Below are 72,089 nucleotides of genomic sequence, written 5' to 3' on the forward strand. Positions count from 1 at the left end.
TTACAATCTAAATTTATACCTGAGGCAATGGAGAGTAAAGTGACTTGCCCAAGGTCACAAGGAGCAACAGCAGGACTTAAAAGCTGGTTTCCTGGTTCATAGCCCACTGCTCTAACCACTAGGCTATTCCTCCACTCCAAAATTTGCCTGCTTGTCAATGCTGAATGGGGAAGCTATAGAGAAACTCGACCCTTGGAGAGTTTTAAGGACAGGCATGAGTTGCAGTAGAAGAAAAAACAGGCATCTGCATGGCTTATGTTGTGTCTTGTAATCCTTTGTGTCTTGCCTTTCCTTGGTGAATGACAGAGTGAGTGAGAGAGCATGTTTCTGTCCATAAGTTTTCCGTGCCAGTAAGGGCTGCAAAAGAGCAGAGGGAGAAAATGTGGTTGGTGAGAGAAAGGAGCATGCAACGGGGTGCAGAACCGTACACGTGCAATGGCAAGGAAGGCATGTGAGAAGTGGGGGTAGGTGAAGCAGGGAGGGGAAGAAAAGGATGAGAATTAGAGATGTGTTGTAGTTTGTTTCATTTTATTTCATTTAGTGCACGTAAAAAATATTTTGTGGATAATTTTCAATAGTTTGTATAAGCTAATCCAAACACATGTAAATCAGTGCATCTAAAATTAGAGTGGTATTTTATAAACTTTGTGGTTGGAATCACAAAATGTATAAAATACAGTGTATTTCTGCCCTTATAGCATGCGAATCGGTTTCAGTATGCACATATATTTCTGATGCAGGAAACATACTTTATCTACCTGTTTTATTAAAGTATGTGCATATATTTTATGTGCAATAATTTTAACATGTGCATAATCATCCGGAGTTATATGCAGTCATATATTTTATAAGAATGCATTTATTCTGCTTAGGAAAATATTTGTGTGCATACTTGAAGTCACTACTTTGCTGACATCTTCATTGTTCACCAAGATCTTCATCACTTAATCCAGGCTCTCCAACGAATTATTACCCTGACTCCTCCTAGCACTTAATCCAGACCTCCCATCCAAAATCTTCAGAGAAAAGACAAGTGCAATTTAATTTCTGTGACTTAAACTGCAGGGGTAAAAGCATACAGAAAAGTCTGGTAATGAATGAGCATATACTGCTTACAAAATAGCAGTATATGTGTGTGAACCTCCGAGCCCCACCCCAGAGCATGCCTGCATTGCCCTTTTATCCTTTCACATTTAGGCGTGGCACTGCTAGTATGCACATACTTCAGGATCTTGCAAAATACTGCTTACTCACATTATACATGCTACTTGTGCATGCAATTACTAATTTTACACACAAACATTTTCAAAATGTATCCCTTAATTCACACTGACAGGGTCCTTCATCAAAATGTGTTATGGCGTTTACGCTCACAATAATGCCATAATGCATGTGATAGTTCTAGTTATAGTAGCGAGTGGTGCAAATGCAAATTTTTAAAGGGGCAGGATTGGGTGGGATTAATGAAAATGAGGGGCATTACTGCACTGTGTAATAGCGTAACACATGCTTTTAATGCCAGAAATAACTCCACTTTTTTTCCTGGCATTAAGTTGTGTGAAATGTCCAAAATGTCTGTAATGGAATTTGTGATAAAGATTCAAATTGCATTTTGAGCTTGGGGGGGGGGGGGGGGGGGAGAGAGAGAGAGAGAGAGAGAGCCTCAACCTCAGCCTCTGGGGGATGCCTTCCCAGTATTCAACCATTTATAGCACTAAAAGCAGGCCAGCTAATAACTTGAGGTGAGGTTTTGGTGGTGGTTTAGGGTTTTGGGACCAGTTTTACATGCAGAGTGAGACGTACGAACAGCACAGTACACCTCAGTGAAGATTTGACGTCATCTAGAGTGAGGAAAGTCTCACAAAGATGAGATTTCTACAATGTTTTCTCGCCCTAGCTTGATGGACTCTATACCAGGCTTGCTGACATCTGTTTTTACTACCAGACATTGTTTGAATTAAAGGTGTGTTTAATACTTTACATTTTGGGTTCCTGTTTTTTACAATTTGTAGCAAACTGAAATGAAATAAAACAAAATGATAAAAAAGTTAATGAAAGAACAAAAAAGGAAACAAAACAAAACAAGTGAAAATGTTCTGCTTGCACATCACTGGAAATGTCAGCAGGAGCATGGTGGCAACTAGAGATGTGATTTGGCCGAACCTTTTGGTTCGGCCTTCGTTATCAGCCCACCGTGGGAAATTTCGTTTTCCCGCAGTTCAGGCCGATTTTTTTTCGGCCACCCCGAATTTCGGGGTTAGCGCTCACTCACCCCGTAAGTGCGCGCTAACCCCGAAAAACGAGTTTTCCCAAAATTACGGAAAAATCTGCTTCGTTTTTCGGGATGGCCAAACCAGGATGAATCAGGCAATTTCGTTAAAATTGCCTAATTCGTCCTGGACAAATGCACATCCCTAGTGGCAACAGAAAGGAGACCTATTATAGTACCGGGGAAGCAGAGCAGGAAGAAAGAGTGGTAGGCTGGGGTATAACCAGAGCAGTCAGGTCAGAGGGTTGGAGGAAGCTCCCCACATAGCCAAGATCTGTTGCGTCCATTGCTGCTTGACACCCTCACTCCGCCCTCCTTACCACTGTGGCGACTCCCTCAGGGCCTGATGGACGGTTTGCTGCTGTGGCGTCTTCTTGCCGTTTTCCTCCGGCGTCCCTGGAGCGGCACAATGCTGTGGATATGCCATGTTCCTGATGACGTAGGGTGCGTGTGCTCCGAATAATGTACCAGCAAGGGCGCGAACCTCGGGGTGTCCCCCTAAACTGACATCATCCGCTTCCAATATAAAAGGTCTCAGTATTTGCTAACGAATTGACAGGTCAATACAGTAAAGTGGGGCCGCGGTTACCCCGCTCCTAACCCGCTTTCTACTCACTTTCCGGCCACGTTAGCCCTTCCTGCGATACACAATCCCCTTTAACTAATTCTTACCGCCTCTTTAAATCACCGGGTAACCCCTTCCGCACGCGGCATGTATATTAAATGTAAATGATCGAATTAGCTATTCCCTCCCATACAGTAAGGCGCGCCCTGACTATCGCTATTTTACCCTGCCGTTTTTCTGCGCGTTTAACCTGCTAACTTACCGCCTACCCTTACCCCTGCGTTAGAGGCAGGGGTAATAGTAGACGGCAAATTTTCCCCCCAAAGGAAACCTCTAAAAACCTAAAATCCCCTCCTCCCGAAGCGACTCGACATTACTTTTTGTTGCTTTTAGCCCCTTCCCTTCTCTGCCGCCCTCCGGAGGGGGCAGCTGGCGGCGAAAGCGGCTTGCAGCGTTCCCCCCCGCGCAGGTCCCAGTTCTCCTGGCTCGGCCCTCATCAAATTGTGAAGTCAGGTGAGAGCCCACTGTTCTGTGCTTTTCAGTCCCTTCCCTTCTCTGCCGCCCTCCGGAGGGGGGAACCGGCGGCGAAAGTGGCTTGCAGCATTCCCCCCCCCCCCCCCCGCGCAGGTCCCGGTTCTCCTGGCTCGGCCCTCATCAAATTGTGAAGTCAGGTGAGAGCCCACTGTTCTGTGCCCTCTCCAGTCACGGTGCAAGCGAAGCGAAGCGTACTTTCATTGGCCTGAGCGCCCGTCAATTTGGGCGCTCCAGCCAATGAAAGCACATAGACGGGCATGCGTGACGCACACCGTGACGACACGCACGCCCGTCAATGTGCGCCCAAATTGACGGGTGCTCAGCCAATGAAAGCACGCCCGTCTATGTGCTTTCATTGGCTGGAGTGCCCGTCAATTTGGGCGCTCCAGCCAATGAAAGCACATAGACGGGCGTGACGCTCGTGACTGGAGAGGGCACAGAACAGTCAGCTCTCACCTGACTTCACAATTTGATGAGGGCCGAGCCAGGAGAACTGGGACCTGCGTGGGGGGGAACGCTGCAAGCCACTTTCGCCGCCGGCTGCCCCATCCAGAGGACGGCAGAGAAGGGAAGGGGCTGAAAAGCAACAAAAGGTAAGTTGGCACATGTCGAGCCGCTTCAGGAGGAGGGGATTTTCGGTTTTTAGGTTTTCATGGGTTAAAGTTGGGATCCACTTCCTGGTGCCTGTCATTTCAAATGTCATTTGAAATGATATTTCAAATGACAGGTACCAGCACACCCAGGATACTGTATAGGCGCTGTATTAAGCGCCTATACAGTAAAATGGGTTGCGCGGGCCTAACATTTCGCCTAACGCTTGCAGACGCGGCTTGCATTTGCAAGCAATTTAAATAGAGTATCGAGCAGTATGTGATCAGAACTATGTGTGCGGCAAACGAGGGTGTGCCCGGCACTGCCGCACTCTTTCTAACGTGGCCTTACTGTGTCGACCCGTGAGTTAGCAAGGATTTTTCCAAGCTACTGTCTCCTTGGACTTACCAGGGGTACCTGCTCCTCGGGGGCCTTGCTCTCTTTTCTCTATTTCAGATTTCTGATAGGAACCGGTACTCGCTCCTCGAGGGCCCATGTTCCTGAACACTTTGAAGATTCTCTACTGCCTGAAGCTATCACAGATACAGACAATTGTGAGTTACCATCGCTCTTTCAGAGCTTTCCCTGGAAGCAGGTACTCACTCCTCGAGGGCCTAACCCTTTCCAGCTACTGAGCTTTCTAAAGACCTTATGTGAGATCTGTCATCCAGTTCTGGCTATGAACACAGCATACCCTGTCTACTCACTCTCTATAGTTTCTCTACAGCTCAGCAATCCTGGTATCACTGTTCCAGTACCTGAGGGACTTCAGCCCTGCCAGGCATATCAGCTCACTACTGCCACCTCTGGTGGTTCTACTAACCTGTCTAATAAAATAATTATCTGTGTCTGTCTCCGTATTCAAGCCTAGCCGGTGGTCCCTCTCAGGATATCCTCCTGGGGGTGCAGTCATCTGCCATCGGCCCAAGGATTCACCTATCTACATTCCTCTACAGCTGAGTGTCCTCTCCAAGCACTCCATTGGTAACAGATGGCTACTCCTTCCCCACCAGGATTCTTCAGCAACAGATTCATTACAGTTTGTTACTACTCCCTCTACAGGAGCTGAGAATATCAGTATACTAACTTCTCCTTCCTGAGGAGTAGATTATAACAGATTGCAAACTCCCTAGCAGATCCTCAGCAGATTGCTAACTCCCTAGCAGGTTCCTAACAGATTGCTAACCCCAGTAGATCTGGCTTTAAAATTGGAGAAGCAGTACTCCTGGGAATCCAGTTTAAGGTATGAGATGTCAGTAACCCTATGGACCCGGCACACATCTCCGCTTTGCAGGCTATACCGAGCCGGCTCAATGCATCTCAGAACAGCAAGAAACCTTGGAGAAACTTACTGCAGCATTCCATCAGCTTCACACACAGAAGATACAAGGCACAGCTTCTACACAAGAAGGTCAGTTACAGGAGGTAACTATAAAGACTGCTGTTCCACTGGCTGCTCCTATTCGCTTCTTGGGAGAACTCCAGAAGACTCGGGGCTTTTTGAACCAGTGCAGCATGCACTTCACTTTACAGCCTTCATTATTTCCCACGGACCTCTCTAAGACTACCTACAGCCTGTCATACTTGGATGGGAGAGCCATGTCATGGGCATCTACCTTGTGAGAATGCAAGGACCCTATATTGCAGGACATAGAAGGATTTATGGACTTGTTTAAATCCGTTTTTGATGACCCTGCTCGTATGTCTGTTGCCGGGTTTGCTTTGGTGGACTTGAAGCAAGGCAACAGATCATTGGCTGAATTTGCCATAGAGTTCAAGACTCTTTCAGCGGAACTTCGCTGGGACCCTAGATGTCTCAAGACGCTCTTCTGCAGAGACCTAGATACCCACTTGAAAGACGAGCTGGCTGCTCGCCAGACACCTGTCTCGCTGGAAGAATTGATAGACTTAGCTACTCGGATTGATTGTTGGCTCCAAGACAAGGTGAAGGAACCCTGGCCTAAGGTGTTAACTCGGTTGAAACAGGCCAGTACCCCTGCACCTCGGAAGAGTCCAGCAATTCCTGCTGTTGATACAGATGAACCGATGCAACTTGGTCATGGTCACTTGACCTCAAAGGAGAGAAGATTTTGGAAGAAGCACAGCCTATGCATGTACTGTGGTCAGCCTGGCCATGATGTTTCTACATGCCCCATTCGTCTTGGGCCCCTATTTGTCTACATGCCCCCATTCGTCTACATGCCCCATTCATCTTGGGCCATACTGCATTTTCTCCTCCGCTCTCTCATTCAGTCTCTGTGACCTCTGAACCAGCTGTGGTTCAGTCCCCTGCCCTGTTGGACTCAGGGGCAGGAGGCAACCTAATTATCAGACATCTTGCGGAAGACCTGAGGAGTCCCTTACTCAAATTAGAAGATCCATTATTGCATCATAACTTGAAGTGGGCTTTGGACGTTCCTTTACATCGCCACTTCTCTTGAGGATCTTAATGACGTCCACAGCAGTTTTACTCATGGCTGCTGATATACATAGCGGTTGCTATGTTTGTCATATCAGATGGTGCTCTACATCTTTACCGTCTTCACGGATCACAAGAACTTTTTGTATCCCTGCTTCGCTCACCGATCTGGAGATTGAATCACCAGAGCAATGTGCTGGCATGTGCCTGATGTCCTACAGCACATTATAGATCCGATGAAGATACATCTATCTGTATTCACGGACCATTAACCTACAGATATCTGCTACGTTTGTTTCTCTCGGAAGACGTGTCTGAAGCACTACAGCACTATTAGTTCCTAAGAAGATATCTCTAGCTATTAGCCTGTTTGATTTGATGGTGCTGCCACCATCTCTCTTCCAACTTCAACTACGGAAGAGTTTTTAAGAAGTGGGTTGGACGTACCCCAAGTTTGACACTTTCGCTGAAGGGTCAGTGACGTCATAGTAGCTGGGCTATTGCTGCTGAATTCAACACTACTTCTAGTTACATTACTGAAGAAGTTACCCTTAGAAATGGGTTTGGACGTACCCAACTTCGCCACTTTCAAGGATGGTTCAGTGACATTATAGCAGCTAAGCCATTGCTGCCGAAGTTATCACCGCATCCAGCTACATCTACTGGAAAGTTACCTTTAGAAGTGGGGTTGGAAGTACCCTTACATTGCCACTTCCTTTGAATTCTCAGTGGTATCCATAGCAGTTAGATATTGATGCTAATACATCTTAAGAAGTGGATTTTGGACATTCTTCAACATCACCACTTCCACTGAATTCCTCAGTGACTTCCACAGCAGCTCTACCCATTGCTGCTGATATCGATAATACCCTGAAAGATTCTTCCAAATCTCAAGATCCATCTGTCACCATTGCAGAAGATGAAATAGAAATCAAGATCAAAGGGATTCTGGATGTTCGTAACAGAGGCAAGAATTTTGAATACCTTCTGATTTGGGAAGGCTTCGGCCCTGATTTGATCACTTGGGAGCCTCAGACCAATATCTTGGACAAAGAGATGCTTCATCAGTTTCACCTCGCGCATCTTTTGAAACCTAAGCCTGGTACCTGAAGAGAAGATCGCCCTTTGAAAGGGGGTACTGTTGCGTCCATCGCTGCTTGACGCCCTCACTCCGCCCTCCTTACCACTGTGGTGATTCCCTCTGGGCCTGGTGGCAAACAGGATGGTAATGAAGCACTGCAATAATGTGCATGGAGTGGTATTTACAACCTAAAACAGCAATGGTAGGATTGCATCGGACCTCCAAAAAAATATTGGGGTAACAAAAAGCAAAGGAGTAATCTGCCTGGAGCAGCAGTTACATAGTAAAATAATAACATAATAAATGACAGCAGATGAAGACCAAAGGTCCATTCGGTTGTCCCAGCAAGTTGCTTTTGGTACTGATTGCTGCTCCATACAGCTTACTCCCTTGCCTTTATAAAAGGATGCACTGAACCTGCCTTGGGTTTGTATGCACCTATACGCGTTTGTACGTGTTTTCTCATGCAAAGTCCTATATGGGCATATAATAAAAGTTTTTGGTGTGGGAAAGTGCTGGTGTAGAGACTGGTTTTTTGATGCTTTTGTGGGTCAGCCAAGTGGTGGACAGAATGGGTAGAGAGAAGGCAACTTTTCAATGAGGCAGACTCGCCAATCTGATAGGCAGTCAGAGTCCTATTATGAAGACATTAGATATTGCTCTACCCACCTTCACATCTTCTTCTGGACCACTAATTTATTCATTTTTTTTCAAATAGAAAAGCTTTCATCCTGAGAATCAATCACAGGCCTTCATATGCCGATGGGTGTCCATGCGGGTTTCTGCGTGGATGTCTAGTGTCTACACATTTTACTACATAGCACCATTAGCGCACGTTATTGTGTGGATTATGGTGCAAATGTTTGGTGTGTGAGGATTTTATAAGCATATCTAATTAGCATAAGTGGCCGTTATTACATCCCATGCTTCTGCTGTTTTTTTTGCTGCACATGTTGCGGTTCTGGCCGTGAGCACCATGGCCAGGCTCTTACCTCCGGGTTCCCGGACCTGCTCCCGCTTCCAGAGGTCGGGTCTGCGCCCTGGTTGGCGGCGTCCCCGCTGGGGCTGCGCCACTGCGAGCCCGCCTGCGGACGCACGGCTCCTAGACGCACGCGCGCCACTTGGGCACTTTTCTAGGCGGTTTCCCGCCACTGGTGGCTCCGCCCAACTTCTGATGTCAGACGCCGTGGCCTTGATAAGCTGGCCGCGGCCATCCAGTCTTGGCCTTGCAACGGGTTAGCCTCCTGGTTTCCTGTTGCGCTGTCCCCCGGAGTGACTCGCCTTGCTTCGTTGCTCCGTTCCTGCTACAGTACCTGCTTGGTTCGTGCCTGCCTGCTCAGTACCGGTTTGGTTCCTGCCTGCCTGCTACAGTACCTGCTGGTCCCTGCTTGCTTGCTACAGTTCTTGCCTGGTTCCAGTACCTGAATCCTGCTACAGCCCCTGCCTGGTCCCAGTACCCGGTCCCTGCTGCTGTTCCTGCCTGGTTCCAGTACCCAAATCCTGCCAGTTTCTGCCTGGTTCCAGTACCTGAGTCTCGCTACAGTTCCTGTCTGGTTCCAGAACCCGAACCCAGTTACAGTATTGCTACTGTCTTAGTCTGGTTCCAGTTACCTGTCCTGATCCACAACCCGCCTAAGTCCCAGTGGCCGGGCCCCTACGGGCTCCTCCCAGGGGGGCTTCGGCTTCCAAGGGTGAAGCCACCTAAGTCCCAGCAGTTGGGCTCCTACGGGCTCCTCCCAGGAGAGTACCAGCTTCCAGGGTGAAGAGCATCTGCGTCCTGCCTGAACATCTGCCTCCCGGCCTGCTACTTACTAGAGACTTTGACCATCTTTCCCCGTCTCCAGCAGGTCGGCTCAAGGGTCCACTAAACAGAGACTCCCACAACAGCACATGACAAAAAATCCATGCAGAAAAATCAGCCTGGATTTCAGCGCGGGTCTTATTACATCAGCCCAGTAACTGTCGCTCTGTGCAGCTTACTCCTGTGCCTTCTGTTAAGGGTGCTAGAAACTGCTGCTATGTGCAGCTTATTTCCTTGCCTTCTGTTAATAGTGTTAGCAACTGCCACTTCATGAGGGTTCCTCTCTTACCTATTGCTAAGAGTGGTAGTAACTGCCGCTCCATGCAGCTTATTCCCTTACCTTCTGTTAAGAGTGGTAGTAACTGTCACTTTGTGAAGGTTACCCCCATGCACAAATGTTACACCTAAAGTTAACATAGGTTACCCCATGTTTTACAACCTGAAACAGAAGTGATACAACAGTATCAGGCTTCCAAGAAGGCTATGGTGACCTGCACTGATGATCTGTGATTAAACCTCAAATCTCAATGAGCATGGGGAGATGTTGGTGGCTGTATCTGGCTAACTTTGGAAGAATATTCAATAGTGCAGCCGCACTACTGAATATAGCCGGCTGTCTTAAAGTTAGCTGGCTACCTATAGCCAGCTAACTTTAGGACAGCTGTTTGGCCTGACCAGACTTAGCTGGCTAAATCATCCGGCTAACTCTGAATATCAGAGGTAGCCATTTAACTTGGCGGCTAACTCAACTCCTCTCAGTTATGCTGCCCGGAATGCCCCTAACTTATCCAGCTAAATTCTAGCCGTCTAACTTATTAGCTGGCTAGAATTTAGTTGGATATGTGTCCAAATATTCATATAGTTGGATAACTTCTGAGTTAACCAGCTAAATGCATTTAAAAATGGACCTCTTAATGATTATTTGCCACACCAAAATAAGCATTAAATAAAAAATCAAAATAGTGTTTCCAGGTGTACTCTCTGACTCCCATCCCATGAATAAAATGGGGCCCAGTTCCACCCATCTGAGCTGAGCAAGGTTCAGCTTGGGGCTGCCTAGGAACCTTTGATACCCCAATTCCCCCCCCCCAAAAAAAAAAAAAGCCACACCCTGGGATCTCCCTTGCCTCTACTTACCCTCTCCATAGGGATTTTGGTAGGAGTAAAGGGCAGGAGTGATCCTCTCACTCCTGACCTTCTACAACTCTTTAAAAATTGTACCATGGCCCTGAGAGTGGCACCATAGTATCGTTAAAATGGCTTAGGGTTGGCCAGTGCAATTTTCTTGCACGGCCAAAAATAGTGGCAACCGGTCCTGAGACCTGGTGCCATTTTGACGTCACTTTACCGCTTCTCTCAGGGCTAGGATCTGCTATTCTGGGTGCATGAAGCTTTATTGCTTAACCTTTTTAATATCTTCGCAAATACTTTCCTAGTTATCTTACTAAGAAAAGAAATCACTGTGGGGTTAATTTTCTAACTGTCTGCATTGGTACAAATGATCTCAGGAAAACCACCTGTGTGCATTTACACCTGCAGATAATTTTCATAAGAAAAAAATATGCACACATTTCAAACAATTCAAAAAGCATCCACATAAGTGCAAGCCCCTCCCCTCCCCCACCCCCCAGAAACTCATCTTCACAATGCAGGCAAAGTTACCTGTGTAGTGGTGCTATACACATAAGTTTACCTACACCCAGGGAAGGGATTTTCTCAGTCCATTTCTGAGGGTAAAATATTATGCTACCCATGGTACTGGCTTTCAAAATGACCCTTCCCAAGTATTAAATATAGCTGAACGTGAATACTGGTATCATATGTTCAGTTGGTTGCAAGGATTTTAAAAGACTTGAAAGCTTCATTTTTCAACAAAAACCCATTAAAACACCATTATTAATAATACAGATGGCACTGCAAAAGATCTATTTAAGTATTTAGTTTGAATTAACTAGGGTGCATTTAATAAAACCAATAATTTGATTTCTCTGCGGGAATTGAATATATCATTGTGAAGCATTTTAAATTCATTGGTCATTGGAGGATTGTGATTGCTCTATAAATGTAATTCAGCTTGTATCTTTTAGTTAATGTCATCAGCACTCATTAGAGTTATTCAGTATCTTATTAAATGACATATTGCACTGAAACAAAGCATATGGTATTTATAAATACATCTAATACTAAATAATTGTGATTCAGGATTGCCTCTACACCTAAAGTAACATGTTCATACTAAGGCTCTCTATTTGGATACCATTTCAAATGCCAACAAACTGGGGTCATCTGGTGCTAAAGGAATTTCTTTTCAGTTTGCAAACGTTTCTGCAATGGTTTCTCTTTAAGGCTACCAATTTGTATTTGGACCCATTAGCTGATCTTTTTCAAAGTTTTGGAATTCATTGTGTTATTTATTTATTTGACATTTTTCTATACCATCGTTTGGTGGGAACCATCACAACGGTTTACATTAAGACACATAAAATGAGGCTAACATATCTTGCGTTACATAGGTGCCATCTTAGTGTCGGTAACATAGTTTGTAAATGATATAAATTGGTAAGTATAATGTGTCATTTCCGATTCACATTTTCACAGTTTAGGTTAATTAGATTACCTTTATCATTGTACTTTCATCCTTTTGCTGAGCTTTAAAAGATGAAACTTAGTCTGATTAAAAATACACACATAGATTTTGGTTATGTATTTGTTGTTCAATTGTTTGTACCTGCTTTCCCTTGAGTACTATTCTCCTTTCTCTTTTTGGTAAGCTAGTTTAAAAAGCCAGGTTTTTAGATTTTTTCTGAATGTTTTGTTGTTGCTTTGTAGTCTCAACTCTGTGGGCATGGTGTTCCAAAATATGGGTCCTACCAAAGATAGAGCTCTTTCTCTTACTTGTGTGAGTCTAGCTGTTTTGACTGATGGAATAGATAGGAGTGCTTTGTTGGCAGATCTCAGATTCCTATTTGGGACATGTACACGAAGTGCTGTGTTCAGCCAGTCTGCTTTTTCATTGTGTATTAATTTATGTATGGTGCATAGTGCTTTGTACTGAATTCTTTGTTCAATGGGTAGCCAGTGTAATTCTGCTAGGGTTTCTGTGATGTGGTCTCTTTTGCTTTTGCCGGTTAAAATTCTCGCAGCTGTGTTTTGTAATATCTGTAGTGGTCTTAGTGATGTGTATGGTAGGCCTAGCATAAGGGCGTTACAGTAATCGGTACTAGCAAAGATCAGTGCTTGGAGTACTGATCAGAAGTTGGCGGTTGTTAGAGGTTTAAGTCTTCTCAGCACCATTAGTTTGGCGTATCCTTCCTTTACTTTTAGAGATATGTGTTGTTTTAAGCTTAGTTCTGTGTCAATTATTACGCCTAGGTTCCGTACTTTGTCTGCGAACTCTATTTTTTGGTTGTTATCGAGTATAATTGGGTTTTGAATGATCTCCGTTCTTTTTCGTTCTAAATGTACAAATTCTGTTTTCTCAATATTAATTACTAGTTCCATTTGGTTTAGCAGTTGTTTGATGATATCCAGATACATATTTGCTATTTTTAATGTTTTTTCGATTGTGTCATCAATGGGTAGTATTAACTGGATATCGTCGGTGTATATGTAATGTGTGATGCCCAGACCCGCTAGTAGGTGGCATAGGGGTAAGAGATATATGTTGAATAGTATGGCTGATAGGGCGGATCCTTGTGGTACTCCTGTTTGAAGGTTTATCTTTTCTGACATTACTTCTTTGATTTGTACTTGAAAATATCTGTTACTTAGATAAGATCTAAACCATTTGATAGTTTTGTTACTTAATCCTACTTCATCCAGTCTATTTAAAAGTATGTTGTGATTTACGGTATCAAATGCTGCAGAGAGGTCTAGCATCATCAGGATGTAATGCTTACCACTATCGAACCCTCTCATGATGTTATCTGTTAACGCAAGCAGCAGTGTCTCTGTGCTATAGTGTTTTCGAAAGCCATGTTGTGACGGATACAGTATATTATTGCTCTCCAAGTGTTCTACAAGTTGCTTTTGTATGGCTTTCTCAATTAATTTTGCAATTAGGGGGAGGTTTGATACTGGTCGGTAATTACTTAGATTAAGTGGATCACTGTTTTTTTTCTTTAAGATAGGTTTTACTACTGCCCCTTTTAGAGTCTCTGGCATAGTTCCTTCTTCTAAGGAAAGATTCACAATCTTTGTTAAGGTCGGAGATACTGTGCTTACAACTTTTTTTATGTCAATGGTTGGTATTGTGTCATTTGAATGTGGGGCAGGATTCAGCTTCATTAGCATTGACTCGATTTCAAGTTCTGATAACTCATTGAATGTTGTCCATGGTATAACATCTCTTTTATTCATTTTAATTACTTGCTTTGCTGTAGTTGGGATTTTAGTTTTAAGGTTGTTGATTTTGTCATTAAAAAATTTGGCTATTTCATTGCATCTATTTGCTGGTAAATTTTGTGGCATTCCGGATTTGTCAGTTGTTAGGTTTTTTACTATGGTAAATACGGTTCTAGGGTTGTTTGTGTATTTCTCTATTTTAGTGCTGTAGTACTGTTTCTTTGTCTCTAGAATTGTTTTTTTATAGTAGGCTAGTAGCTTTCTGTATTTGGTTAGGCTTTCGGTTGTTTTAGCTTTCCTCCATTCTTTTTCTTGTTTCCTTAGATTTCTTTTGGCTTCCTTTATATTCTCATTATACCAGGGGTTTGTTAGTTTGGGTTCCTTGATGTTCATACATTTAATCGGGTTTGTCTCGTCAGCTATGTTTTTTGTTATTTTCATCCATGCAGTGGTAGCAGTGTGGCAGTCTGTGTAGTCTAGCTTAGTTAGATTTTCTTCTAGGCTGTCCTTCAGGTTATATTTGTTGATGACATACAGTTACTAATTCATGTGAATTCAGATCAATCGTCATTTACTAGTTTAAACAATTGTTTAAGGGCAATTGTTTAAGTTTAAACAATTGTTTAAGTTTATGAACCAATAGGTTCATAAACTTAAGTTGAACTCTGATGAATCTGAGATGTGGTTTTGAAAAACCAACAAGATGCTTGAATTATAGAGTACAAGCTACTTAAGTGCATATATGCTAATTTTACATGTATAACGCTTTGAAAATTCACTTTTAACATGTACGCTAAACCAGACTCTGAAAATGTTAGAATAGATATGCTAATTCTAGTATGTACATGTATGTAAATGAAGGTATGTCAGATGCAAATGAAGCTTACATGAAATAGTGTGCTATGCTCCACATGCTATTTAGTATATACTTACTAAATCCTAAAAGTTAGTCTGCCTTTGATCAGGTGTTAACTTTTTAACATGCATGCTATTTAAAAGACTCAGCTGCCAGAATGCTTTGTAAGTTACAGATGGATGAGATATACAAAAATTACAATATAAAAGTTTACCCACAGGCCTTTGTGTTTTAGTATATTCCAATGAATTGTCTTTGATAAAGAAAATGACATCAACTCATACTTTAGTCTTCTATATGCAAATTCACATTTATTGACACAACAAAAATGTCTATTCAAACCAAAGAGTAGCCTATGATAAAAGGTTTTCAAACATTGTGGTAGACTTCCCAGCCTATAAGAATGCTGTCTCTAAGAAAGGACTATCTTACAAGATTCAGTAAAATGGCATGATTATGATGGCCATTGCTGTGGTTATTTATCCAAAGATATTTGAAGATATTCAGATGCATAATTCAGAACAGCTGTCTGGATGCTGATTGCTTTTTTGAGGTCAATAATTATTTTTAGAGATGTGAATCGGAACCGGAATCGGTTCCGTTCCGGTTCCGATTCAAATCGTGCATTTTTTTCGTCCAGCCCAATCATTTCTTTTTTTATCGGCTGCGCCCGATCCGATAAATAAAAACCCACCTCGACCCTTTAAAACTGCTCCATTAGCCTCCACCACCCTCCCGACCCCCCAAAAAGTTTTAAAATTACCTGGTGGTCCAGTGGGGGTCCCGGGAATGTTCTCTCGCGCTCGGGCTGTCTGCCGATAAACAAAAAACCCACCCCGACCATTTAAAACTGCTCCCTTAGCCTCCACCACCCTCCCGACCCCCCCAAAAAGTTTTAAAATTACCTGGTGGTCCAGTGGGCCACGGGAGCAATCTCCCGCTCTTGGGCCATCGGCTGCCACTAATAAAAATGGCTCCAATGGCCCTTTGCCCTTACCATGTGACAGGGTAACTATGCCATTGGCCGGCCCCTATCACATGGTAGGAGCACTGGACGGCCAGCGCCATCTTTAAAAATGTTTTTGGGGGGGTTGGGAGGATGGTGGAGGCTAAGGGAGTGGTTTCAAAGGATCGGGGTGGGTTTTTAGGTTGTGTCCTAACTCCAATTAGTGTGCACTAACCCAATAAACGATTTTTTCATGATAAATCGGTGGAATTTCTATTGTATCGCACTCTAACGATTAATGATGATTTAAAAATTATCGGACTATATTTTAAATCAAAAAACGATTCACATCTCTAATTATTTTTGACTGCTGAATTTTTTCCAGAGAAATTTGAAGCCTTCTAAAAAGAGTCTTTGTGTGGCTGGTACCTCAACCAGGCCTGCCGGTTCCACCTCCCTCGCCAATATCTTCTGACCACCTACGTAGGGCACCACCAGGGCCAAGGCCAGCCCAGGTCCCAACACTACAGTGTGTTCATGGAAGCTGAATGGTCCTATGCTGGTGCTTTCTGGAGTCAATAATGGAAGATTTTCCTCCAATAGAATGGATGTGCCGGGGCTAGTTGAGGTACCTTCTGATGTCTGCTCTTCTCCTTCCTGCTGTCTTTCCTGACTGGATGTCACATGGCAGTATGGGTCAGCCATCCTGCATGTGTATGACACAGTATCTAGGCTAAGAGCATCCCATCCCTGATTAAATTTATGTATACCTATATGTTCCTGGGCCTTTTATACATCCTCTGCCGCCTTGGCAGATATCAGAGGCATTCCCTAATTAATGCACGTTGGGTTAGTGTCAAGCCCTCAATGACCGCTCTCAGCACCCATGTGGCCTATATATATAAGGGCATGTTCCACGGTATTCATTTAAACCAATCATGTGCAATGAAAACACCAGTTTTTTTGAAACATTCTTTAAACTAAAACCAATCTTCAAAACACTTATGACATCCAAAAACATGGAAGACCAGCTGCTATAAAATTATATTTTGCAAATTAAAAAATAAATTTTAATACAAATTCATGCTCCTTGAAGCAGATTCTGGATTTAGTTGGAACACTCCATTACACTAATCACACTAATTTTAAGCTGACACACCTACTGGGTGACAGATTCATTTTCTTTAATTTTTATATTTGCATTAGAGTAGTTGCAACAATGCACGTCGTAGCATTTGTTCATTTTAATTGTTTCTGATTTTAACTTTGAAGTATTTATGAAAATAGACTATAGCATCCTTGCAAGTTACCACAGCTTTTGATCCTAATAGATTCTGAATTGTAACTTAGTAACATAGTAAATGTCAGCAGGAAAAGACCCAAGTGATTGATCAGGTCTGTCCAGCAAGTTTTACAATTTCTTTTGTAGGGTAGTATATGCCATTCCATGCAGGTTACCCCGATGCCTTCTATTATGGGTGGTAACTGCCATTACATGCAGGTTACCCCAGTTAACATAGATTACTCTATAAAGAAAGATAAATGAGATCATTAACTTCATGTCATGTATACTTACTTTCTCAGTAAAAATAATGTATATTTACTACAAGGGAATCTTGTTTTTTCTGAAATCATATCTAAAATGATCTAAAATCTCTTCTTTATAATATATCTTTTGACCAGACTAATGAGTAGCCATTTACTTGGTTACATTCAAAGAATGATCGATTCAATCCATGTAACTTGTATATTATGGTTCTTCTATCATCTTTAAACACCTTTGATAAGGTGATTTGAAGTAAAATATACAAATAAGGCAGTGACTTTCAATTTTGTACCAGTTTTATTACTGGGCTTGTTTCTTCCATACTTATCCTTCTGCTATAGTTTCAGCAAATGGTATAAATTCTCCAGCTGCCCATTAAACAAGGTGATTCACTGGGATGGCCCCTTTCTCTATTTTATTTGCCTTCTCAATTTAACTAGTGGACCAAATCTGGAGTCAGAGTCCTGTGATCTGTGGGGATCTGACATGGAGGACTTGGGGGAGGTGGCAGCAGCAGAGGGAAAAGATTGGCAATCCAGGTCAGAGAGAGTAGGAATTTTGCTGCACACAGAATTTTCCTACCCTGGACACAGGCCTAATAGACCTGTGCATAATTCCAGGTCTAGTGATCAAAAGTAAGGAAATGAACAGAAAAGCCAAACCAAAGAGAGAGCTCTCGCATTTCTACATATGAAACTGGAAGGTATCTTTCTGTTATTCTTTTTTTTGTTAAATATTGTATTCTCTATGGCCTCTGATTGAATTTCTGCTTGTGTTTTTGCATGGGCAGACCCCACGTCAACTCTGACTCATCTCTGATGTCAGTTTTTAACCTGACTCCTCAAGCCTGGACAAGTGTGTCTCTCATTTGGATAGTCCCTTGACTTGTAAGTGCTGTAAATTACTGCCAAATCATAGGTCTGGTAGGAAAGCTGCTTGCATTATAAGAAAGCTTCCAGCTCACCACCTCACTGGCAAGCCAGGCAAATCAACCACTTTTCATCCAAAATGAGAGCTGACACACTTAAAGAAAAAGACTGAATCAAAGATTTGAGTTTTGATTTCAACTTGACTTGGAAAATGAACAAAATTACAAACTGGAACCATTAAAGCAGTAATCACCTGAATCATCCATCCCTAACCTAGCTGAAAAGGCTAATAGAGTAAACATAAGGTATAAAAGTGAGTAAATATAACTTTTTGCAAGCCTTTTCTTTATTGTACTCTGCGGGTAATTAACATATTGCATGGTGTTTATAAGATAGCTAAAATATTGTATATTTTAATGTGATATTTGATTAGTGGTATAATATTTTTATGGAGCTGTTAAGTTACTGTGCAAGCAAAATATCTGAATTCTTGCATTTCTCACTTTCTTCTCCATTCTTCGCAAAATCTCAGAATTGAATTGTTGCTGCTCGATAGTATACTATACATGTATTTTACTTGTGTATTTTACTTATTTATGCAGTTTTTAATGGATGTTTTACAAGATAAACTCAGATAATAAGGGTATGCAAAGTCACAAAGCAGTAGAGAGTAAGGAGAACTAATAAAGGTCAGCAAACCACAACAGAGGAATTTAAAACATCAAGATAAGCAAGGTCCAAGAAGGAGGATTTTAGTAGAGACCAGAAGAGAGAAAGAATGAAAGTATCCTACATGCTGGGAGGTCATTTATATTACTAGTACTTAACATTTCTATAGTGCTACACGACATACACAGCATTGCACAAACATACAAAAAGACAGTCCCTGTTCAGTAGAGCTTACAATCCAATAAGACAAACATACAGGACAAGAGGCTTGAGGTATTTCATGTTCAAGAAAAAGCAAAAATGAGTGGAGGACTGCTTAGTGCAAGGAGCACATGGAAGATTATAGCTAGGGTTTCTGATTTTAGTTTTGAACCAATAAACCCCAATAAGATACCTCGATGCAAAGAAAGGTGATTATTAGATAAAGAGTAGAAAAACACCCCTTTCCCTTGTACTCTCTTACCCCTCCTTTGCCTACACTGGATCCTTTACTTTCTTTTTTTGTCTTTTCCATGCTAAGGACTCCTCAGCTGCACAAATGTATGTATTTGATTCAACTGGAAAAGGTACCCAACAAGAGCACCTGCGCCGTGTAAACACCAATAAACATTCATTTTTTCGTACCTATAAGTAACCCCCAATTTGCTGGAAAATAAACACCTAAATTTACAATTAATAAACACCTAAAATCAGAAATGTTAAGTATAACTGACAGTGGAGAAAAATCTTCAGAGGGACAGCCGTTTTAGTCTGGTGTAGCAAAAATGACCGGAGTCGAGTGGCACCTTATAGACTAATTTATGAACGCATGAGCTTTCGAGGAGAGAGTCCATATGATGAAGTGGACGCTTGTCCTAGAAAGCTCATGCTTTAATAAATTAATTAGTCTATAAGATGCCACTAGACTCCTGTCATTTTTGACAGAGGAGACTGGAGAGTATTTGAAACAGAACAGTAGAGACAGAAGAAAGAGTCAGGTCATGCATTTGAAAGTACAAATCAGAATTACTTTTTTTTAACCTAACAGTGAATTTATTATACTCCCACCTGGTGCAAATTGAAATGGAATACTGCAGCTTCTGTCTGGGAGGGTACTACTTCTCTAACTGCAGGTTTGGGTATCGTTATCTCTTCTAATTTTAAGGATTAATTTCTTACTGTCAAACCCAATGCCAATTCATGCATTCACCAGCAGAGGGTGTGCAAATACTAGCTTGGTGTCCTGCTATCCCAGTAATGTGAAAGTTTATTTCAATGCCTGCATAATATTCCTTCGCTCTGCAAACCCAAGAGTAAATAACATGGATTCTATTTTCAGAAATATTTTGCCATATGCACAATATAGGAGAAATACAAAAGAACTGATGCCTTTATGTCTCATTGTCTACTTCATTACTCAGCTGTTGCCTGGTATGATTAGGCCATGATTAGTCTGCCAGATGTAAGGGTTATTAATATTTTATTATAACATACGTTTTCAAAAGTAGCTGCAGATTCCTTAATCTAGCTGATTAGTGTTTTATGTTTGGATTTTTTTGTTAAGAATTGTGCTTGCTGTATTAGTGCACTTGGATATGTGAATATTTGTTATTCACTTAGAATCAAAGAAAAAGCAGATTATACATTTTGGAATAAACAAACTTGTAAATGATACATTTTTATTAGACTAAATATATCTGTGACTAGCTTTCAAGAGTTATCCTCCCTTTATTACCCTGGGTATATAGTCATCTATGTTTTAGGCTGCCTGCATATGCCACAACCCTGTCTAGTCTTGGGGGCTCCTACAATCGTGTTGTATCCCCACACCCAGTCCCTAAATATAATACAAAAATGTTGAGTTATCTGTAAGCACAAGGCAGCAACTTTATTTGCTTGAATCCATTTTCTCTTTATACTCAACTGAGGCTCATCCAGGATTATCATTACGTTTGGATTTCTTGATTCATTTTGTTGGTCACTGCCTTGCCCTGGGAGGTGCCCTTTCAGCCACCAAGGCGTGAGGTGCAGGCCCAAGCTCCCTTTTCTTTCATAATGGGCGGAGTTAATTTTGCAGGTCAGGAGGACCCATCCAGTTGTGTGCGCTGTGATTGGCCCGGTCTCCCCATCTTTCCACTTCTTAGGGTATGCAACTCCTGGGCTGAGGCCCTCGCTAAGCCCATGAGCCGCCCTCAATGCCATGAACATAAGATATTCAAACTTTTTATACTGTACTTAAGTCTCCCTAGTTCCAGGATTTCCTGTTGGGAGGGGGAGGGAGAGGTTATTCTCCAAGGCCCTGAGCATTGTTTAAAAGTCTTTAACTCGTACAATAATAATCATGCCATACAATTGTATTTATTTTTATTTATTTATCTATCAACTTTTCTATACCGCCATTAAGACATGCCATCACAACGGTTAATTTAAAAGTAAAAATACAGGATTCCCTAAAATTAAAGAAGTCAGTCTTAGTAATAATAAGTAAGAGGATGAAATGTACAAAAAACGCAAGCATAAAGCACATTAGTAAAATCTAAAATTTAGTGTTAATAGCTAAAGGATAAAATACCAAGATTCTAGCATAAAAGCACATAATAGTAAAATAGAATAAAGTAAACAGAAAATGGTAGTGAAAGGATCAAAGAAAAAAAACGATGGGTGTTTTTTTGGGCTACCTTTTTTCACATTCCTTGTCAGCTATGCTACATAACCATGTTTTTAAGTTTCTTTTAAAAATTTTAAAAATCAGATTGCAATTTTATCTCAGTGGTTAACGCATTCCATATCATTGGACCAGCTGACGAAATGGCTCTTTCTCTAACTTGACTTAACCGGGCAGAATTTACAGATGGGATAGTTAAAAGGCCTTTATTTGCTGATCTGGGTATATTCAGGAAACCTACTAATCTGAGCATATAACGCCCAACAGCACTTTCTGGGCCAGTTATTCTGGTAATAGTCAGAAATCTGTTTGTCATTTTACAGATGCTTTGTGTTCCACTTATGGTGTATTATATAGAGTTTATTTACGCAGTTCCAATATAACTTTACTAAGGGGGTCATTCTCTAACCCTATTGCACGCGAAAAGGGACGTTTTGCACACGAAACATCCCTTTTCGCGTGCGATAGCTATCTCGGGGCGGAGTTGGCCCTGGAAGAGGAGGAGTCGGGGCAGCACCGGGGGCCAATGCTGCGGACACATCGCTGGCAGCAAAAGGTAAGATTCCTTATCGCCGCCAGTTTCGCGCCGAATAACTACACCTTACCGCCGCCCCCCCCCCCCCCCCGTTACTGCCAGATTCTCTAAGGTCACAATCCAGGCCTACGTTAAGTAGAAATGACATGACTGACAATATGCAAATCTTTGTGCCATGAAATCCATTATATAATTCAGTTCCAATAAATCTGTGACTCTTTACTGAGGGTTTCATTTACTCTTCTGTTTTTACTTCCCTTTCCAATTTCCAGGGTGCATTTGGAGTTCCCTCCCAGAATTGGTGGAATAGGATTCTTCACTAAATTTAGATAGCATGCAACACAATTCCACTTGCTATACCTTGAGTCAGTTGACTACTCCTTACCCAAACTCCTCCAATATATCCTAATGATATGTGCTCGTTAACACTGGATAGGTGCCACAGTTCTCTTTTCCTCCATTTTCTCTCCTCCTCCCAGGAATGAATATAAATCTATATTCTTTTGGCTTTTGAGGAGTGTTTGGATCTCTTTGGGTGAGAGACTCCTTAAAAACTCTTTTCTTCCTAACAGTAACTAAATTCCCTAGCCCTTTGGGGAATTCAGTTGCTGGATCAAACAAAACAATCTAGACTTCCAAAACAAAAAAGGTGAAGGAAGGGTGGATACAACTTTCTCCAAAGCAAAGTCAAAAAAGGAAGTAAAAATAGTTATCAAAAGAGAAGATGAATTATCCTTCTTTCCATCTGTACCCTACTCCAAAAGGTCCAAGGTCTAAGGGTACTTCCTTTAAAATCAAGAAGGAAAAAAAGGAAAAGATGAACAAGCAAAACTCTAACCTGCCTCCTCAAAGGTCAGCTCAGAAATATGCACCTACAAAATGGTTATATTCATTTGGTGAATAAAGGGATTCTTTAGATTTATTACGTATAACAGAGGTGTTCCACATAAGAACGCTGCCTGCTCATCCTAAGGGGCGAGGAAATACAATAATTATAACACTCCCTACCTATACTTCATTATCAACAAAGACCAAGGTAAGACAAAAAGGACTCAAACTACTCTCCTTCAAATCAACACACATGCCAAAATGTGCTTCAACAAACAGTGTTCCCTATCCAAGTGACATGGGGTTGGACCCCCTCAGACATCTAGAATACCTTCCACTAGACATCTTTGCCCAGTCGCTTTACAACATTGTATCTGTACCAAGGATACATCAAGATCTCCCACTTATCTGAGACAAGTTCCTTAATACCCACTCAGTCAACTATAAATCTCAATACATGCTTGATCTCATTGAAGAACACAATCTCCATATCCTTTGCCTGATGGAGACATGATTAATTCAACTCTGCCCACCTGGCTATCGTCCGATATATTTTAAATCGTCAAAAATCATTGGATGCGATATTTAATAGGAATTCCCCCGATTTATCGTCAAAAATCGTAACTCGGGGGAAGGGGGAGGGGAAGGGGGAGGGCGGGAAAACCGGCACACTAAAACATCCCTAAAACCCACCCTGACCCTTTAAAATAAATCCCCCACCCTCCCGAACCCCCTCCAAAATGTCTTAAATTACCTGGGGTCCAGTGGGGGGGTCCCGTTGTGATCTTCCACTCTCGGGCATCGGGCACGTTGATAGAAAATGGCACCGGTGCTACCTTTGCCATATTGCCGTACAGCAAAATGGCGCTGGCCGTATGGCAACACGATTCGAGTGCAGGAGGTCGTTCCCGGACCCCCGCTGGACTTTTGGCAAGTCTTGTGGGGGTCACGAGGCCCCCCCAAGCTGGCCAAAAGTCCCAGGGGGTCCAGCGGGGGTCCGGGAGCGATCTCCTACGCTCGTGACGTCGGGGAACAGGAACCAAAATGGCGTCGGCGGGGGTTTGGGAGGGTGGGGGATTTATTTTAAAGGGTCGGGGTGGGTTTTAGGGATGTTTTAGTGTGCCGGTTTTCCCGCCCTCCCCTGATTTACGATTTACACAATATTTAAAAACACAAAACCGCGACGATCCGATTCCCTCCCCCCCAGCCGAAATCGATCGTTAAGATGATCAATCACACGATACACATCTCTAGTGATTATCACTTTGGACTCACTTTGGGAATTAATGGAGAACTTTGCCAAGATTCTGTCTTCTTCTGTTTCTAAAGTGGACTTGGTCATCTCCGAATTAGATCCTTTGGTTGTGCAGCTTGAAAGTATCATTCAAGATCACTCTAGGAAATTTGCTGCTGTTCAACAAGGTATCGTGAAAATTCAGGTGGTCCAATCTACTATAATTTGGAATATGAGTGTCTTCTCGCATAGGCTTGAACTGATGGAAAATTCTTCTCATTGGATGAATCTCAGAATTCTGAATTTTCCCAAGATTTTGAGTGAACTCCCATTGGTTACATTAAGAAGATATTTCAGTCTAATTCTGGGTATCCCACATGAAGAATCTCCTTCTATAAATAAGTTAACTTTTTTGCCATCTTCTGTTTCTGCGAAAATTCCAACTGGGAATCAGTTTCCTCCTTTGAATCTCACTGAATTTGAGTCATCTGATCAGGAAGTAATAGGGCCACTTTGCTTTTTCTTTTGTATCTGAATTGGATCTCTCTAAAGTTATGTCCTTATACTTTAGAAATTTAAATTCTTCTTTTCATGGGCAAAATCTGTGTATTTCCTGATATTTCTAGGTCCATCTACCCATCTAAGGAAGAAAGGTTTTCTAGCTCTTAGGAAAGATACCCTTGATTTAGGAGCCTCCTTCATGATATCCATGTAAATGTTTTGTCAAATTTTGGTCCTATACTTTTGTTTTCTTTGCTCCTGAACAGCTACAATAGTTCCTCAATGCAAGGAAAATGATCACCTTGATTCCAGTCCCACATGATCCTTAGTCATTTGAGTCTTTAGTAATTTATATTGGGGGTCCTTACTCGCTATTTGCCTTTCTTTATGTTTTTCTTATTTAATCCCTTGAACCACATTCCCTTCCTTCTTTATGTTTCTTTTCACTTAGGGGAAGATAATAGAAATATTCTATGTTTGTTTTTGAAAGCCTCATGTGATTTAATGATTCAGTGGTATTTGTTATACTGTGATTTATGATAGTTTCTTTTTTCATGTAATTGCTTTCCTCTATATCGAGTGTACAAAGATATTTGATGCTTTGTATATTTAAAACTGCATAAATAAAAAGTAAAAAAAAAAATCCTCTCTCAAAACCTAAAAATATTTTAATCTCAAAAGCTTGTTCACTTGATTAGGCCTTGAGAATCTGTAAGTCTTCTCTTACCTTAACCTTCTCTATGCTGTGAGGTCCAGGGATGATCTCCTAACCCTCTTGCTCTCTCCTTCTCTTTCCAATGATCCTAACCCTCTAAATACTGCAGTAGCTCAATTGCAATTTATAGCACTGAAATCCATCCCAAAAAGAAGATGGACCAACTCTGAGGATGTGCAGGATATGCAAAAACCTATCTAAAAAATTCCACCATGAGCATTAGAAAAATATTAGAGCAAGTTCTAATCTCTGCTATACTGGTTTTAGGAAAGGTCACAACACTAAATCTGTCCTACTAGACATAAAAATGGAATCCATATAAATATAGATCAAGATGGTGACTCCATCCTAGTGTTACTGGATCTTTCTGCAGCTTTCGACACTGCTGATCACAGCATCTTGATTTAGTGCCTAGAGATTATCGGCATTGATGGTACTGTCTTTAGGTGCTTCCAATCTTTTCTGTCCAACAGAACTCAATCTGTCATGTGGGTTAATGAACAATCAATTTCTAAAAACCTCATTTGTGGAGTACCACAAGTTTCTGTCTTTCCCCAATACGCTTCAACATCTACATCCATCCTATCTGTGACCTGTTTCTATCCTTCAATACTGATTTGTTTGATACCTCACACTTAAGTATTTTTTCAAATATCACTTTTATAAAAGGAATTAAAATTACCACTTCTGGTCTGGTAAATGAAAAGTGCCTGAAGCCCATTGTGGACAAGAGACAACGAGATTAGCAATACACCCAATAGTAATGTTCTGATACCAGACTGATTAAATTATTTAAATTTATATTGGTTAAATTTATTTTTTGTTAGACACCACATTAGTTTGGTTAATTTAAGCAGGGAATTGAATATTTTTAGACACCTTTGTTTTGTATGTATTTTCATATATTCCATTTTTTGCCAGGTTTGATCTCAAAGCCGACTACAGAAATTAAGCCTAAGTAGGTATAATATGGTTAAATGTAGTTAACACTAAGTGTTAGAACACAGCACCGCATTGGGCTTTAAATTCAATATAGCATTTCAATGGCTTGTGAAATGCATCCATCAATTTACGTCATTACGTTTCACAGCAACGTGTGCAGTGATTGGTAGTTCATCCATTCGTGCGCCTGGTTTAAAAACAGAGAATGGTTAGTTGATAGCGTCTCAACACTGCTGAACGCATTGATGGTGTCTTTTTGAAGAAACGATCGATTACTCACAGAAGACTTTGGTTTCACCGGCTACTATGCATACAGGATAACATCCCCTGAAGAAAGGTCTGTTCGCGGACCAGAAACGTGGCTACGTCGGGCTTTCAATCATTTTCAGATAAGTCGGGACTTTTTAAGATATTCTGCGAAGTCAACTGTGTTTTGATTTCTTAAAAAAAAGTAGATAAGAAAATCACATTGGGACATGAGGATTTAATTATTTGAACTGGTTGCACAGAGCTTTTCCAAAAAAATTCGGACGGTGGAGGTTTGGTTCATGATTATATATACAGAATTGAGCACACCCTGGCTGGGGTTTTAACTCATATATATGAAACCTGCCTTCCGTCTCTTAAAAATTTTCCTTTAGTCTTTTGCAGTGAAGCTGGATTGGGTCAGATTTTCAGGCCCACCAACTTCCTGCACAAATGATGTTGGTTTATTGACAAGATTCACTGATTTGTGAGCTCTTCAAATGTTCAAACATTTTTAAAAATAATCCAAAAAAGGGGGTTATTTGAGTGTGGATTGGATTACATATTGTGATTCCCCCAAAATTTTGTCTTGGGGTGCTTATTGATTTTTGGTATCTTACATTGAAAAACTCATGACATCCACTGAATAATATTACTAAGAATATAAAATGGGCCATTTTGAATACCATAAGAAATGGAATAATGAACACAAAGATGATAAAACCTATATTTCTTTATTAAATCCCCCCAGATATACTGTTCTGAGTTTGTATATCCATTGTTTTTCAACTTGCACCAACAACTTATTAATATCACTCCCTCTGCATGCAGATACCAAACATTGTTAGTTTGGTTAATATTTTTTTTGTAACTTTTTAACTAGAGGTTCACAACTACAACATGAGGGCATTCACATCCAACATATTCTGTATATACAACCATGAGGTGTACAAGTACAATCCACATTTTCTCATAATCCTTACAATAAATATATGATATCCCCACTTCCCACACCAATCTATGAAAAAGGTAAATAAAATTCTTGCTTTGCCAGAAAGAGCACATAAGCCCTCTATGTGAATTGAATGCATCATCCATTAAATAACATTTTAGCATGCATATTAAATTTTAGTGACAGCATGCTAACAAGCTTTTGTTGTTCCTTCACCCTCTGTCACAGAGCTGGAAACAGACCTGTCTATAATCTTTGAATAATGCTGAAAGTTGAATATTTTTTTCTCCTATATACAAAAGCAACCACTTGCTCTGGTTCACATCTGAACTTTTGACTCCAGGCTTTTCAAGTATCCAGTTACCAATTAGCTAACTGAAATCTGTTGTACAACTTCTGTTGGCTGCCACATGAACAGCCACTTCCTTCTCTGCAATAAATGTTTTTAAAACTTTTGGCTGTAGGGTCCTTTCATCCTGTCACAATGATATTCAGCTGTGTTTGAAAAAATGAAAGAAACAAACTAAGTGTGATTTATATTACTTCTGTCTTTGTAGCGTCGGCTACCCATGGAGCCCCGTGGGCAGCCTCGCTCACCCTTCGCCATGCTGCTGAGGCCAAGCCAGCCCTGAGCTCCCTCATGGCGGCTGGGAGCTGCCACTGCCAACACCGCCACCTATCATCTTTTCGGCCCTGAGTGCTGCTGCCTCCAGCGAGCTGCCGCTATTTCTTTGCCGCTCTGGTTGCAGCTCCCGCCGCTGCCTTTCTTAGCAGCTGGGAATGCCACTGACATCCTGCTCCTGCACCCAACCTCCTAGACGTGCACACGCCCCTCTTTGCAGAATTTAAAAGGGCCCATGGCAGGAAAAGCTCCATGGCCCTTGCTGATGACATCATCGCCCCAGGACTATTTAAGGCTGATCTTTGCCTTCAGCCTTTGCCTTGGCAACAGTTCTGCTCTTTCGGAGTGTGAGCTTCTGAGTTCCTGACCTTCCTTCTTTCTTCCCTTCAGACTGATCTTGGCTTGAAGGCGGACTGGACATCAACCTCGCTTCTTGCTGCCTGCCTCAACCTTTGCCTGGACTTTGACCTTGAGCTTTGCTGCCGGCCCCGACCTCTGCCTAGACTCCGACTTTGAGCTTCGTTGCCTGCCCCTGACCTTGGCCTGTTTCACCATCTCTCTCTCTCTTCTCCCACCCCTGGCTGTTCCACATCTGACCCTCCGGCATGCTGCCTACTATGCTCCACCTTCCTGGATTTCCACCTCCATAGAGGGCCCTACCTAAGACCAGCCAGCCCCAGCACATGAGGGCTGAACCTAAGGGGAATGTGGGCTGGTATTGGTGAAACTCCTGCTGGACCTCTGCTTCCACCAGCATCACCTATCGACGGTGGGGACCTGAGGGGCTCCTCCTCAACTCCTCCTCAGTCCAAGGGTCCACCAGCACAACAGTCTTCCTGTGCATTTTTTTTTTTTTCAAATTCATATGGCTTTTCTATTATAACTTGTTGCTCATCAAATTAACAAATTTATCAGTAACTAAATGAATACTGTTTCTAATTACAGGATCATCCTTTGCCAACAATATGCTAAATTATTTTGGTCATACACCTGTTTCAACAGTTTTCTCTGAAATTGTCATTGTTTGAAATATTCTGATGTTACTTTCTGAAATGCACAGTCCGTCACTTCGGCAAACCTGAGCCTGTCATTTTTCTTGCATCATGCTGAGCTTTTAGTGTCAGGTTTTATTCTGAAGAACTAAAAATGACTCAGTTGTCAGAGAAGGCAGGTGCTATGATGTCGCTTGTAAATGATTTATTTTAAACACATATAGAAAATCCTATTTAACTTGTGGGTTTATTGTGACAGGGGAAATCTATCTAGAGGAATGTCTTAGCTGTGTGAGACTTTGGGAATGGGCAGAGAAAACTTATGCTTTTCATTTTTTGAAATGTTACGAAAACATCAGCCAGAAGGTCTGACATCGGAATTAAACATAGCAAATAATCTGTTTTGTTGTAAAATGCCAGCATGCTGCTGTGTTGATTGTCTTGCAAGTTTAATTGCTCATTTGAGGAAATCAAAATTTGGTAGGAATAAAATCTGAATACAGAAATATATAACATAAATTTGGTACGCTGTAAAGTAATTTATTATGTCCACAAAACTCGAGCAGTTAAACAAGGGTGGAGGTGATGTCCTGGGTCTTCCCTTCCATTCCTCCTGACCCTCCCCACAAGGCAACAAACTCCTCCCAATGCTCTTCTGGAAGGAAATGTACCTACATGGTATTAGGCCTACTGTAATGCATCTTGGGCATGAGCATGACTCTCAGAGGGCCACTCAAACAGCAACAACCCTACCTATGAAAGTTAATACTATAAATATTAGAGATGTGAATCGTGTGCCCGATCATTTTAACAATCAGGTTCGGATGGAGGGAGAAAAAAATCGGATCGTTAGAGATGTGAATTGGAATCGGTTCCGATTCCAATTCACATCATTATTTTAGTGAGACCTGAGCAGATAAAAAACCCCCACCCCGACCCTTTACAAATGACCCCTTTGCTCTCCCACCCTCCCGAACCCCCCAAAAATGTTAAATTACCTGGTGGTCCAGTGGGGGGGGGGGGGTGTCCCGGCGCGATCTCCCACTCTCGGGCCATTGGCGCCATTTTGGCTAACACTGATAAAAATGGCGCCGATGGCCCGATAAAAAAACCCCCACCCCGACCCTTTACAAATTACCCCTTTGCTTCTCCCACCCTCCCGACCCCCCAAAAAACCTTTTACATGTACCTGGTGGTCTAGCGGGGGGTCCGGGAGCCATCCCTTCAATCATACCCTCGGTGCCGGTGCTGGACTGGTTTGAAAATGGCGCCGATCGCCTTTGCCCTCACTTTGTCACAGGGAGCGATGGTCACTCCCTGTGACATAGTGAGGTCAAAGGCGATCGGCGCCATTTTCAAACCAGTCCAGCACCGGCACCGAGGGTATGATTGAAGGGATGGCTCCCGGACCCCCCGCTAGACCACCAGGTACATGTAAAAGGTTTTTTGGGGGGTCGGGAGGGTGGGAGAAGCAAAGGGGTAATTTGTAAAGGGTCGGGGTGGGGGGTTTTTTATCGGGCCATCGGCGCCATTTTTATCAGTGGTAGCCAAAATGGCGCCAATGGCCCGAGAGTGGGAGATCGCGCCGGGACCCCCCCCCCACTGGATCACCAGGTAATTTAACATTTGGGGGGGTTCGGGAGGGTGGGGGAGGGTAAAGGATTGGTTTTAAAGGGTCGGGGTGGGTTTAGGGGTTGTTTTGGTGTGCCGGTTTTCCCGCCCTCCCCCTAAATAATTCCCGTACTCGATTTAATGATTTTTCACGATAAATCGAGGGAATTCCTATTGTATCGAGTTCCTTACCGATTAATGACAATTTTAAAATTATCGGACGATAATTTAAATCGTTAAAAAACGATTCACATCCCTAATAAATATTACACCAGGCCTAAAATAATAATAAACCCCCTATTAGGAAAACAGAACAATCCAAGCTGCTATAGAACCCTACATAGAAACTACACACTAACAGAATCACTCACTTCAGTCACACAGGCAAAACACAGATAGACCCTCAAATACAGAATAAAGAGACCATACAGTATAAAAAGAAATGTACAGACAAAAATTGACTTGGAAACTGCAACAAGCCAAATTCTGTATGCACTGCAAAAATGTAAAAAACAGAAACATTACTAATACTCATAAAACAAAATTAGTAAAACCATACCATTAAAAGAATAATTCAAAACAAATAATTCAAAACAAATAATTAAAACCTTATATAACAATCTTCCAAACATCAATAAAATATTTCAAAACAGACATATCAAATAACACCCTACAATTAAAATAAGGATTTAAAAAATATTCCTCGTTATAAATACCTTGGAACTTTTGATTTCCAGATGCCCTGAAATTGTCATGGATTAGCAGGCAGAGAAAATGGGGTAGTTGTGCACACACACACATGCTCACTCTCATATGTGCACATATTCCTTCTCATTCTTCCACACATAAGCACACATGCTCTTACTCTCCCACACACAAACACACATGCTCTCTCACTCCCATACATAAGCACACATGCTCTCACTCTCCCACACACAAACACACATGCTCTCTCACTCCCATACATAAGCACACATACTCTCACTCTCCCACACACATGCTCACTCACTTTCCCACAAACAAGCACACATGCTCTCTCTCACTCTCCCATACATAAGCACACATGCTCTCACTCTCCCACACACATGCACACATGCACAAATGCTCACTCACTTTCCCGCACGCAAGCACACATGCTCTCACTCTCCCGCACACATGCTCTCTCACTTTCGCGCACACATGCTCTCAGTCTCCCACACACAAGTACTTGCTCTCTCTCACTCACTCAAGTCCTTCTTTACTTAGCAGGCAGTAGAAGTCTCCTTCTTCACCTCCATGGTCAAAGGAATGACTTCCACCACAGGGCATTGGACTACTTCTGGCAGGGCGCGTTTCTCTTCCTCTTCTGAAGCAGCACAGCCCCACTGAAATCCTTCACTGCTATACATTCTAATTCTCCCATCTTACTTCTTAGACTTCTGGCATTAGCATACAAACATTTCAAAGTGTGTTTTTGTTTGTATTTTCATTCTTTTTTTTAATTGTTAGGGATAAATTAGAATTTTTTAGCTCAGGTGAGTTTTTAGTTACAGGCACTTGGACTACTTTTCTTATTAACCATGTTAGGGGGAGTGCCACAGGCATCAGTTTCGGGACCGGTTCTGTTCAATATCTGTGTGAGTGACATTGCAGAAGTAATAGAAAGTAAAGTATTTCTATTTGCAGATGATACTAAGATCTGCAACAGAGTGGACACACCTAAAGGAGTAGAGGGAATGAAAACTGATTTAAGAAAGCTTGAAGAGTTGTCCAAGATTTGGCAGCTGGGATTCAGTGCCAAGAAGAGCAGAGTCAGGCATCTAGGGTGTGGAAATATGAAAGAGCTATAGATGATGGGGTGTGAAACATTGATGTGCACATATCAAGAGAGAAACCTTGGGGTAATAGTATATGGCGATCTGAAGATGTTGAAGCAATGTGGTAAGGCGATAGCTAAAGCCAGAAGAATGCTGGGCTCATAGAGAAAGGAATAATCAGCAGGAAAAAGTAGGTGATAATGCCCTTTTGCAGGTCCTTGGTGAGCCTCACTTTAAATATCATATTCAGTTCTTGAGACAGTATCTCAAAAAGGATAGAGACAGGATGGAGGCAGTCCAGAGAAGGGCGATCAAAATGGTGTGAGGTCTGTATCGGAAAACATATGAGGAGAGGCTAGAGGATTTAAATATGTACCCCCTGGAAGAGAGGAGGTGCAGGGGAGATATGAATCAGACCTTCAGATACCTGAAAGTTTTTAATGATGCACAAACTTCAAACCTTTTCCATCGGAAAGGAAACAGTAGAACTAGGGGTAACAAAATGAAACAAGGCTGTTTCTATGGCCAAGCATTGTTTGAATTAACAAAAAGGCTCCTCACCCAGTAAAAATGTAGCTAACAGTACTAATTTATGGGTTTGACAGTTGCTTGGTTTTCATTATAAAAATTACTACTTTTATCATAAGGCTTGAGGGTAACTGCATGGAATGGCAGATACTACCCTTAAGAAAAACATGGGTGTATCCTGCATAGTGTGGCAGATACTACCATAAGATGCTTGCTGGGCAGACTGGATGGGCCATCTGGTCCTTTTCTGCCATCATTACTATGTTACTATGTATGTAAAGAGAATAAATATATGTGTGTTACTGTATGTATATTAGAGAGAAGGCAAAGTATGTGTACCCCCCTCTGATCCCAACTAATCCACAACAGCCTCAGGGTGACTGGAAATTAAAAGTTCCCTGGAATGGAGAGTGGGGAATTAATTTTATCCCTGTTAGTTTTAATTATTGGGTGTTATATGATGTATCTGCTCTATTAAAATAGTTTAGTGATTTTTTTTGGAACTTTTAAAAATACTTTTATATGTTTAATTATTGAATGTTCTTTTGGTCAACTGTTTGAAATTTTCTCTTCTTGGTATGTTTCTACTATTATGATTGATGTTTTATATTTCTTAATTTTTTTGTTTGATGATTTATGAGGCATTGTACTGTTTCTGTTTTCTATTGTTGCTCCGCATACAGAGTCTAGCTTGTTCCTGTTTCCAATTCAGTTTTGTCTGCACGTTTTTATTTATACTTTATGGCCTCTTTATTCTGTATTTAAGGGTCTGTCTGTGAAATAGTTTATTCATGGCATTCTGAGGGCCAAGCCCACATCTAACATGCATTACAATAGGCTTAATGCCATATGGGTTCAAGAGTCCTCTTTACAGTATTTTTTGTTGGTACCACAGCAGTGCATGAAAATATATTATACATGTTATTCTATGTGATATTTTTACTTCAGAAGTCTGTACTTTGAAAGTCCTTTTTCATATAAAATCCATTATAAATGTGAAGAGATCGATAGTCACAAGCCATTTAGATAGATAACTTAAAAGTTATCCATTTAAATGGCAAAACTGGCATAAATCAGCCGCTTATTCGACTAAATTCTAGTTAGATAACTAAAACTCATTCAATTGTTAAGGTAAAAATAGGAGGTCAAGGGGTTTATGCAATAAAACTTCTAGTAATTTTTTTTAAATATGCAAGTTAGAAAATTTTAATGTGCATTCTAAAATACCACTTAACATGATGCAATACAGTATAGTTTAGGAATGGTAAAAATGTCCTTGACAGTGTGTTCATGTGATAAGTGTGATCAGAAATCTGAAAATGCATTGGCTAATTAGTATGACCATGATACTTAACAGCAGGAAGCTAAATAGCATGATCATGCAAAATTGTACATGCTCATTTCTTTTTTCTTCTCATAAGAACATAAGAACATAAGAAATTGCCATGCTGGGTCAGACCAAGGGTCCATCAAGCCCAGCATCCTGTTTCCAACAGAGGCCAAAACCAGGCCACAAGAACCTGGCAATTACCCAAACACTAAGAAGATCCCATGCTACTGATGCAATTAATAGCAGTGGTTATTCCCTAAGTAAAATTGATTAATAGCCATTAATGGACTTCTCCTCCCAAGAACTTATCCAAACCTTTTTTGAACCCAGCTACACTAACTGCACTAACCACATCCTCTGGCAACAAATTCCAGAGCTTTATTGTGCGTTGAGTGAAAAAGAATTTTCTCCGATTAGTCTTAAATGTGCTACTTGCTAACTTCATGGAATGCCCCCTAGTCCTTCCATTATTCGAAAGTGAAAATAACCGAGTCACATCTACTCATTCAAGACTTCTCATGATCTTAAAGACCTCTATCATATCCCCCCTCAGCCGTCTCTTCTCCAAACTGAACAGCCCTAATCTCTTCAGCCTATCCTCATAGGGAAGCTGTTCCATCCCCTTTATCATTTTGGTTGCCCTTCTCTGTACCTTCTCCATCGCAACTATATCTTTTTTGAGATGCGGCGACCAGAATTGTACACAGTATTCAAGGTGTGGTCTCACCATGGAGCGATATAGAGGCATTATGACATTTTCCGTTCTATTAACCATTCCCTTCCTAATAATTCTTAACATTCTATTTGCTTTTTTGACTGCTGCAGCACACTGAGCTGACGATTTTAAAGTATTATTCACTATGATGCCTAGATCTTTTTCCTGGGTGGTAGCTCCTAATATGGAACCTAACATCATGTTAACTACAGCAAGGGTTATTTTTCCTTCCTCTCCTACTTCCTCTCCTTCTCAGATCTTCCTACTTCTTTCACAGTGTACACTGGTAAGCCCTGCACATAGGAGTTGCTTGTCAGTGCTGAAGGAAGAAATGGGAGCACTATTAGATCCCACGAGAGGAGGTGGAAGCAGAACAGAGTTATAGAAGATAGATTTAGTCTATCAGGAGTGTGTGTTTATAACCATCTGTTTTCTGTTGTTAGTAAGGGTTTTTCTTTTCTGGTCCCAAATGATCCCTTCACAATTCCTTTTCTTTTATGTACTTTTTACTCTTAGATCCAACTTCCAGTTACTTCATGCAGGCTCCCTGAGATACTACTGGAGTATCTCTGCCAACTCTCTCCTCTATTCCTTGGCACACTGGGAGAGGATCCCAGTTGCTGCCTTCTCTTGGTTTGGTAACTCTGGGGGAGGCCCTGCCCTTGCTCTAACCAGTGTAATATACCCTTTCCAAAACCCAGCCCTCAGGGGCTGAACCATTCTGTTAGTGAAAGGGTTCTCATACACTCCCTCTGATCATTAGATGACCCCCACACTTTCTGCAATCTCTCCCTTTTTGTTATATCTCTATCAATTTTTCTTAGGAGGAAGCAATATATTCTCACTCTGCAGTCTTCTTTGTAGCACACAGGGACCTCACTTAGTAACTGTCCCTTTACACAAGATTGCAAACTCCTGTGCCTTCTACATTGTAAGGTGTTGAACAGTGCTTGCGTACCCCATGATATTTGTCTAAAAAGTGTATGCTAAATATATTTTTGATTGGCAAAGATAAGTGTATATAGAGAGGAATCCCTCTTCAGCTCCCTTCACCCTTCCTTGCCCCGTTTCTTCCCCCCCCCTTGTCATTAAAACTCTGAGGTCCAATCCTCTTTTCCCCCTCGCCAATTTCAAACATGTGCATCCAGTCTATCCCCATTTTACACCTTCCCCACCAGTGCAAACCCAGCGCATCCCATCCCCACCCCACCAACCCTAAAAACTCTCTAGTGCCTATCATGATCTCACCCCTCACCCAATTCCTAGGCCTAGCCACACTCGCCCTAACCCTCATCAATGCACAATCCATCCTCAAAAAAGCACCCATCATCCATGACCTACTCACGGACGACAATCCTGACTTATGTGCCATTACCGAATCATGGCTCAAAGAATCGGACCATGTTTTCCTTAACCAGTTACCCGGAAACCAATATGACATATTCTCCATCCCGAGACCTAAAAAAAGAGGTGGCGGTTGCTCCTAGCCGCAAAAAAGCACCTCAACATCAAACTCCAACCCTCCTGCCCCCCCCCCAAGGCTAGAAATCGGACTCTTCAAATCTCCCGCACTCCAGATATGCCTCATCTACGCCCCTCATAACCTCCTCGAACACGATTCTTCCCCCCTCATTGAATTTATTGTTGATAACCTCAAAACTGACAGCCCCGCAGTAATCCTCTGAGACTTTAACCTCTATGTGGACTCCACCCCCCGCACCCCTTCCTGTGAAACCCTGCTAACCACCCTCGAAGCCCTGGGTTTCAGACAGCTCATTGCCTCCCCCACACATAAGGCAGGGCACACCCTTGACCTCCTCTTTGTTAACACCCACCTTTCAGTACCTAAGACTCCTGTTGCTTCCCCCATACCCTGGTCCGACCATTACATCATCAATACACAAATCTCCATCAACTCCCCCTCCATGACAACAGGAACCCAAAAAAAAACCCATCTCCTTCCGTAAACCCTGCTCCTCAGAAGACATGTCCACAGCACTCGACAAAGCAGTAAACAACCTCGACTTGTCAAATCCAGATGCAGCTCTCCACTCTTGGAATCACCTCACCAATTCCATAGCCAATGATCTCTGCCCCATGATACACAAAGAAATCCCCCTCCTGCAGAACAAAAAAAAAACCCTGGTACACAAACGAACTAAAAAAAAGAAAGCAGGAACTTAGGTCAAAAGAACGCCTATGGCGCCGCCAACCCTCCCCCCTACACAAGGCAGCGTATAAACAATCACTTCACAACTACCGCCAAGCTACCATCAATGCCAAAAAAGACTTCTATGCATCAAAAATTCACGATCTACAATTCAACGCCAACGCCCTTTTCTCCTATGTCGCAGACCTCACTAAGACCCCCCACCCCACATCCCACGAAGAACACTCCAAGGAAAGATGCGAGGAGCTTGCTAAATACTTCCAACATAAAATAACCAGCATCCTCCAGCGCTTCCCCCACAAACCCACCACCACGTCCCCCCTCCCAACTCACTGTAGCACCAGCATCAGATCTCTTGACCTTACATCCACCCGTGAAATTGAGACCATCCTAAAAAAGATGAAACCTGCCACACATTTTGCAGATGCAATACCCTCCAAAACCCTCCTCTCAATTCCCACTACCATTGCTAAACCCTTAGCTGACATCATTAATTGCTCCCTCACCTTCGGCAAAGTCCCAGACCCCCTCAAGCTCGCCGTTGTAAAGCCCCTCCACAAAAAACCCTCCCTTGACCCCGCAGACCCTGCAAGCTACCGTCCTATCTCCAATCTTCCCTTCCTTGCAAAAGTCCTCGAGAAAGTAGTCAACACTCAGCTCACCGATTACCTTGAGGACCATAACCTCCTACACCCATCACAATTTGGATTCTGCAAAGGCCGAAATACCGAGAACCTCCTGCTAGCGATCACTGACACCATACTCATTGGTTTAGACCAAGGAAACTCATACCTCCTTGCTTTACTGGATATATCGGCAGCCTTTGACACTGTCAATCATCAAATCCTTCTCACACATCTAGCAGAGATAGGCCTTGCAGACACAGCACTAAACTGGTTCGCCTCTTACCTTACAAACAGAGAATACCTCATAAAAATTGAGGACTTCGAATCTGCTCACGTTCCCCTCAAACAAGGCGTCCCTCAAGGCTATTCCCTATCCTCCACTCTTTTCAACAATTACCTCCTTCCACTCTGCCACCTACTCTCAGACCTAGGCCTAGACTTTTTCTTATATGCAGACGATGTGCAAGTCCTCATACCCATTCAAAAAACACTCAATGACACCATTCTTTTCTGAGAATCCTTCCTAATCGCCATCAACTCCCTTTTAGCCAACATTCACCTTGCTCTCAACACAACCAAAACCGAATTACTCTTCATATCCAAGCAACCTGAACACACCTCCTCTTCCTCCCCCCTCTCCACCCTTATACAATCCCTACCCCCCGCTGTAAGAGACCTGGGAGTCTCACTTGACCAGCACCTCAACTTCAAGCCACACATCAAATCCCTACTTAAAGCGGGTTTCTACAAACTTCAGATCCTCAAAAAACTGAAGCCACTTCTCCACACACAAGATTTCCGTCTAGTCCTGCAGTCCACCATCTTTTCCAAAATGGACTACTGCAACGCCCTGCTGCTAGGCCTCCCATACTCCACCATCAAACCCCTGCAAACATTACAGAACGCCATGGCAAGAATTCTAACCAACACACGCAAAAGAGAACATATTACACCCACACTTATAGATCTCCATTGGCTACCCATCCCATTCCGCACCCAGTATAAAACCCTCACCATTCTTCACAATATTCTCCACAAAAACAACTCCCCCTGGCTTAAAGAAATGCCTCACTTTCACCATTCCCATCGCCCCACAAGATCCACCCTTGCAGGTACCCTACACACCCCACCCCTCAAAACAGCGCACCTCTCCACCACCAGGGAAAGAGCCTTCACCATCGCAGGCCCTGCCCTTTGGAACTCCCTCCCCACGCACCTTCGTCTTGAACCCTCCCTGCCCAAATTCAAAAAAGGCATCGAAACCTGGCTCTTCAGACAGGCCTACCCTGAAACCAACCCACCATAGGCTCCTCCCCCCTACACTTCGACCCACCTGCATTACCTACTCCCCCCTTGGACATCTCTCAAACTTGCGACACGAACCTTCCTGCCATAATGTTAACTGTAACCTATACCATGCTGTATATAAGTTGTATGTATTTATAAGTTGATTGTAACCCTCTGTCCTCTTAGCTGCTACCCCTCCCTCCTCTGCCTATCCACCTCTTCCCACCCCCTTTCTCACCTGTCTCCATCACCCGCTCCCTGTTTTATTGTAACTTTTATTCCTCCTTTCTCAAGTTTTACTGTAAACCGGCGTGATGTGCCCTACGAACACCGGTATATTAAAAGCTGTTAAATAAATAAATAAATAAAATATATTCAGTCTCAGTCGCCTGTGGATAAAGTTTTACAGGTTTCTTTCCTGTACATGCCCTTCTTTTTCAGCCCCAGTACTTTCAGTTAGCTGAATCCTTTCACTAGCATGCATGGCAACAAGCTAACATGGATTCCAAAGCAACCAAGTATTAAAATTTGAGCATTTATCAGGTAAAAGTTGTGCACATGATGTTCCTTCAATTACATACTCCTGGATGGAAATTTTAATATGGTGATGCTAAACTGTCTTCCGACCATTTTAATACTAATAGATCATTGATTAGCAACAATTTGTGCATGAAAAATAGTGTAGTAATGTGCATGTTAAATTTAATGTGTAGTTCCCCAAATATATCACCAGAACAGTGAGCTGAGAAACAATGATGCTTCATTTCTATAATCCTGAGGCAGTATTTATTGACTGCCAATTTACTTTGTCATTCTAGGGACAATTTTCAAAGGAGTCTACATGGGTCAAAACAGTTTTACTTGCATTAGATATCTGTATGGAAATGTTCTTCTTCGGCGTGAAAAACCCCTTGATTGTAGGTTGGGAAGGGGTAGGTACAGTGGGTATGGAGGTTTCCACTCACACCCTACCCTTCCTCTTTGTATGAGGCATGCTTTTCGGGGTAATATCGTCAGTCCAAGGAGCTCACCAAATGCCGACCTCTCCCTTGTGCACCCCGGGAAAGGAGTCCACGGAGGAGCCAACTATAGGACAAGGTCAGGCCCTCATGGACGAACAAGCTTCGCTAAGCCCGGGAGCACCTGAGATGCCCACTCCTCCGTACCAAAGCAAACTTCCGGAGCAGAATCGAGAGCCGTGGCAATTACAGGCCGATGGGAGATCGATGGTGGAGGCTGGTACCGGAGTTATGGCAGTGGACATTTTTCTTCTCCACCTGCGGGGGACCTCAGCGAGCAGCATGGGAGCTGTGATCACTGAAGAGGAAGGAAAAATTGTGCCGGGCCCGAGCGGAGTATTCAACAAGCAGGAGAGGAGAGAGGACATGGAAGACGAATCCTCTCGGATAGAAGAAGTCTGTCAGCAAAGTGGGGTAAGACAGCCTCTAGCCATGCCAAATTTATCCAGACCAAGTGTGATTACTCTTGATTCTATATGGAATGCGCTTGTTGCACTAGAAAAGTCTATTTCCTCTTTAGTTAATGTGGTGAATAATACACAGCAGGCGATCCAGATATTGGAACCATGGATAAAGACCCAAGAGAATAAGATGAACGATATGACTGAGTAAATAACATCTATAAAGGAGGTACAAACAAAATTGATTCAAGGGGAAGATATAGCCGCAAAAAGAATTGAAAACTTGGAAAACAAGCTGAGGTACTTGAACCTTAGAGTTTTAAATTTTCCTTCTATTAAGTTGGTTCCGATTAGAGATCAATTCAAAAAATACCTAGTTGAAATTCTATCAGTGCCTGCAGATGCAATACCATCAGTTTCCAAAATATTTTTTGCTGTAACACCAAGAAATATGAATGATTTACCCCCACCTTTGCAAGCTCAAGATTTGGGAAGTGACCTTACCGCTTTTTTGGAAACCTCAATGGAAAATCAAATAGATTTCCGAGGAACATTACTAGTGTCTTTCAGACAAAAAGTCTGGATATATCCAGATATGACCAGAGAGACACAGATGCGGAGAAAACTTTTCCTTGGTATGAGTCAGGAGGTTAGACAAATAGGTGGACAATTTAATATTAGATATCCATGTAAATGTATATTAAAACTAGAGAATAATAAATATATTTTCTTTGAACCAGTTAAATTAAGGCAATTGTTGGATAATTGCATGGCAGATGCCAGTATTACCTGCCAGGTGCTATATGTAGGATAAGAAATGTTTTGCCTCCCTATTTCTACTGAAGAATTTTCTAAAGATGTTTTTGTACTGATAAAGTCTTGGATTTCCATATTACCTTATGACTTTACTTGCAGAAAAAGTTTGCAGATTGTGAAGGGTTAAATGGTAAAAAATTTGTATCTTTCTTTTCTTTAAGCAATATGGGGCGGATTTTAAGAGCCCTGCTCGCGTAAATCCGCCCGGATTTACGTGAACAGGGCCCTGCACGCCGGTGCGCCTATGTTCAATAGGCCTACCGGCGCGCGCAGAGCCCCGGGACTCGCGTAAGTCCCGGGGTTTTCCGAGGGGGGCGTGTCGGGGGGCGTGTCGGGGACGGGGCTGAGTGGCGCGCCGTTTTCGGGGCGGGACGTGGCGTTTCGGGGGCGGGCCCGGGGGCGTGGTTTCGGCCCGGGGCAGTCCGGGGGCGTGGCCACGCCCTCCGGAACCACCCCTGAGTCGCGTCTAGGCGCGCCAGCAACCCGCTGGCGCGCGGGGATTTACTTCTCCCTCTGGGAGGCGTAAATCCCCCAACAAAGGTAGGGGGTGGGGTTTAGACAGGGCCGGGGGGGGTGGGTTAGGTAGAGGAAGGGAGGGGAAGGTGAGGGGAGGGCGTTAGCGAATTCCCTCCGAGGCCGCTCCGATTTCAGAGCGGCCTTGGAGGGAACGGCAGCAGGCTGCGCGGCTCGGCGCGCACCGGCTACACTGAATAGGCAGCCTTGCGCGCGCCGATCCAGGATTTTAGCGGATATGCGCGGCTACGCGCGTATCTACTAAAATCCCGCGTACCTTTGTTTGCACCTGGAGCGCCAACAAAAGTACACGAACGCGCCGTTTTTGAAAATCTACCCCTATATACCTTAATTGATGTGACGTGAGTTTATATGCTCTGTGATACTTTTCTGTTTTGTAAAAATTGAAAAAGTGAATAAATAAAGAATTGAAAGAAAAAGGAAATGTTCTTCCTCAATGTAGCTAACAGAACTTTGTACCTATGGGTCTGCCTGCCGATTTTCCAAATGAAACTCTGTGGGGAGTTTCCTATTGAAAATCCAAGATTAGCCTGGTGCTTTGTACTTTGCTGTTACAAAGTATGTGGAATAAAATATGCACAAGGATTTCAAATGAAATCCCTGTGTATATTTAAAGGTGCACACCTTAAACTCACCCTCAGCATTGTCCCTTTTTCTTGTGGGGAAAAGTGTTCATGCTATGTACTTCCAATAACATGCTATATACTAAGGTCCTAATTTATAATAATATTTTAAGGGATCTTCATATCATCCCCTCACTTTGACATCTTTTAGAGCCTTACGTAATGCTCTATCGATGAATCAAAGGGGTATTCCTTTTAATCATTGGTCCGACATTTTTAATAATTTTTTTGAATTATTTTTGGAAAAAAAATTTTAAATGTTAAAAAATGTACTGCTTCCCCGTTTTCTTGAAATTAATTCATACCCAACACGGTACCATGTTTCGCAATCTGCTGCTTCAGGGGCTAGAATCGGCATGTACTCAATCCAGGATATTTCTCCGTATTCAGTCCCAATTTACTCTTATTTTCACCCACCACAGGCTCGGCGTCTAAGAAAAACACCAAACCTGTACATCCCCTTTCCAATTAAATATGGAACATATCATGATAGACTCTCCATCACATACAATTTACAGTAGGCCAGCTAAAACTTAAAATTAACACTTGCCTTGGACTTGGTGTTACATTTTTTGCATGAATGTTGCATCTCAAAATTGCTTTTGTAACCCTGATGAAGGCATCCCCTCATGCAATCCTCCTAATCAGGGCATGCCCTCCCCCCCCCTCCCATGAGCCAGGAACACCCAAGAAGGTAACCTTCCTCTTTAAAGTCACCCCCATATGCATGCTGAACCTTCTCTCAAGGGAAACCATCACAAGAAGTGGGCCCCCCATGAAGACAACCCCTCTCAAGTTTTGAAACGGCACCTTGCCCATCAAGATTAGATCAACCTCCCAATCCCGTTCCCACCCTTTCCAGAATGATTTCTTACCATTATAGAAAGTCATTTTTGTCAGTGGTAGAGTGCCCAGTGCTGACTGGAGGGCAATCACATCCCTCCTGCTGGTAAAGAATTTTAAGGAACCAATTAAGAGAGAGAAAAGGGGGATCTTTAATGGGGAGATTGAGTTCATGGGGATTCTGGCCTTCATAGGAGATTGCGCAGAAAGGGGTATAACCTTGAAGGAATGGTCCAACCTTTGGTACAGGAGATCTAGCCATCAGGGAATTTGCCTTTATGGGAGGGGGTGTTGCATTGAGAGAGGTTGCCTTTATGTGGGGGATTTAAATTTATGTTTAATAATATTTGATATACCATCACATCAATGTAGTGTCAAAGCTTCTAGATTTCATGGCTCGCTGAAGTTTGAAAGGAGGATGTGCCATGATGTTGGGCTCTTATAGAGGCAGGGCATACCTGGATTTGTGAAGCTTGAACGGGGATGGGGAATATCTTGATTTGGGGAGTTGGGGGATGAAATCCCATTTGTTAACTAGCCCTGTCACTTTGGGCTGGTTTGCACAGAGGATTTCAAGATGCAAGGTGGAGATGATAAGGGTTTTTTCTAAAAGCTATCGCATACGTGCACGCGTGCGATAGCTAGCTCGGAGCGGAGTCGGGCCCGGAAGAGGAGGAGTTGGGGCGGCACCGGGGCCGACTCTGCGAAGACTTCTCAGACAGCGAAAGGTACGCATCCTTTTCTCTGTCATTTTCATGCCGAATAACTACACTATAAAAGGTGTAGTTATTTGGCGTGAAATAGGCAGCTATACGGAAGCTTACTGTTTCGCCGTCAGCGCTGTCTTCACGGCGTCTGCCCTGGTGCCACCCCGACTCCTCCTCTTCCTGTCTTGACACTGCCCACATTTAGTGATCACACGTGAAAAGGGACTTTTTGTGTGCAAAAAGTCCCTTTTCGCGCATGATCGTTTTAGTAAATGACCCCTTTAGTGTGCAAATAAATTTGAACTTATACTAAAGAGGCTTCACTATGGGCATGCAAAAAATTTGGTGGGGCTTTGACATGCATGTAGAATTTTTAACAATACACCGGCTAAAACATGTTTTTGAATGAGCTTTAATGCATAGACTCCTAAACGTCAGATTTTAATTTCTGAAAATCCCCCATATCATTGGTCTACTGATGATTCTGCTCTTGATTCAAAATAACAATAAACTCAGGCAGTAATAATAGACATTAAACAAAGGAATCTGTCGAACTACCTGGCTTGACATTTTATGACAATAATCTTTATTAACAACTACAAAATTCATATTTAAGTTTATGAAAATAATATTGACAGGCTTCTGTGTAAAATATGTACCAACTGTGCTTTATATTATCTAAGTCTCTAACCTCTGGAAAATACAAGTGGTTTCAATTTTTTATGGCTTCCACTTAGAAATACTTGACAGATGAAAGGTAAAGGAAAAGTATTCCCAGAGATGCATTAAGGTAAGGAATAATTCCTTCTGCTCCAATTACTGGAAAATGCATAGAAGTGGAAATAACAGAGCTGAAAATACCATAGAAGCTATCAGTTTGAGAGTATTATTCTATAGTCAGGACATGGAAAAGATGCCATAAGTCCCAGGTAGAATAATAAAAAGCATAAGCAAGGAATTTGTTTTAGGAAGGTACAGTTGCGGTGCTAAGCTTCTTTGCAGAGGTGGCTACTGATTTAATTTTCACTCAATTTCTTGCTTTACCTGAAGAATTTAGCTCATAAGAGCAAAGAACACATAGTTAAAGCACAGGATATTATTAATAATACATAGTAATATTACATACTAGGCTTCCTAGACTCATAGAAACATGATGGTAGCAAAAGACTGCATGGCATTTCTATTCTGCTCATCCAGCCAACTAATTTACCCCCTCATTTATCAAAATGCGTTTTCGCATGTGTTAAGGGCTTATTGCATGTGAAAAGCCCCCATTAATGCATGCGAAAATGCCTTTAACGCATGCAATAGCACCATATCGTATGGTGCGATGCAAATCTGGAAAAGAGGAGGAGTTAGGGGTGGGCTGGGTTTACCATTTTGTGAAGCCCTATTGCATGGCTTTAACTACAACTTTTTCAGGAGCGTTAAGCAGTGTGATAGCTTGTGTTATGGCTGATTGTGATTTGTGAGAGAGAGAGAAAGAAAGAAAGAAAGAAGAGAGACTAGCCATGATGCCATCACCCTAGATAGGTATTTACATCTCTATTAGAGATGTGCATTCGTTTTTGCCGAATTGGAAAATTGCAACGAAATTGTCCAATTTGGCATGTTTCAGGGAGCCTGAAAAAAATCAGGATTTTCCTGTTTTTTCGCAAAAATTTGTTTTTCCGATTAGTGCGCACTAACGGGAGTCAGTGCGCGCTAACTCCCCGTTAGCGCGCACTAACTCCCGTTAGTGCGCACTAACAAAAACTAACAAAAAGTAACAAAAAATAACAAAATCTAACGGTTTTTGTTAGTGCGCACTGACAGGAGTTAGCGCGCACTAACGGGGAGTTAGCGCGCGCTAACGGGGAGTTAGCGCGCACTAACTAAAAATCGATTTTTCGCGAAAAAAAAGACCCGAACCGAAAAAAAACGACAATTTCCATGGCGGCCGAAAAACAAAGAACGACACGAACACAAAAAACGATGCACATCTCTAATCTCTATGGGAGGCCCACCTAGTAACTTGAGGTGAGGTTTAGGTATTAGTGTAGGGGTTAGAGGCCACTTTGACATTCAACGTGAGCCATACGAACAGAACAGTGCTCTCTTTTGAACATTTGATGACCCTCGGAGTGAGGAAACTCACCCAAAGATGAGATTTGTGCAATGTTCTCTCAACCTAGCTTGATGGACTCTCTACCTGGGTACCACTAATACCTAAACCTCACCTCGAGTTACTAGGTGGGCCTCCCATAGAGATATATAAATACCTATCTAGGGTCAGGGCATTATGGCTAGTCTCTCTCTCTCTCTCTCTCACACTCACTCAGAGTAAACATAGTCCCCCCAGTGGTTATATGTAGGAAATACTAGCACTTATCTCAAAGTGCAAAAAACTTTTCACAATTTGCAGTAGCTTAGCTGTTTACATTAGAGATGTGAATCGTGTGCCCGATAGTTTTAACGATCAGGTTTGGATGGAGGGAGAAAAAAATCGGATCGTTAGAGATGTGAATTGGAATCGTTCTGATTCCAATTCACATTGTTAATTTTTTAGTGAGGCCTGAGCAGATTAAAAAAACCCCACCCCGACCCTTTACAAATGACCCCTTTGCTCTCCCACCCTCCCGAACCCCCCCAAAATGTTAAATTACCTGGTGGACCAGTTGGGGGGGGGGTGTCCCGGTGCGATCTCCCGCTCTCGGGCCATCGGCGCCATTTTGGCTACCACTGATAAAAATGGCGCCGATGGCCCTATAAAAAATAACCCACCCCGACCCTTTACAAATTACCCCTTTGCTTCTCCCACCCTCCCGACCCCCCAAAAAACCTTTTACATGTACCTGGTGGTCTAGCGGGGGGTCCGGGAGCCATCCCTTCAAGCATACCCTCGGTGCTGGACTGGTTTCAAAATGGCGCCGATCGCCTTTGCCCTCACTATGTCACAGGGAGCTCCCTGTGACATAGTGAGGGCAAAGGCGATCGGCGCCCCCGAAACGCCACGTCCTGCCCCCGAAACGCCGCATCGTTCGGCCCCCGCCCCCGACACGCCCCCGACACGCCCCCTTCCAAAACCCCCCGGGACCTAAGCGCATCCTGGGGTTCTGCGCGCGCCGGCGGCCTATGGAAAATAGGCGCGCCGGCGCGCAAGGCCCTGCTCGCGTAAATCCGGGCGTATTTACGCGAGTAGGGCTTTTAAAATCCGCCTGTTATTTTTTACTTAAAAAAAGCCTACAGGCATTTTATTAAACAGTCACTGATATCATTAGTGATGTCACTTAGCGTCCTTACCCTCCATGCACCGGGAGCCTCTTTCCCAGCCACTGATCACCGAGTGTATATTTTTTAAAATTTAATTTAAATTTGTATTGGCAGCTCTGGGCTGCAGGCAGGGAGACCCTTAGCAGCAACACTGCTGGTATTTCACTGCCTGCTCTGATCTCTCCCGCGCATGTGATATTTGTTAATTTTTTCTTTTTATTTTGTGCCCGCGGGATTCCCCACTCTCCTGTGGTAGCTTCAAACAAAGGCTGGCAATTCCCGCTTACATCGGGAGCCCCGGAGCAGCCAAGACACCAGAAACAGTCTCCTGCTCTGGTCCCGACACAAGCCTGCTTAGCTGCACACGCGGCAGACACCGGTCACTTGTGGCACTCACGCCGCATCAACTTCAAACGTGGCTCAAGCCACCGACATCCTCCCTCATGCATGACACCTTTAGCAAAAAAACAATGCAGTAACCATACCGCTAACAAAAGCAACGCGGCCACAATGCTGACAGCTGCCTCTCGGAGGAACGGGATAAGGCAGCGTGGCTCGAAGTGGGCTCGGCGCGCGTAAGGTGCACACCGACCCTGGATTTTATAACATGCACGCGCATGATATAAAATCGGGCGTACATGGGTATGCGCCAGGTAGCGTGTGCAAATGATTGCCCGCACGCTCCTTTTTAAAATCTATGCCAGCTTCTCACCCATCCCCTGGAATACATCCAGTCCTAACCATTCGATGAGGTGGCCCTCCATTGGTGTCATGACGATGGGACAAGGGGCTCCTCCTCCAGTCTGCTGTAGATATTTGTTGCAGCTAACCACCTTGTTTTTCATTTGAACCTTGATGTCCCGGTAACTATAGGCCACATACTCCACACTCCATGTCCATAAGGTGAACCTAATATTGCCTTCCCACAGAACATCCCACATTAGCAACATTATATACCAGATGACTATAGGAGGAGTCATCTCAATCTCCCTTGTACCAAAATACAAAAAGATCCCACTGGACTAGATTATCCTAGAGTTGCCCACCCACAAGTGATGCATAGCAATTATATCTATACATCATAACGGCTCGAGGAAATAGCCCACTCACACTCAGCCCCATCCCCCCAATCCCATTAAAGGAAAAAACATATTCAAAACCCCATCTTATGTGATCTCCCATCTCCCAAAACCACCAAATAGCACTCATTGTGAGAACACAATAACACGACGTAATAAAATTAATACAGAATCACTGTCTGAATTAATTATACCAATACTAAACCAAAATCCACACACTGAAGTTACTAATATGCTATCATACTGGAATGATAATATAATTGATCAATTAAATATTATAGCACCACTAAAAACTCAGAAACAACCTAGGAAAAAGTCAGCAGAATGGTATACTACAACATTAAAAGTATGCAAACGTAAACTTCGCAACCTAGAATGCAGATGGAGAAAAAATCCACTACCATGCCGAAAACAGGAATACTATACCTATTTGCAGAAATACAAGAAAGAAATAATAAAAACTAAAAAAGCCTTCTTTACATCAAAAATAATGAATGCTCACGGAAATCCTAAAATACTATTCTCTATTGTAAAAGATTTAACTACTATACCAGATATAATATCATCAGTCATTTCAGATGAACTATGTAATAAAATCGCCAGACACTTTACAAAAAAGACAGAAGATATTTCATCTGAATTTGATTCATTACCAATCCCAAAGTCAATAACACCTCAATTAGTTTGTTCATTTTCAGAATTTCACTCAATCAATCACAATACCATTATTAAAATATTAACTAAATCTAAACCATCAAATAGCCCTTTCAATGCCTGTCCTGGGTACATCCTTAGAGAAATAAAAGAACAAATTGCTCTGTCTATATCAAACATAGGGGGTCATTTATCAAAATGTGCCAAGGCTTTTTCGCATGCATTAAGGGCTTAGCGCATGCGAAAAGCCCCGTTAACGCATGCGATAGGCCCTTACCACATGCGAAAACGTGTTTAACGCATGCGATAGCACCATATCGTATGGTGCGATGCAAATATGGAAAATAGGAGGAGTTAGGGGCAGGGAGTGGGCTGGGTTTGCCTGGCTGCAAAGAGCTATCACACAGACTTAAGCCGATTTTAACAGCTTTTTGAATTGCGTTAGGCTGTGCGATAGCTGCCGTGACCGGGCGGTATGGTTTTATCACCTTGTGCGATGTCTCCCGCAAGGCCTATTTAGATGAATTGAAGCTCCAAGAGCATCCCACTAACCTGGAGAGAGAGAGAGAGAGAGAGATAATATACTGCACAACAATCAACACGGCTTTAGAAAAGGACATAGCATGGAATCTTTACTTATTTCATCTTTTGACACAGTTATCAGAGGCTTTGATTCAAACACAAATTACATATTAGTTTTACTTGATATATCAGCAGCTTTTGATACTCTCAATCATGACATTCTTTTAGCTAATCTTCATCAAATTGGCATAAATGGTACAGCTTTACAATGGTTCTCTTCTTTCATTTCAAACCATCCACAAAGAATCACGATGGGTAAATGTAAATTAGACTGGTACACTACTAAAACAGGTGTGCCTCATGGTTCAGCTCTTTCTGCTCTACTATTTAATATCTATTAGGGATGTGAATCGTTTTAGGACGATTAAAATTATCGTCCAATAATTTTAATATCGTCTTAAACCGTTATGGAACACAATACAATAGAGATTCTAACGATTTATCGTTATAAATCGTTAGAATCGTGAGCCGGCACACTAAAACCCCCTAAAACCCACCCCCGACCCTTTAAATTAAATCCCCCACCCTCCCGAACCCCCCCAAATGACTTAAATAACCTGCGGGTCCAGCGGCGGTCCGGAACGGCAGCGGTCCGGAACGGGCTCCTGCTCCTGAATCTTGTTGTCTTCAGCCGGCGCCATTTTCCAAAATGGCGCTGAAAAATGGCGGCGGCCATAGACGAACACGATTGGACGGCAGGAGGTCCTTCCGGACCCCGCTGGACTTTTGGCAAGTCTCGTGGGGGTCAGGAGGCCCTCCACAAGCTGGCCAAAAGTTCCTGGAGGTCCAGCGGGGGTCAGGGAGCGATTTCCCACCGCGAATCGTTTTCGTACGGAAAATGGCGCCGGCCATACGCGTATGGCCGGCGCCATTTTCCGTACGGAAAATGGCGCCGGCAGGAGATCGACTGCAGGAGGTTGTTCAGTGAGGCGCCGGAACCCTCGCTGAACGACCTCCTGCAGTCGATCTCCTGCCGGCGCCATTTTCCGTACGAAAATGATTCGCGGCGGGAAATCGCTCCCTGACCCCCGCTGGACCTCCAGGAACTTTTGGCCAGCTTGTGGGGGGCCTCCTGACCCCCACGAGACTTGCCAAAAGTCCAGCGGGGGTCCGGAAGGACCTCCTGCCGTCCAATCATGTTCGTCTATGGCCGCCGCCATTTTTCGGCGCCATTTTGGAAAATGGCGCCGGCTGAAGACAACAAGATTCAGGAGCAGGAGCCCATTCCGGACCGCTGCCGTTCTGGACCGCCGCTGGACCCGCAGGTTATTTAAGTCATTTGGGGGGGGGTTCGGGAGGGTGGGGGATTTAATTTAAAGGGTCGGGGGTGGGTTTTAGGGGGTTTTAATGTGCCGGTTTTGCGATTTTTCGATTTTTCGATTTTTCACGATTTTTCATGATTTTTCACGATTTTTCACGATATTTTACCCCCCTAAACGGCAACAATACGATTCCCTCCCCCTCCCAGCTGAAATCGATCGTTAAGACGATCGAGGACACGATTCACATCCCTAATATCTATCTCTTGCCATTATGTCGTCTTCTAGCAGGATTAAGTTTAAACTTCAAAATTTACGCAGACGACATACATTTTATAGTTCCATTTGCTGATTCCTTGTCAAAAACATTTTCTCTACTACACCTCTATTTATCAACAATAAAAACATGGCTATCACATAACAGACTAAAGTTAAACACTACTAAAACAGAATTGATTTATTTATCTACAGTTCCTGATTCACATTACCAACCACCCCAATCTTTCATATTTGAAAACCAACTTATTCCTATCAAACCGTACGAAAAAATTTTGGAATGATCATTGATTCCCGATTATCATTATCCAAAAACATCTCTGAAGTAGTGAAAAAATCTTTTTTCAAAATACACATGCTGAAGAAAATCAAACCCCTATTACTTCCAAAAGATTTCCGTTCTGTTACTCAAGCTTTAATATTGTCTACATTGGATTACTGTAATGCATTATATTTTGGTTTGCCTCATATTTCACCACAACTGCTGCAACTTGTGCAGAATGCAACAGCCCGAATGCTATGCAGTGCTACCTGCAGAGATCATATTACACCTATACTGTATCATTTACATTGGCTACCAATATCATTCCGTATTTCATACAAAATTATGTCCACGATCCATAATTTAATACATAATCCTAATTTGATATGGCTATGCTCAATGTTGAGACTATACAAACCCAATAGACAGCTTAGATCTATAGACAAATGCATGCTGGAAATCCCAACAATAAAATCTGCAAGTTTGGCATTGACTAGAAAAAGAGCTTTTTCTGTTGCAGGATCTATTCTATGGAACTCAATTCCTGAATACATCCAATTAACAGTAAGCCGTAATGAGTTTAAAAAAGCACTAAAAACGTACTTATTCACCTGTGCATATAATATATCTGAGTGAATCTTCTAATACCTGTTTTATATTCTTTGACATTTATTATTAACTGTTGCAAGGTAACTATATCATATTGTATGAATTTGCTGTATGTTATGACATTATGTTGTTACACTACGATATTATGTTTGTTTTAATTTTGTAAACCGCTAAGATGGATAGACTACTACTCTATAGTGTGGTATATAAAATTTTTTAAATAAATAAATAAACTACTTAGGTATGTTCTCTTCACCTAAAGAGTGTAAGGATCACATTAATTTCTGGACCAGGTACCATCCCACAGCAATGCACCTATAAATTAATTGAAGTGACACTGCATGAAACAGAACAAACAATAAAGTAAGAGATATACAAAACTTGTCTATAAAAAAAAATGTGCAATGTTAGCCATCTGTGTAATAAAATAAATGTCAAACCAATCTTCCAGCCTCTGAATTAGACTAGGGTCCATAGCTAGTAAGTTCAATTCCAAAAATGCTGATTTGAAATCAGTTAATATGAAGCCTTTATGCAGTCTCAGTGGCTTCATGTGGTAATGGAATCTATAAACCGCTTAGCTGCATCAGCTTTCTCAGACATGTTACTTTCTGTCATACCAAATGTGCAACCACACTGGAAATTGTAGGGTAAAACAGACTTTCTTCACCACCAGAGATGAGCAGAGCTATGGACGGCCGACACCATCTTAAAAAATGGCGCGGGCCATCCATTGTTCCTACCATGTGACAGGGGCTGGCCAATGGTACTGATAGCCCCAGTCACATGGTAAGGGCAAAGGGCCATTGGCGCCATTTTGATTAGTGGTGGCCGATGGCCCGAGAGGGGGACATCACACCTGGGACCCCCGCTGGACCACCAGGGACTTTAGATACGGTTTTTTTTTTTGGGGGGGGGGGGGTCAGGAGGGTGGGGTATTGTAAATAATTAGATCTGAAGGGTTGGGGTGGGTTTGGGTTTTTTTTTTCTGTGTGCCCTTTCTCCCCCCCCCCCCCCAAAATGATAAGAAAACCACACAAAATTTCGTGGGGTTTTCCTATAATTTTCGGGCCTCCCCGAACAGCAACGAAATAGGAAATGTCATCTATATTTCCTATTTCGTCTAAAACGATTGCACATCCCTAATGAACATTATAAAAATGTGCAACACATAGACGCATGATGTGTTAAATGATGCACAACGCATTAAGGTGGCATGTAGCACGATTACATACCGCGAGTCATGCTATATACCTATGTGATGCGGTATATCTCAAATAAACCTAACCATGCCCCTTTTCTTAACATGGCCACTAACAAGCCATATTTCTGCTTTATTTATGGCCATTTGATGAATCTAGCTGTAAGTTAGGTTCCTAAGTTAGGCACCTAATTTCAGTCAAATGTAGAAGCCAAAGTTTTAGCTGAATATTTCCATACATGTAGGACCCTAAAAGTTAGACCCCTAAATGTAGGTCTTTTATTTTCCTAAATTTAGGATCCTAAATTAGTTGTCTAGTTATTAAACTCAGTTCTAAACTACTTTGTTTCCTTGCCGTAACTCCACTCCTATAACCATTTACTTTTTAGGTTGCTATATTTAGCATCCTAATTAACTTAGGGACAAAACTTTAGGTCAATTTAGGATCAATTTAGGATCCTAACCACAAAAACTGGGAGCCTTAACCCTTTGAAAACTGGCCCCAGCGTATCCCCTGCATGGCTATTACAGTGTGGAATCTCTCAGGGCTACATTCTCCCATCCATGTTATGTAATATCTATTTGCAGCCACTTGCTAAACTCAGAGTTTGTTACTTTAATTATTATTTGTATGCAGATAACATTCAGTTAGTTACTACCTTGGGTAGGCAATAGGAAGAACCAATTATGAAACTGAAAACCTACCTAGAGGCTATTCTTGGTTAGCTGGGACACAACAAGAGTTTAACCCCCCAAAATGAGAGATTTCATGGGTCATAAAGAATTGCAGATCTATGAGTGGCCCCTTAAATATACATCCTGGCTACTGCCTCGCTCAGGAATTTCTCAGTTTTATAGTTACCTGTCTCACTTTAGCACTTTTCAAATGGACCATAGACTTGAATGGAAAACATAAATGAATGAAATTAAAAGTTTTGTTTAAGTTTAAATTTGTGGGCACCCTCTATTAGTTTCATGGGCCCACAAATAAAACAAATAGGGTCTCATTTGTTGCATTTTACCCATTCATTTTAAATGAATGCACACCTCTAACGAATAGAGATAATTTGGATTTTCTTATATATTTTGGTGATATTTTAAAAAATGTTGTTTAGGATAAAAATTATTAATCTTTCATACTTTCCTTAATGGTATTCTTTATTTATCCTTGCCTGCCATACTAGAGAAGGTGTTATTTTATGCTGTGAATATCACAAAATATTTTTATGCTCTTTGGTAGAAATGTTAAGGATGAGATTTCTATCAGCCAAGAATAAATGTACTCATTTTTCTGGGGGATGGGAGGCAAGGGAGGTTCCTGTGGAAATTACTAATGAAAAAATACAGTAATAAGTAGGGAATTGCTTTTGATTTAGGAGCATCTAGGGCACACATATTTCAATACCTTCAACTGCCATTCTGCTGTTACTGATGTTATTACACAATCAAGTAAATGGGAAAGGGAAAATTTAATTTACTAAATTTTTGTTTATCCTTAATTTTAATAACAGCAGTCATTACCAGAAATTAAGTGGATTAGCAGCCAAAAACCATCTTATCAGAAGCAATGATGGTTAGTTGCATGGATCATTGACTTTGTATATTAAAGATATCTATTTGTTTCAATGTATGCAAACTCTACAAAAAAAAAAACAACCCAAAACCCCCCAAAGGCAATTTTGTTATACCATAAAGGAAATAATGCTACAAAATGGCAGAATAAAGAATAGAACACTTTCAAGGCATAGGTTTGGGATTTGTTTTGTCAGGAACATTGCTTTAACAGGACTACTGTGATATCATTTCCACATGAAGGCAGAATAGAGGAATGCTCTATTTTAGGTAGGGTCCTATATCTGTTTTTTTAATTTTAGATCTTTGTGAAATTATTACACCAATTATGCATCCCAAATGCTAAACCCATGCCTTTTAAAGCCACACTCAGTGACTGAGCTATATATAATGCTTACAGTGGTGGGCCTTTAGTCAAAGTGGAAGTGCTGAATTTTCAGTGCTGATTACTTCCACTTCCCATCCACATGGGACATAAAAGACTCTCGGGCGGATTTTAAAAGCCCTGCTCGCGTAAATCCACCCGGATTTACGCGAGCAGGGCCTTGCGCACCGGCGCGCCTATTTTGCATAGGCCGCCGGCGCGCACAGAGCTCCGGGACGCGCGTAGGTCCCGGGGTTTTCGGAAGGGGGCGTGTCGGGGCGGGGCCTAACGACGCAGCGTTTTGGGGGCGGGATGCGGCGTTTCGGGGGCAGGCCCGGGGGCGTGGTTTCGGCCCGGGGTGTTCCGGGGGCATGGCCGCGCCCTCCGGAACCGCCCCCGGGTCGGGTCTCGGCGCGCGAGGATTTACGTCACCCTCCGGGAGGCGTAAATCCATGGATAAAGGTAGGGGGAGGGGGTTTAGATAGGGCCGGGGGGGTGGGTTAGGTAGAGGAAGGGAGGGGAAGGTGAGGGGAGGGCGAAAGAGGTTTCCTCTGAGGCCGCTCTGATTTCGGAGCGGCCTCGGAGGGAACGGAGGCAGGCTGCGTGGCTCGGCGCGCGCCGGCTGCCCAAAATCGGCAGCCTTGCGCGCGCCGATCCAGGATTTTAGAGGATACGCGCGGCTACGCGCGTATCTTATAAAATCCAGCGTACTTTTGTTTGCGCCTGCTGCGCAAACAAAAGTACGCAATCGCGCAGTTTTTAAAAATCTACCCCTCTGTCTTTTATATTTATTTTTATCTGGGGGTGAAGGGAGATTTATGGCACTTAGGAATCTATATTCAAAGAGTTTGTGCAGCTAACTTTTGGAGTTAACTGAACAAGCTTTCCATTTTGAAATTAAAGCTCTACTATCTGGCTAAATTTTGGCCATGCAAATAATTGCTTGCACAGAATTTAGCTGGGCAAAAAGAAGTGGCAATGGGGGAATGACTAGGGCAGATTCAAACTTTGGTTGGTCAGTGCTGATATTTTGTGCTGGCCAATCCAAATTACCCCATTAATTCTGATTGGCTGAATAGCAAGCTTAAAGTTAACTACGCAAACCTCCTGCCCATTGGTTTTTAAAGAAAGACATTCCAGGGATGTCCTCGTCCTCTCTTATTTCCTTCAGGCCAATCTTCATAAATTGTAAGCGATCTGGAGTCTGATGCTCCCTTCCTTCCTCCTTTCTGCCCAGCTTGGTTTAAAAATATATATTGTCGGATGCTAATGCCCCCTTCCTGATTCCCAGCTCAGTTTCAAAAATATATACTCTGGGGGGGGGGGGGGGCAACCCCGCCCCACCCTGCCCCGCCCCAATGCCACCTTCCTGATGCTCTGTAGAAGTAAAAAAGTTAGTTTATCATCTATGGCAGAGCTTTCCAAACTTTTCATGTTGGTGACACACTTTTTAGACAAACATAATTTCGGGACACGGTAATTCAGTCTACTAGTAAACCAGAGGTTAAAGGTTAAACGAACGAAACATATTTCGACAATTTATGTATGTTTCCTTAAATATATACATAAATAAAATGTTTCACGACACAACCTATCTCATGAAAACCTTAAATTTATATTAAAAATATATATTCCAAGATTCATGTTATTGTTATAATTTATGAGAAACAATAATAAAACAAATTGTCTGTCCCCCACACACTCATCTCTCTCCTCCCCCCAGCACATGTCTGGCCCCCACACACTCATATCTCTCCCCCTCAAGCACATGTCTGTCACCCCAGCATGTTTGCCCCCCACTCACTCATCTCTCTCCCCACAGCACATGTCTGGCCCCCACACTCATGTACCTCGTCTTTTTGATTGTTGCCAGTTAAGTGCTTCACTCCCTTCCATCATCACCAGACACTGCTGCTTGCAGTCAATACTCCTCATGGCCAGGCCTCATCGGCAGCAGCAGCCAATGCAAGGATGGCTGGGCTCGTTCCACCCACCAAGCCCCCCAAAAAAACGCGATTGACAGCAAAAATCACCCAATAATAAGCAACCCATAAACTGAAAAAAAAAAGTGAATCTCTAGAAAAAAAAAAAGCCCAAATTCGCATCAGAGTTGACTGGGCTTGCGCGACACACCTGCACACTGCAGGCGACACACTAACGTGTCCCGACACACAGTTTGGAAAGCTCTGATCTATGGGATCCTTACTCTTTCTTCTTTCATCCCTCTTATTCTGAAATCCCCCAAGCTCCTCCCTTCATTCCCTACTATTATTCTTTTGACCAAAGAACAATAGTGCTGCTGGGGATATGGGATCCCCAGCTGGTCCTATCCTTTTTTGGTCAGAAGATAGTGTAGGAAGTAAGGGAAAGAACTTGTTTAATTTTTCAGAACAATGGAGAGGAAGGGCAGGAGTGAAGAGGAGGCGTATCTTTAAGCCAGAGAATGTGTGCGTGCACTTGGCCAATTACCGGAGTATTTTCAAAGTGAACTTCCGCATGTTAATTTGCTTTGAAAATACTTGGTAAAGTCTGCATGCATGATGTACACATAGACTTTATTGTTATGTGGGCTGTTTGAAAATTATCCTCTAAGGACAAATGAGGTAAAAGGTGCTACAGATGGGCGAAGTTTTGGTTTTTTTTTGTGACAGGAGTGCCCTGGCCTAGGCTAGTGGCTGCTCAGTGAAAAGAACAAAATGAAAAATGAACAAAATTGTTTGTTTTTATTTTGTTTTCCAAACGATATGAAATGAAACAGGGAATTTAGTTAACATTTCCTATTTCATTTCAAACAAAAACACATCCCTAGTAAACGCTATAGAGAAGCTCAGTGAAACATCTTGGGAAAGTTATACTCCTACTCTCTGTAGATAAACCCTAGCTCCCTCTGGGATACTCTACAGCTGAATATTTCGCTGTCATCTGATACCAAAACCCCTCACACCTGGTATAATGACACACAGGTGATCGCCACCATTTGAGCAGTAAGTGGTACCCTAAAATCCATGCTTCTTTCATTGCTGCCAGTCTTATCAAATACCACTCCCTTCATGGTAAAATAAGATTTACCTAAAATGTATTTGCATGGCATTACCAAGGGCTGTTAATGCTAAGATTATTAAAGTGTGATAACAGCACATGTTCCCGCATTTTAGTACATTGGCCTCTTAGCCAGATAAACAGTTGGCTAGTGCTGAAATTACACACTGGCCAGCCAACCTCCCACCTACTAAATTATGCCTCTGGAAAACACCTACATTTTGAGCATCTCAGCAGGTGTACATTTTCAGATGGCTAGAACCTTTTGAAAATTTAACTCTAAGGACTTGATTAATCAAGGTCTTTTTCCCAAGTCACAGAAAGGGCAATTTTCAGAAGCCACTTACCCATGCAAATGGCAATTTACCCAGGAGAAAGGACTGTGTGAAAACTGCCTGTTGTGTTGGAGGTGGGGTTGGGCCGAGGAGGGGTTGACGCTACCTGTAGGAGGGATCCTACGGGTCCTCACCATCGGCAGCAGAGAGGACTGATGGACGGAGGCTGGCTGGCGCTTCACCAATACAAGCCCTTGTTCCCCGTGGGTTGAGCCTTTGGGTGCCGGGGCCGGCTGGACTTAGGTGGCCTCCATCAGTGGTCGTCGATGGATGATTCAAGGTCAGCCCAGAGGCAGCAACTAGTGTAGGTATCAGTCTGTAGGGGTGTGCATTCGTTTTGAACTTAAATGTAAAACACAACTTTTTTTTTTTTTAACTTAAAAAAGTGATGAGGCAAAAACGATCGGATTTCCAACTTATTCAACATAGCTATGTTGAATACGTTGGAAATCGCGATTGTTGATCCAAAATAAAAATTTAAACCCCTCACCCTCCTTAATCCCCCCCCCCAAGACTTACCACAACTCCCTGGTGATCCAGCGGGGAGTCAGGACGCCATTCCTGAACTCTTTTGCGAGGAGCACGTGACGTCGGCGCCACATCGGAGTGATGCGGCGTCACGTGATTCCCCGCGGGTTCCCTCCAGTACCCTCGTTGGGCCCAAAAAGAACTTTTGGCCAGCTTGGGGGGGCCTCCTGACCCCCCCAAGCTGGCCAAAAGGAACTATTGGGCCCCAACGAGGGTCCCGGAGGGAACCCGTGGGGAATCACCTGACGCCACGTCACTCCGACGTGGCGCCGACGTCACGTGATTCCCCGCGGGTTCCCTCCGGGACTCTCGTTGGGCCCAAAAGGAACTTTTGGCCAGCTTGGGGGGGCCTCCTGACCCCCCCAAGCTGGCCAAAAGGAACATTTGGGCCCAATGAGGGTCCCGGAGGGAACCCACGGGGAATCACGTGACGCCGCGTCACTCCGACGTGGCGCCGACGTCACGTGATTCCCTGCGGGTTCCCTCCGGGACCCTCGTTGGGCCCAAAAGGAACTTTTGGCCAGCTTGGGGGGGCCTCCTGACCCCCCCAAGCTGGCCAAAAGGAACTTTTGGGCCCAACGAGGGTCCCGGAGGGAACCCGCGGGGAATCACGTGACGCCGCGTCACTCCGACGTGGCGCCGATGTCACGTGATTCCCCACGGGTTCCCTCTGGGACTCTTGTTGAGCCCAAAAGAACTTTTGGCCAGCTTGGGGGGGTCAGGAGGCCCCCCCAAGCTGGCCAAAAGTTCTTTTTGGGCCCAACGAGGGTCCCGGAGCGAACCCGTGGGGAATCACGTGACGCCGCGTCACTCCGACGTGGCGCCGACGTCACGTGCTCCTCGCAAAGGAGTTCAGGAATGGCGTCCTGACTCCCCGCTGGATCACCAGGGAGTTGTGGTAAGTCTTGGGGGGGGCGGGGGGATTAAGGAGGGTGAGGGGTTTAAATTTTTATTTGCACGTATGGACATAGACTCAACTTATGGAATTCTCCATATGTCCATATTGACCGCAAATGGGACCCCCTTTCGACTTATGGACTTATGAACTTAAACTTTTGCTCTGCACATCCCTATCAGTCTGTACTGGACAAGGCGGAGTCCAGGAGACCCGGGCACCAATAGGAACACAGTCTGACAGAGAGCGCCCGAGCAAGAGCAGGCCGAAGCCTGAATGAACCACGTCCAGGACAAAAGCTGAAGAGGTGTCTTTAAGCAAGCTGGGATCAGGGCTGGTGGCAGTCTGGAAGCAGTGGCAAGCAAGGCTGAGGTCTAGACGAGAAGAGTCTAAAGGATGGTCAGACGAAGCAGAAGTCCGGGGCTGGAGAGAGACAACAGAGTAGTCAGACAATGCAGAGGTCCAGGTTGAAGAGAGGCAATGGAGTAGTCAGGCAATTCAGAGGTCAAACCAGGTCAGCAATCCGAAGGAGAGATGAGGGAACAGGAACAAGGAAACAGGAACAAAGGCAATCAGGATCGGGAACCAGGAACTGAAGAGGCAATGAGTACTCGATTAGCAAGGGGACCTGTTGCAAAGGCAATTTGAGAGAGCATAGCCCAGGCTTATATATCGGAGCTCCGCCAACGTCATCATTCGGGGCCGTGGCCAGGTTCCCGCTGTGGGCCCTATTTAAAGACTAGCTGTGCACGTGCGCGTGCCTAGGGAGGGATGCGGCGCTGGTCGGGACAGCATCTCTCCGCAGGCCAGGCGGAGAGGCCCGACACGGAGCATCAGGAGCTGCAGCAGAGCCAGAGGCACCAGGGGTGGCCCGAGGACAGAGCCAGTGGCCCACTGTCACCAGAGATGAGGGACCAGATGCTGGATTACTTTGAAAGAGGTGAGGGGGCCGAGCCGCAGGTCTGCTCGGCCCGGCTCGCGTATCACTGCCCACACTGTACGGGAGTAAAAATCCATGCAGGGATCAACAAGGTGCATACTTTTACCCATGATAGGTAGATTAGCGAGCAACAACAAATATAGTTTTATATTTTTAAGATAATATGTGGTGTTTTTTCAAGGAAACAGTAACCATATAAAAAGCAGAATCAAATCTCTGTAAGTGCTTTTTCCCTAGGTAGTTTTTAAAAGTAAAGTACCTTTGTACTTTCTCTTTGTAAACTGGCGCAAAGTTTGTGGGAGAAAGCTACGCACAGAATTTGCAAAAATTGGCATAGTTTTGAAAATTGCACCCTATTTAGGAAACATACGAGTATTTAATAAACAAGGATCTAAATATGAATATAGTTAACTGTAATATGATCTGCTTGTTTTTCTTCTGCAAATTGATACAGCTACTACATCAAAAAAACTACTGAAAATGATCCTTTAGAAAGTCAGAGCAATTTGGTTAAAAGCCCTATCCAAGTGTAAGAAATATAAAATATAAACAACACTTTAAAGGATTTTATATTATTATACTTGAAATTACAAGTATCATAAGTCCCTTCTTTAGATATCTGCAGCTGGGTATATTTTTTACCTAAAATAACCACATCTTTTTTTAACATTGTTTTTATCTGTAACTAAATTTAACAGCGAACAGATGGATGTTAATGAGCATATAATATGTGCATGAAAAGGCAGAGAATGTTGAAAAAGGTGTGATGAGATTCATGAAATTGATCAAAGAAGAGTTGGGAGAAGAAGCATTGAAAGAGCTGTGTGAACCACCTTTATCCTGAGTCAAGTTCTAGCGCAGATGTGTTTTTCTTGGCTTGGAATGTTGTGCACATTTTTTGAGTTGACAGCGGCCCATTTCAGATTAAGAACCATATTTCTATAGTGACTCAAACATTCCAGGCTTGTTTTCATTTCAGGTTGAATACAAATTTCAATTCAAGTCAATATAGATTTGCTCATCTCACCAGACGGCAAGGTGGGAAGGAAGATTTCTTTTGACCTAAGGAGGTCATCTGTTTAAATTGTTAGTTACCTTACAGAAGATACATGCAGGGGCAGTGGTGGTGGTGGGTGGGTGGGTTTGCAATTGCACCCAGCTCCATCCCCTATTTATTCTTCCATCCATTATTTGCATAAAACATATGAAGTATAATTCATTATTATTATAAAAATGAGGAGGTGGGGCAGGGGGAGAGAGCAAGGGTAGGGAAAGACTTAGCTGGGGGTTCCAGTACTGTGCAGGAGGCGAGAGTAAGGAGTGGAGTAGGGAGGGAGAAGAGGAGCTGAAGAGTGAAAAGGGGGATGGAGAGAGAAGTAGAGTGTTGAAGAAGGGAAACAGAGGGCTAGGAGCAGAGGGAAGAGGCTGGTGATAGGGGAGAGAGATGAAGGGACTGAGGGGCAGAAAGAAAGAGGATGTGACTAATGGGAGAGAAAAGACACTTGCCCCCAAGAAGAAAAATGATAAAGGCTCAGCGGACCCAATATAATACCCTTCCCCCAAGAAAAAATGATAAATTCTCGATGTCCCCAAAATAATACGGGAATTATGTTGGGGCCACCAAGGCTCTGTCCTTTTACCTTGGGGGTGGGTAGGGGTGGGGTCAAGAAGGTGTTAAAACAAGAGGAGAGGGAGGGGTGGGAGAAGGGAGAGCAATAGGTGGATGAGAGAAGGGGAAAGAAGGAGGAGGAGGATGGGCCTGAAGGGAGAGGAAGAGATATGGGCAAGGGAAGGGAGAAAGGGGCTGAGAAGAGAGAATGGAGAAGGGGTTGAGAGCAAGAGAAAGTGCGAATAGGAGGGGATAGAATAGTCTAAAGGGGAAGAGGTGGGGAGAGAGGAGAAGGCTAGAAGCAGGGAGAAGGGGCTGGTGGCAGGGGAGCGAGAAAAGGGGATCTGGGGCAGAAGACATCATTGAGGTGCCAGCAGCTAAGGAGGAGGAAGTGGCTCAAGGCACTGCAAAGCCATGATCCTCCTCTTCTTTCAGAACAGGGAGGGTGAATGAGGGGATTGGGGCAGCAGCAGCACCTTCTGCTGGTGGGTGGGTGGCTCTGAGCATGGAAAGAAATAATGAGCTGTCCCACTTGCCACCAATGACACTTGTCTTATGGGGAGGGGGAATAAGAAGGATGACTGAGCCATTCCATTACTGCCAGTGCTCTGGTTGGACCTAGCCCATGGTCTCCCGCTGCAATTTGGCCAGGACTGGCCAATTCAATAGCAAGGGTCGAATTGTGCTGCCCATGTAGGAGACCAGGAACCTAGTTGCTGCTCCTTATTTAAATTTGCTGGTGGTGGAAGTTCCATCTTTACAATGTAACTTTTGCTAAAAGTAAGCTTCACGGAAGGGGGAAGATCCAAACACTTGGCAATCATGTAGCAGAAGGGGTTTAGGGAAGCAGGGAAGGGTTGCTACGGCCCAAACAATGTGAGTTAGAAATGGTGCTTTCTGGCCAAAAGTTGGAGGGACCATAGCCCCTGCAGCTCACCTCATTCTAATTCTTATGGATACATGTCAAGTGATTTTTTTTTTAAATCAGACCCTCCCTCCACTAGATGGACATGCAGCAATGACCTGCAGAAACCTAAACAATATAACATCCTCCATTGCAGTCCTCTAGCAGACAAGCATTGGCTCAGAAAGCAAGCTTCAAGAAACAATCAGTGCTAGGATGGTGCCATAGTATCAGGCCTGTAAATACTCTCTCTCTCTATTTCTAAATAAAATCAAAGTTGCTATAAAGCCTGGCACACAAACATGGTATCAGAAATCTGAGTGCTCTGTTAAAAAAAAAAAAAATAGACCCAGCACAATTCACTTGCCTCAGTCATGGCTATAAGTGCGATTCCAATTCCTAGTCCTATGGAAATGATAGACGGCACACCCAAACAACCAGAAGTTACAACTAGGCAGCTGTAAGGGTAGATGAAAGGAGGATAGACCTTCATGGCAAGCTACATGCATGGTGAAGTGTGGGTGAGAGGGTAATTGCAACAGGCTGTCCTGAAAGGGGCTTTCCTGTGGATAGAAATAGACCTTTGCATATATCAAGTAAAAGAGACACACACTAGAATTATAATAATAACACACTTGTATATAAAATTGAAAAATATTTAAAACTTTCAAAACTATTTAGGACAACGAAATAAAATGAGAAAGGGGTGGGAAAAACTAGGGACTCAACTCTGCACATAAAAAAGGGGCTCAGGAACCTAAGGACTCCCAGTCCAGAATGGCCTAGGGGGGAACTTGGGGGCACCTCATGCCCATCAGTTCAAGTGCTGCTGTGAAGCCTTCTTGAGCCTGGGCTAGTTGCCCACTATCTCGACCAGCTTCCTGAGTTCGTGTCTGACCCCGCTCATTTCCTTCATTATCCTCTGCATTGCCAGGCCCATAGCTGCTTGAGACCCTGCCACCAGGCCTGGAGTGGGTGCTTTGGTCTCTAAGGCACCCTTTGCAGCCACAGGGTGCAGTGCAGAATCCGATGGGAGGTCAAAAGTAAGGTAGTTGCCTCCTTCACCCAGCAATGACTGGGCAGCCCCTGGAACAATGTCCTGAAGTCCTGGGGCAGAAATGGGAGGAGGCTTTTCAGGACCGGTGGAGTAATGGGTCTGGAATCTCTTGTTTGAGGGCAGGGGGAGTGGCTGCTGTGCCACTGCAGGGTTCATCACTGCTGGAGATGGCAGTGGTGTCTGTTGCTCCCCTGGAGAGGGCATAGCTGCTACATCAGCAGGAGGGGCTGAGAGTTCTTCATCCTCTTTTCTTTGTCTGCATCCTCCTCCTTTAATGAAGAACTGGTACTATGTGTGAACAGAGCAAAAACTGTGTATCAAGCCATCAGCTGGTATACGCCACAGTATGATATTCATCATCATACTGCTTTTCTGAGAGAGGTGGAGGCTATTGTGTCTGCTCCTATTGCAGGGGCATCCATATCCTATAAGGGGGTGGCAAGATGATAGGTTCCCCTAGATATGGAGACTTCTGTATAGCTGTCTTTTACTATATGGTGCCTAGCCAGTGAAAGAGGCTAAGAGGTAGGTTAAGTGTCTGGGTGGATAGGGTTGGGCTGTGGTCTAGATAGCAAGCCATCAAAAGCCAGGTTGCAGCCTCAAGTCTATGAGGCTTAGACTTTCACTGATAATAGTTTTTGGAGTAAGTTCTAACTCTCTCTAAAGTTCAAATAGTGGGCTGTGAGTTCATTACAAGTAGTGCTTCATAACAATGTTGCCCATGACCCAGGGAATAGGTAAGGATGAAGTAAATGTGCATGTAGGTTTCTTGATGCTCCAGGCAGAAACTGGGGTAGAGTGGCAGGGCACCAGTGGGACCCTGTGTTGGAAGTTGGAAATAAACAGACTATGTTGACATCTCCTTGATGGGCATTTGATGAATTTACTTCTGTGCTACCTCTGCCAGGCGTGCAGCTGGTCAAGCCACTCCCCTTCATTATCATGCAGCTCCCCAGCCGTCTTTTTCAGGCCCTCAGTCTATATAGAGAAAATGGAGTTCAGAGCTATTAGTTCAATGTTGTTGGTTCTCTGACCTCCAGAATAGAACACACATCTTTGGTGTATAAGTGTACAAGACAGGCCCAATTTTCTCCCTTGTGGAATATGGACACAGGTCTTCTCCTCAATAGGTGCCGGCAACAAAACCAGAAACATGTCCCCCCAGATGTTTTTTTCTCTTACTTTAACTTTTAATAAACTTATGGCCTTTGTCTAAAGTTGCCTTTTTTGTCCAAGCTTTATTTTTACCTCTTGCTATGTAACACTTTAGCAATACATATACAAGGGGCATGCCATTATTCTCTTATTAATCAGTTTCATCATTGATATATGCCTGTTACATCTTGCCCTACCACAAGCTCACAATAGCCCTGCCTTGTCCCCATAACCATCCCCCATCCCAAAAGGTCCCCCAAGTGCCCCCCAAAATACCCCTAACACCCCATCCCTATTTGACTCCCCCAAAGCCTCCCCACCCCCTGCAACCAATTGCCTCCCCAAAATGCTTCTCACAGCTCTGCTCATTTTAGGTAATCTTATATGCATACAGGAAAAGTGAGTTTACCTGCATATCAGATGGGAAATTATATAACAAACTATTTTGACAGGTAAGGAACTATTTCACCCAAGGAGATATCTTTGAAATGTATCCTCTATATAAACTAGATGTTGGGGTGCAAATCTAAAATTGCTTAATGCAGAATTTTAACATGTTACAAGTATGCCTGGCTCTCTAGAAATGTGTAAACTTAACAGAAATAGTCTATGAACTCATTTTATAAACCTGCAATAAATTGTTATTGCTTCATTGAATTAGTTCACTGAACATGTTTTGTAAAACTCTTGTCCAGATTTACACAAATCAGTGAATCTATGTCATATTTTGTGAGAATTCATTGATTTGTGGAAATCTGCAGGAGATCTGATGTGGATTTCTGCTGATCCGTGGATTTGCATTGAATTTAAATGGATCTGCTCAGATTTTCCATTGAAATTGATACGAGGCTAAAATTTGCATGGTTTAGGTTTGACCTTGAATTATTTGCACCCTGATATTGCTGTCATGAAGTGAATATGAAAAATGAAATGATTTATTACAAAAATCATAAACATTGCTGTTAATTTAAAAACTCAGTATTTTGAAGCATTATATAAAACATGAATTATGCATGTTGTGTCATCTGGTATCTGGCACAAGCAATATTGAAAACAAAAGATGCACAGGGACATTAAATGCTTTTGCAAGTTGTTGATTCTTGTCCTGTACCTTAAATTTGCTTCATGTTTTATTCATATCTGAAAAGTACACAGCAGTTGGTAGGCGTGACTGGTGGTTTGATTAAAGTGAGATTCATAGTTCTCAAGTTAATATTGACGTTTTACATTTAATATCATCTTACCTTTTTGTTTTTGTTTCCATTTTCTGTAATTTAGAGATGTTTACATTGATGTAGAGCGATGTGGAAGAGAGGCAGCACTGCAATACCTAGCTGGGAGATCAACTGCTGACATCATGCTTAGTTAGGGATGAATAATTTGAAATCACACTTGAACCAGGCCGATTTCAGGCTAGTTTAAATTGGACAGCAAATGTGGTTTTCCTGAGATCATCTGGGGAAAATTCAGTGGACTTTTCCTGGTGGATGTGTGTGTGTGTGTGTGTGTGGGGGGGGGGGGTTCAAGCCACAGAAATCTGCAATGCATGTTATGGGGATCTTTTTTGAACTTTGCTGTGAAATTGATATTTCCCTAAAGGATGTGAGAAAGCGATTATCCTCTTGGTTGGTCAAGATTGTGAATCAATCTTTAATCTATTATGTCCAAAATTTCTTAAGAGGCTGTCCTCTAAATGGAACACTGGGGCATAATGGGTTAATGAAGGGATGCTTTTCTCAGGCCTTGAAAATGCAGTAGTGCATCCAATACTGAAAATTTCTTTGGACCTGGAAGGTTTAGCGAATTACAGGCTTATGATTGTCTAACATTCTTTTATTTTCTCAGAATTAAAGCCATGGTATTAAATGAGACCTTGTTACTATTTGTGTTAAATGATCTCATCTACAAAAGGAAGCTATTTTTTATTTAGTATCATTTATGTTTGCCAGTCCACATAAGATCCTGGTGGAGTACAACAGAATATTAAAATGCATCAATCATCATAAATATATATTTAAAAAAAAAAATAAAGTAAAATAAAAATAATGGGGCAAATTTTCAAAGAGTTTAGGAGTACAGAGTATGGGAAACAACAAAATATCATCAAACTTATGAAGGCATGATGTTCAGAGAAGTGCTAAACTGCAGGCTGACATCAAACCCCCTAAGGCATAGAGTATAGGATATGGCAAATAGCATAGTGGCATCAAAAGTCCAAAGCATCAATGGAAGGGCAAAGGACACCAACAACAGTGGCATGATTAGTCAAAGGCATCAAAAGTGCAGCAAATACCTATAATACCTGAATGTAATCCACTTTGAAAGTGCCTGAAAAAGTAATATAAATAAAATAAATTAAGCTGCACTATCAGTAGTATGAATACCCCAGAGCCCCATAAAAGGACAAAATGTTACCAACAGTGGCTCGTGTTTTTCAAGGCACCATGAGAGGGCCATTAGCAATCCGGGCAGTAACAGTTACAGACCAACCCAGGAAGGTCTAATACCAGGAAAAAGGAGGATTGGGAGGAAAAACTTGTAATTTTTTCTTTTTTTTCTTTTTGAGAATAAAATATCCCAGTATAACCAAGAGAGAAGAAGGATAAGAGAACTAGGCCAGGATCTGAGTGGTACAACAAAATAAGAAGATGCAGAAACTGGAAAAGGGTAGCATGCAAGGAGAAACTTGTCTTTTTTCTTACATGGTTTGTTTTTGGTGACATAACACCCCAGTACAGCCAACAGAGAAGCTGGGTGAGAGAAACAGGCCAGAAAGAAAGAGTGGTACTAGGTTGCAGCAAGATGCAGAACAACTGTACAACTGTACGAGCGTCCCGACTTATCTGATATCAAAAAGGATGTGAAAAGGGGTCATCCTTTTTGATATCAGATAAGTCGGGATGCTCGTACAGTTTTATAATTGTTGATTTACAAGTATGCTGTCTTTGAGAAAAGCTATATACAATTTTTAAAAAAAGATTTTTTCACCATTGGTGTGTCACACATAAAAGAAAAATTGGATGGAGGAGGTCCATTCATGATTATAACACGGTCAGATCACCCGGTTGGGGTTCATGATACTAATATATGAAACGTTCCTCTTTCCATAACAAAAATGTTTTGTGTTTTGATAAGAGAATTGATATAGATAACTTTTGGCAACGCTACATGCATCACCCGATATCGGGGTACACAACTGTTTATATTGTGCAAGAAAGTTTCTAAGAGGTGATTTGCTGGTTTATTTGTTGCTACCCCCCGACATTCCTTTCAAAATTTCCCTCCCTGTGCTTGGAGCTCTTTTCTCGTTCTGATGATTGCTCCCCAGAAGTTTCATCAGAATTGATAAGAAAACCCCAATTCTGCAGCCAAAAGTAGGTTGCAAATACTTCCCCCATTGACTTTAATGGCAAACGAAAACAAATGAAACCAATAAACAAATTGGTTTTCCCCCCTATGAAACTAATGAAATGAATTGTGGTCCCTATGAAACGAAAATATGAAACAAAACAATTTTTTTCCTTCTGCACTTCCCTAATATGTTGCATTGACTCCATCTGAGCAAGTGCCAATCCATCTGCAGGAATAACTGTTGTAGCATCAATAGGCACAGTAAGTTCAACCTGGAGCTTGCCCTGGCCCTAGTACCCACCGTGGGAGGAGAACATATATCAGGGCTCAAGGTTATAGATGAAGACTCCAAAGCAGTGGATCATGCTGCTAATGTGTGTGGGTAGTTTTCCTGGTGCAATTTCTGCATGGAGTCCATCCCTGAACACTTTTCTGCTATGTACACAAAATATGCACACATTTTCTCCTGCATATTGGGCGGGCAATTTAAAAAGATGGCATTTATGTGGGCAAAGTACATTTTACCCATATGTCTCTTTTAAAAATTACCCTCCCTATGAGCATAGGTGAAGCTATATAGAGTCAGTGGAGGTCTACTGACAGGGCCGTAATGGGAACTTGGAGGGCCCCCAGGAGTTAAGACTAAGATATTATAATTCTTTGCCCTTCCTATAACTGAGCCCTGTTTCATGAGGTGGATTGTAAAATCTAATGAAACAGGAGTTCAAAAATTACAATATGCTATAGAATATGAATGTGCACTCAACCCCTGGCCATATAAATGAGATGCTCTCCAGATGATGCTGCATTTGTGCCCATAAAAGGGGCTAAATTTTGAGCAGTGATTTAACCTATAGGGAAAACAAGTGGAGAATATTTTCTCACGTATAATCACTGAGCTAAGACAATAAAGTCTCTAGCCAAGGCAAATCACAGAGCTATGAACAATAGTAAAACTTCTTGGATTTCAACACCTGTTACTCAGCACAGCTTCAAAGCATTTAGTGGAAAGGTAAGAAGCTGCTGTTTATAGCTCATGCTTCACAAGTACTGTAAAGTGGTTTGACTTTTGGGATTCACAGGACTTAGTGCTAAATAGCTTTTTAGTGTAAGTGGGTTAAGTGCATGTCAGCTTCTCTTAGGAAAAATGGCATCTCATGTATGTGGAACATGCTAGGGGTTTTACTGCATCTTTTGGTAATTTGGTAAACTGTCCTGTCATGTTATTTATTGATACTGGGGTTTATCGACTACTGGTGTCAAGTAAACCAGGGATTGTATGGCTAACCTGCTTTATTGTTTATTGCCCTGGTCCTATTTCTTGTGGCATAAAAAGTGATGTATAGATCAGTAAACTGAGCTGTACAAAATTGCTTTGCCTCAACACTTGTCTGAAAACCATTAAAATTGGGGGTAAACTTTGTTTCCCATATCAACAAAAAGTAACTGCTTGTTTGTAACGGTTAGCAGAAGCTTAAATCTTGATTCAGTTAACCAGATTGTCTGATATAGTTCAGAACACTTAAATCTGTTGAAGCAACCCAATATGTCTTGTTCAGAAACATAGACTTCAGAGTGCAGGAAGATTTATGCTTTCAATAATAAGTATAACCACCTATAATTTCCCCAAAGGAGAAATATCTAATGTACATCATGTTTCTGTAATATGCTAAGGTTTAAAATATCAATTCAAAGTTTCTTCAAAGTGGAATTTGTAAATATCAATTTTATAAACACTTTTGTTGAGCAATATTCTCCTTATGATGAGATAGAAATTACCCTTATCTGAACTGCCATAATACTTGTTTCAGAATAAGTGTCTAGCAGGAAAGGGTTATATTTTCTGAAATGATCATATGCTTCCCTCACTACTCCACTTTTGAATTGCCCATTCTAGCCTGCCACGCTCTGTTATGTCAAGGAGTCTGCAGATTGACTCTTTGCTACAATAAGTTAGTAAAACAGATGCCAGTTATTCTTGGACACATATCTCCTAGTGACTGCCAATGTATGTACTCAAGAATGATGTTAAATATGCCTAATATGTCACTATTTATAAAAACAAGACTTTGTATAATTTCCATCTGTTTGATATGCAAGCTTTCTATATTCAGATGACACAAGCTGCTTTATATTCCACAGAACATGCTCATTAACGTTTTCCTACTTGCAAACAAAAAATGTAAATCTGGCCACTGCTATTTTTTAGTATACCATGTGATCAATGCAATGTGATCATTTCCTTTACAGATTATTGCTAAATATGTACCAAAAATCCCCTTAATGTAGCACTGTTTTGTACTTATAGCAAAAATTATAATTTCCCCTAAGTAGAACAGCTCTAATTGTCGTAATGGTGAAAAACAGTTGAGGCAGAACTATTTTCAGGAAATAGAATATATTTTAATTTGTCACAAACACTAGTTAAACAAACCCACACCACTCCCTTATATTTTCACAAACAATTCATTATTAATATCTATATTAACTGAATGAAATTTTTTTTTAAATGGAAGGCAGGCATTTCATACATGACCAAAAACAGTACCATCCAGGTTTACCATGGCTCTCTTTCCTAATCATTAACCCCCAACCAACCACCTATTTTCATGCAGTTAATTTGTTCTATTTTTTTAGGTATTTTTTTAAAAGTAAAAAGTCTTTTATATATAAAAAAAATGTATAATCTTTAAAATACCATCAAACATTCATAGTAAATTATTGGCAATCCTTTATATTTCATGAAATACTTGCACTGTCCCATTTCAAAGATGTACCACAGAAATGTCCCACTCATAACAATCAAACCCAAAATGGCCGCATTTGAAATAACGAATCCTTCATCAGGAGAAAACATTTCATTCTGGCAGATAAGTAGCACTCCATCTTTGTAGTATCTCCAACATGGCATCTATTTAAACAATATCATGTGACCTGGAAGCAGCCAATGACAACTCTCAAAAAATCTGCATTATCAACTCATAGAAGCAATGTCCAATCCAATTCATTGTTTAAATCCTTTGGTGCCATAGTGTTTAACATGAAGATCCAGAACTACTCATGATAATTTAATTGAGCACAGGGATCACCCCCACGCACAGATTTCAAAATGTATTCAATAATTATCCATTTAACCTGGTCAAAGGAATGTTGATATTCAATGAAATGTACAATTGGCGAACTCACATTCCTTGTATTAAGCTTTTACTGATGTTCTATTAATCTTTTCTTAATTGAGCGTTGAGTATGACCAATATATATTTTAGAGCATAGGCAAATCAAGGCATACAAAACATTGTCAGATGTAGAGTCAGTGAAAGTCTTTCTATATATATATATATACATACACACACACAATACCCAGTCACAGGATCTTTCCAACTTGCACCTATACTATTGTACTATGGCAAAAATCACATGTATTATACCTACGATGTTTTCCTGTAGAATTCACATGGC

Source organism: Rhinatrema bivittatum, chromosome 9, assembly GCF_901001135.1.
Source record: "Rhinatrema bivittatum chromosome 9, aRhiBiv1.1, whole genome shotgun sequence".
Taxonomy (NCBI): Eukaryota; Metazoa; Chordata; class Amphibia; order Gymnophiona; family Rhinatrematidae; genus Rhinatrema; species Rhinatrema bivittatum.